We start from the raw sequence: 72,089 nt of genomic DNA, 5'->3' as shown, positions 1-72,089 counted from the left end.
TATCATTGTCACAAACTGGGACACATGGCAAAATTTTGTAGAACCAGGAAGAACAAACTGGATAACCACTCTAAAGATCAGAAAGGTAAGCATAAGGTCAATGTTGAGGAAACCAGAGAGGAGATGAGCAAAATCTGAAAAAAGAAGAGTGAGGACAAGATTGCAGAAGAATCTATCCCTTCACATAGTGTGGATAACTTTGCACTGGTGAGTTAATCCTTTCAAATAGGCCTTAGGGGAGCATAATGGTAAATCTACTTCCAAACCCCTTGAAGAATGTGTGGTAAGAGAGTTTTGCATTTTGAGTTGTTTTGTGAGAATTCTTGATATCATTGTCTATCATTTTTTCAAAAGATTATCAACCGGGTATATACCTGTCAGTATTGGGAACTTTTATTACGCGGTATATTAGGGTTTATTACCCTATCAGTGAACCAATTAATGTTGGCATATGGACACTCCAATGAGACATTGTGTGTGATTGAAGGTTTTGTCATTGATGGGAACCTTGCAATCCTATGGCACCGGCAAGACATTATACCGACAAAAGCATTACACAGGCAACCTTGCAATCCTATGGCACCGGCAAGACATTATACTGGCAAAAGCATTACACAGGAAACCTTGCAATCCTATGGCACCGGCAAGACATTATACCAACAAAGCATTATTCAAACAAGATAGTGCACCGGCTTCAGTAAGATCAATCTACACCGGCACCGGCATAGAAGGAAATATGTATACCGGCACAGAGGCTGACAGGATTTTTGATATGTAATATTTTGTTTATTATTGTAAGCTAACTTGGCAAATTGTAAAATGACTCTTGTATATAAAAGAGATCATTGTAGTCATATGTAGGATATGGATAGGAAGCATAAATAAATTATAAGGCAGACCTAATGTGCGAATTGTAGGTCAAGGGTATATGTAAAGAACAGAGCAAGAACCGGTACTGAATCTGGCATTGAAGATGCTATTGTAAAGTAGTATAGATCATTGGATTTGCATAATCCTCATTGTAAGTCAGTGTGACTTCTTATTGAGCAGTGTGCTCTAGGTAGTTGGCCTTCCTGCATGTGCAGGCCCCTATTGTAAGTAATATTCTCTTATTGGCCAGTAAGTGAATATTGTGGGTCACAAATCCCACCAAGGTTTTTCCCACACCGGGTTTCCTCATTAAACATCTTGTGTTATGGTGATCTTTTCATGTGGATGTTTTTTATTTTGTTATTTACATTAATTCTTGCATACCAGTATGCTGTTACTTTATGTTCTACATATTTAGTTTTAAGAAAATTACATTACCAGTTAGATACTGATTCACCCCCCCCTCTTAGTATCTATGGGAACCCTAACAATTGGTATTAGAGCCTGGTCCTCTAATTTCAAAAGCCTAACAGCTTGAGGAAGATCTTGACACCGGTAAAGATGGAAAATCTGATGAAGCAACTTAAAGGAGCTCTTACTGACTATGATGTAGAGAAGTTGAAAAATATCAAATTAGAAGATGATTTAAAAGCAACTCAGGACATTATTCAGGCACTTCAAGAAAATCTTACTGTTACAAGAAATAAGAGAAGAGAACTTTGTGAAAAATTGCAAAATGAGAATGATGAAAAGGAATCACTAAATGATATGATAAGAAAATTGAAACAAGAGATCATGACAACAAAAAATGAAATGCAGGATATGACTATGAGATTTTGCAAAGAGATTGAGGACATAAAGAAGAATGAAGAAGAATTGACCAGAAGACTAAGTGATGCAGCAAATGAGAACACAAGACTTAGCTATGAAAATGACATGTTGAAAACAGATCTGATGCATACTTAGAATGACTCAAATGAACTAATGAGACAAAAAGAAATCTTGGAAAGGGAATTGGAAACTACAAATCAACACAAAGAAAAATTCAAGAAAAGCTCAGAAGAACTTGGTACCTTATTTAAGAATCAAAAACCCAAAGGTGACTCTTTTGGAATTGGATTTGAAGTTGGAGAAAGCTCCGGTACTGCAGATACCCAAGATCACAGCAAACCGGTAAGACCTTCTAATACTTACAAATTCAATGGAAAATGCTTTAACTATAATAAATATGGTCATAGGGAAAATGAATGTAGATCTAGGAATTATCAAAACATCAATCCTCCCACCGGTCATAACTCTGAAAATTGCAGAATGAATGTAAGATGTTATGTTTGTGGAAGATTTGGTCATTTATCAAATAAATGTAGAACACAAACTGACATAGGTTATGGGAAAGCTATTCAGAAAAATAATGTAACTTGTTATGCATGTAACAAGATTGGTCATATTGCTAAATTTTGTAGAAGTAAAGGTACACCGGTAGACAACAAAAGTACTAGTTTGAAAGGTAAAGAAAAGGTTGAAGAGGTTAATAAAGAATTCTCAAAATAGTGGATTAGAAAAGGTGATCTAAATATTGGGGATACTCCTCCATCGGTAGAACCAACAAATGCTCCACCGGCAGGACAATATGATGCTCCACCGGTAGGACAGAGCAATGCTCCACCGGCAGGATGTTCTTCATCAAATTGAAGAAAATTATCTTGAGGGTTTGGCAATCTAATGACACATGTGCTATTATTCCCTCGGTTAGAGAAAAGAAGTTGAAAATCATTCATTACCGGCAAATAAAGTTGAGCTAATACATTACCGGCAAGCAATTAATGTGGTAGGTAGCAGAAAAGTCTTTATAAAATAAGGTTTTTGGCTCCATTTCATTTCACCGTGAATTCAAACTTTCAGAGAGCGCGAAGATTTCCGAGCTAAGGCATTTCGAGCAAAGAGGCTAAGCACTTCAGCAATCAATCCATCCAAAGGCAGAAAAAGGTATTTATCATCATGGCATCCTCCTTTGCACCTGAATTCATAGAAAACCCTACAGTAGTCAAGGTTATAAAATGACCTAGGCCCGTGTTTCAGCTAGCTCCCGAGGTAGCTAAGAAAGATGACAACACAGATTCTTTTTCAAAAATTCCAAAAGGTGTTGTTTATGCAGAAGACCCTAGAATGTATATTCATTGCAACATAGAGGAATTAGGTGATGAAGAAATCAAAAACATGTATAAGTCTATTATATGTGACAACTTCGGGAATGTGAAACCTGAACATAAAATTGTTGAAACCCTAGGATTCACTAAAATCCTCTGCATTCCTGAATTTCCCAAGGAAGTGGTTAGGATAGTTTTAAGCAGGGTACATGGTTCATTCTTTTGGCTTGACTCAGTGCATAAAATTACAAAGGAAGCTGTGAAAGCAGTAACAGGGTTACCCTCCACCAGTAGTAGACCCGACAAAACCAAGAAGGTTTCTAATGACTTAGTAACAAACTTAACTGGTGCAACATCCGACAAGAGATCTTTGAGGGTTAATGATGTGACGGATACAAATGTTAGATTTGTTAGCATGATTCTAGGTTACAAAGAAACTCATGCTAATAGGCTAAACTCAGTTTCCAGTTTATGCATAAATAGTGCTTATGACATGGTTAAGGACAATGTAAAAATTGATATCTATGAATGGTTAAAGGATGAGTTAATTGACAATTTAGCAAAAATCAAGAAGGATAAGAAAGGAACCTTTAGATTTGGAAATTTACATTTATGCTTAATGCTACACATAACCAAACAGGCTCCCGGTATAGGCAACCGGTAGGAAAACAATTGTCTGACTTATTCAACAACATGGGTGAAAACAGAGAAAAGAATATCAATGAGTATTTTCAAGCACTAAAGGTCAGGATGAATAAAAGAATCAGACTATCACAAGAAATTGTCAACAAATACAAGGATGATATATGTTTTGTAATAAAAAAGGATGAGATCTAGATGGAAGCAGTCATCCCAAGGACTGTCTAGGTTACAGAGATGGGGTATGAAACAGATGACCACATAGTGGAAACTTATGCCAAAGCACTTCTGGAAGCCCCCAATGAACTGAAGGAAGAAGTATTTGGTAGTGTTGAGACCATCGAAAGTCAAATTCAATCTAAAAAGAGAGTAAAGAAAGTTGAGGCATTTGTGAGGAAAGGAACCAGACAAGCAAAAGCCATAAAGAAAGATGTATTAAAGAAAACTGGCATAAAAGAAGAAGAGTTGGCAGCCCAACAACCTGAAACTCATATATCACCAATAGACACTTCCTCAGAAGGAGATATGCCAGCAACTTTCAAAAGAGTTGTTAGGAAAAGAGACCCCTCACCGGTATCCACTCCTTCACCTAGAAGGACAAGACAGAAGCAACAAGCCGTGAGATCTCTAGTCAAGAAAGACACACCTAAGAAGAAGCTGACCCCCAAAAAGAAGAAGAAGACAAACACTGACTTGGCCCCTCTTGACATATTATTGAATGAGATCACAGAGGAAGGAAAATTGAAAAACATAGGGAAAATCTATGACACCCTATCAGATGATGAGAAAGGACAAGTTGAAGAGAGTGTTATATTGCATATGGACATGTATAAAAAGTTTTTGTTGCAAGTCTTAAATGAAATTATTGATGAACTATACAAAAGACTTGAGGCCAGAAGGCAAGGAATAATTGAGTTGGATAAGAAAATAAAAATAGAAAAATTACTTGCAGTATACCCGATCAACTCACCTAAAGAAATTGATGATCTGATAGCTCAGGCCAACCAGTCAGTTTTCTCCACTACACACTGGCAAATTTCACTAATGGCAAGTAGAATTACAGAAGTTTCAGAGGAAACAGAAAATGGTTGGGATACATTCTTGGTTGAAAAAGAAAAACAAGAAGAATATAGGAATCCCAAGCCCATTCTAGTATATCAGAAGGACAAGGATAAAGGGAAAGGTAAAGTTGGTGGACCACCAAGTATCAAGATTAGAGACAACTTACCCCCACCTCCTTTAAATACTCCACCAGTAAAAACAACAACTACAGAAGATCAACCGACAACTGAGAACATGGACACAGAGGATAATAATCCTAATCCTGAAGTCCTATATATTGTGAATGTTGATACTCAAAAAATCAACTTAGTGGTAGATAAGGATACAACAGATAAATCAGGAAACAAAGAGCAATCGACAGCAGATTCAGAGAAAAAGATGGGATCTGGAACACAAACAGAGAAACCAATAAAGCTAAAGGCTCTAGAACAAATGCCACCGATAAGAATTGATGTAGGAAAACTAGTGCTCAAAGAGATGGAGACACAAACAGACCTACCAGAGGTCAATACTAGCATGGTCACTTCCACCAGCACTCAGTTTGTTGGATCACCATCAAATGTAACAGAGGTATTGCTTGAATCTATCAAAAAAATAACTAATTATAGCTCACAAGCTTATAAAGCAATAGATGATTCAATTCCAGTTTTGAAATCAATAGCTCCAAATTGTAATATAGCCAACAAAGATTCTTTAGGCCCGTTGGATACACTTTGTAAATATATTTCTGGAAATTTTGAGCAAACAAAGGTAGAATCTGTAAAGGAAAGTGTAGAAAAAGAGAAACAGAAATTCTTTGAGGAAGGAATAAAGAAGTGTAACAGGTAATTTGACACACTTCTACCGGAACTGTGCAATTTATTGAAAGAGCACAAAACTATGTACAAAGACACCTGTAAGATAAAATTTTTGACCATAGATATAGACAAAAAGATGAGCAAGGTATAGGAAGAGATAAATAAACTTGCAGATAATTTTTTTAACTCACCCAATGCATTATCATTTTTTCAGGAAAAGATAACAAATTTTGAGGAAGAATTGCTCAAATTAGAAAGAGAGAAAGAGAAAATAATAAACAAGGAAAAATTCTTAAGATCTAAACTAAGTCCAAGATTGGACTATTTAGCATCTTTGTGGAAGGAAATCTCAGAGGCACTAACATAGGGTAGCAAAACACCGGTAGGGCACTTGCAACATCTCACCAGTACAGTATACAGAACTAAGATAGCAATAAAGGAGAGCAAGAAGTTTATGGATGGCATAAACTTAATTTTGGGAGATATTCTTCAGATAATAACTACCCAACTACAAGGTTGAGGTTATGGATTAGTACAACTACAAAATCTACTAACCTTTGTCATTGATGCCAAAGGGGGAGTAGTAGATGAGAAAATTCAAAACATAGGGATCACATGCTCAGGGGGAGCTCTCACATTTTTGGTAACATTTTTGGTCTACACATTTTTGGATATCTTTTTGAAATTTCTCATGAGTGTTGCCATCAATGCCAAAGGGGGAGATTGTTGGCATATGGACACTCGAATGAGACATTGTGTGTGATTGAAGGTTTTGTCATTGATGGCAACCTTGCAATCCTATGGCATCGGCAAGACATTATACCGGCAAAAGCATTACATAGGTAACCTTGCAATCCTATGGCACCGACAAGACATTATACTGGCAAAAGCATTACACAAGCAACCTTGCAATCCTATGGCACCGACAAGACATTATACTGGCAAAAGCATTACACAAGCAACCTTGCAATCCTATGGCACCGACAAGACATTATACCGACAAAGCATTATTCAAACAAGACAGTGCACCGGCTTCAGCAAGATCAATCTACACCGGCACCGACACAGAAGGAAATATGTATATCGACATAGAGGCCAACAGGATTTTTGATATGTAATATTTTGTTTATTATTGTAAGTCGACTTGGAAAATTGTAAAATGACTCTTGTATATAAAAGAGATCATTGTAGTCATATGTAGGATATGGATAGGAAGCATAAATAAATTATAAGGCAGACCTAATGTGCGAATTGTAGGTCAAGGGTATATGTAAAGAACAGAGCAAGAACCGGTACTGAATCTGGCATTGAAGATGCTATTGTAAAGTAGTACAGATCATTGGATTTACATAATCCTCATTGTAAGTCAGTGTGACTTCTTATTGAGTAGTGTGCTTTAGGCAGTTGGCCTTCCTGCATGTGCAGGCCCCTATTGTAAGTAATATTCTCTTATTGGCCAGTAAGTGAATATTGTGGGTCACAAATCCCACCATGGTTTTTCCCACACCGGGTTTCCTCATTAAACATCTTGTGTTATGGTGTTATTTTCATGTGGATGTTTTTGATTCTGTTATTTACATTAATTCTTGCATACTGGTATACTGTTACTTTATGTTCTGCATATTCAGTTTTAAGAAAATTACATTATCGGTCAAATACTGATTCACCCCCCCGTCTCAGTATCTGTGGGAACCCTAACAATTAATGTAGTGGGTAATTTTATAAAAGTGAGTTTTACTATGTTATTTTTACCCTAATTACATTCGAAGAAGAGTTCTTGAGCACTTGTAGAGAGAAAAAGAGAATTGCTAGCTAATTGTAGATAGATTTGTGTTGTGGATCAAAAGATTGAATCGGATTCAAAGATTAGAGAAGGAAAAAAGGGTGTACATTTTAGAGATCAACTGGAAACCTTGCTAGCGTGGATGAATTAAGGTATTCTTTTGTGAATGTCTCTCAAATCAAAATTATCCAGAATGGCATCATCATCTAAGCAAGTAGAGAAACTTATGATTACTATTGAACCTATGGAGTCTATGGAATCAAACAAAATAGTATCTTACAATGCATTGTCTCAAGTTGTTGATGGTGTTATGATAAAAGTTGATTTATCTAGTTACATTGACTATAAAATTGCTAGCTATTTGAAGACGGATTTGTGTTGCGGATCAAAAGATTGAATTGGATACGAAGATTAGAAAAGCCAAAACGGGTGTACATTTTAGAGATCAACTGGAAACCTTGCTAGCATGAAGGAATTAAGGTACTCTTTTTTGAATCTCTCTCAAATTGAATTTATCCTTAATGGCCTCATCATCTAAGCAAGTAGAGTGACTTATGATTACTGGTGAACCCATGGAGTCTATGGAATTAGACAAAATAACTTATCATAAAATGTATTGTCTCACATGCTTGATGCAACCAAGGAATAGCTTGAAACTGTAAGGGTCAGATTTAAAGCTTCACAAGTAAAAAGGAGAGAGCTGACATAGCAAGTATTAGAGATATCTGATAATAGTTCTTCAGATGAAGCTAACATTGATGCATTGGCTGAAGAAGTTGAAAAACTGAATGGTGAAAAGATAAATATGAGAAGAGATTTAGAAGCCCTAACCTTCCACTTGAGGCAAGAGCTTGAAGCAAGAAGGGCAGCTGAAGACCTAATGAAAGAAAGAGATCATGATATTTCTAAGATCAAACAAGAGAATGCAACTTTGCATGAGCATTGGCATGAAGAGAAGGAGGAGAATGAGGTTTTGCAGTTAGATCTTGGAATGGAAACATTTCTAAGATTGAGTCTGACAAAACATAATGAAGATCTTAACAGAGAGCTCACTGAGGCTAATGGAAAGCTGGAAAAGTTCAATATGATTTCTTCTATGTTGGATGTGTTAGAATCAATGATAGTCCCAAAGACACTAAGAGGGGGGTGAATTAGTGTCTAATCGGTTAGCAAAATATTTAAACTTATTAAGAACTTTGTATCCAAAAACACTGTACCGGTAAATAAGAATTAATGCAACAAATAAGAATAATAGAGATAACCTAGAGAACACACAATAACAAAAGATATTAATGAGGAAACACGGTGTGGGAAAAACTTGGTGGCATCTGTGACCCACAATATTCACTCACTAGCCAATGAATAAATATTACTTATAATGAGGGACCTGCACATGCAGGAAGGCTAGCAACCTAGAGCTCACTCCTCAACTACAAAACAAAAGTCTCACTGACTTACAAAATGGATTATCAAAATCCAATACAATGTACTACTTTAGATTAGCATAAGCTATGCCAGGTTTTGTACTAGTTTAAGCTCAGTCTATAACCAAAACCATCGCTATCAATTGTATCACCTTATACAAAATTATCATCTGACCTCTCGCTCATCCATCATAACAAAATGACCTATAAGATCTCATACATATATATGAGTCTTTTACAATATGCCATGTCAGATTATACAAGAGATAATTACATTATAAAACAATAAACAAATGTTTATTCCATGTCAGCTTGAGTGTCGGTATGCATTATTGCCGCTATCGGTGAAGTGCCTGCCGGCGTATGTAGAAGTCTATTGCTGGTGCCGGTAACTGTCGGTGGGTTGACAGGTGATTTGCAGTTGGTTGCCATCAATGACAACATCAACTATTCTCATAAGAGTGTAGAATGCCAACAATCCCCCCCTTTGGCATTGATGGCAACACTCATGAGAAAAATCCAAAAACTGTTCCAAAAATTGAAGTCAAAAAAGTTTCCAAAAAGATGTGCTCCTCCTAAGCAAATGATCTCCTCTGAATAAGAAATTTTTCTCTCCACTACTCCCCCTTTGACATCAATGACAAAGGTTTTCAAAAATAGTCAAATGAGTTTAAAAATTTCTCCTGAAATTCTCTAACCGATTGGTTACAATCTGAAAGATATCTGCCAAAACTAGATTTAGACTCTGCAAAAACCTTTTACTATCATTCAAGGTTGCCTCAATCTGTTGGATAACGTCAGTGAGATAATGCATGTGATCTTCCGGTGATTTTTCTTCTTGAAGTAATGCCTTAGATATTTCTATTCTCTAAGAAATAAGTTTATCCAACTTGTGACCAAGTTTATTTTTAAGCTCTCGGGCATTAAACCTTATCCTTGCCTTTTCTTTCTCAAGTTTCTCTAATTTTTCTTCAAATCTTGCCATTTCCTACTCAAAAATTGTTATGTGTCTGGATGAGCCAATTATGTTATCAGCTATGTCATCAATTTCCTTTTGTGTTTTACTCATCTCCTTGTCTATGTCCACTGTCAGAAGATGAGGTTTGCATGTTTCCCTGTATAGCTCTTTGTACTCCAAAATTGTAGAGTTCAGTGCCAGTAATAATGTATTTAGGTGTTCTATACACTTCTTTATGGTGTCTTCAAATAATTTTTCCTTCTCATTTTCAACTCTCTCCTTTATTGTATCTTCATTCACTTTATCAATGGTTATTACATTATCAGCAATAAATTTGGACAATGTGTCCAATTTACCTAAAGAATCATTAATATGATCTATGTTACAATTTGGTGCAATCAATTTAAGAATAGGTACAATGTTATCGATTGCCTTGTAGGCCAATGCATTGCAATCCATTATCTTTTTGATTGAATTCAAAAGTACCTCTATAACATTGGTAGGTCTGAATTCACTAGCTGATGTGCTAGATGTCTAACCAATTACCTTTATTACCTCTATATTTCCATCAATTGTAACCATTTTACTTGCATTTTCCTCTAGTGGATCAATCTGGGCTTGCATCTCAACCTGCAAAGGTTTCTTAGGCTATTTTGATGTCTCAGTGATTCTCAATTTCTTTGTTTCAATGTGTACCTCTGCCTCAGATTGTTTTCCTAAAAGTTCAATTGTCGGTATCTCTATCTCTAGTGGCCCTGTGCCAGCATCTGTACCTTCAGTAGGTTTTTCAATTTTTGACAGTTGCTCTATTTGGGTTGGGATCTCAACCTCAATAGTTTCTACTAGATTCTTTGCCATGTTGCTACTATCAACATTGTCTTCCTTAGCCTCTAAATTATCCTTGTCCACAACAATATTTACTTCCTGAGTATCCACATTGATGGTAAAATGTATCTTAGATTCAAGATTTGTATCATCATGTGTAACACCTTCAGTGTCAATAACCGGTGGATCATCTGTGTGTACTGGTGCAGTATCCAAAGGTGGTGGCAGTAGATTGTTAGTAATCTTGATGTTCAGAATACCACCAATTTTTCCTTTGCTCTTGTCTTTGTCCTTCTGATACACTTTAAATGTCTTTTTCGATCGGTTCATTTCCTCTTGTTTTTCCTTCTCCACAAAAAATATATCCCAATTATCTACAGTCTCATCTGCAATCTCTTTTACTCTTCATGCCATTAAACTTACTTGCTAGTGTCCATTGGAAAAAATGGATCAGTTAGCCTAAAAAATTAGTTCATGAATTTCTTCTTTCAATAGTCTCAGCACTACCAAAGACCTTTTCTAATGGTTCTCTTGGTGCTTCCAGTAAAGCTTTAGCATATGTCTCCAAAATGGTAAGATCTACTTCATATCCCATTTCAGTCACCCAAATAGTCCTAGGGAGTACTGCTTCCATCCATGTCTCATCTCTTTTGATAACAAAACATATTTCTTTGTTATATTTGTCTACTACACTCTATGGTAGCCTTTCTCTAGTTCTCATTTTAGCTTGGAAAGTTTTGAAGTAGCCTATTATGTTTTTGTCTCTAGTAGTTCCCATGCTGGTAAAATCTTCCTGTAGTTTCTTTCCTACCAGTATATCATAACCAAAGTCTTTAGGTTCTATACCAGGGATCTCCTTAGTGAAATACAACATTAAACATACCAAAAGATTTCCAAAGTGGAATGTCCCTTTCTTATCTCCTTTAATCTTTTTCAAATTGTCAATGAGTTCATCTTTTAGCCATTCACACACATCTATCATTGCATTGTTGTTAACCATCTCATAGGCACTGTTTATACAAAGACTAGAAACTGAATTAAGCTTGTTAGCATGTGTGGCCTTGTATCCTAGCACCATACTTACAAATCTCACATTGATGTCTTTGATATCATTTACTCTCAGTGATCTATTGTCAGATGTTGCTTCGCTTAGGCTCATCACTTTGTTGTTAGGAATGTTCTTAGTCTTATCAGGTCTATTGCTGGTTGAGGGTAAACCAGTTACTACCCTAATTGCGGGTTATTTTGTAGACAAAATCCAACCATAAGAATTCTCCATGTGCTCTACTCAATACAATTCTTACTACTTCCTCTAGAAATTGAGATATTTCTAGTATGTTCACAAAACCTAGAGTTTATATAATTTTGTGTTCGGGTTTAACAACACCATTTTCATCACAAATTACCTTAGTAAACATTTTCATCAATTCCTTAGAACCTAGTTCTTCTATATTGCAATGTATATAAATCCTAGGGTCTTCTGCAAATGCCACACCTTTAGGAATTTTCAAAAATGCCCCTACAGAGTCATCTTGCTTAGCAATTTTGAGAATTATCTTAAATATGGGCCTAGGGAATTTCACATTTTCTACAATGGTAGGGTTCAGAATAAACTTGGGAGCAGAAGAAGAGGCCATTGAAAAATACCTTTTACTTGTTTGAAAATATTCTGAATGCCTAAAGAAATTGCTCCGCACCTTCGCCTTGAATGCCTTCGCTTTGTTTTCGCGCTCTCTACTAATTTGAATGCTTGGTAAGTAAAAAATGAGGGGAATTAACTAATTTATAATGAAATTTCTTCCACCAACCACATTAAATGCTCACCAGTTAAGTGAAAACTTAACACATCTGGCAGTAAGGAAGAAATCTATCTTCTCACCATCAACCGAGGGTAATCTGCATGATTTTCAACTTGCTGCAATACCCCCAAAGGGTTACTTTTCAGTTGGATGAAGAATCTCCTGCCGGTGGAGGATTACTCTATTCTACTGGTATAGAGACAGATTCATCAACTATCTAATCTCTCTTCCTAATCCATTGTTTTGAAAATTCTTGCTTTACCTCATCTACCTTTTCTTTGCCTTTCAAACTGGATCCTTTATTGTTTGTTGGTGAAGTCTTTCTTCTACAAAAGTTAGCAATATGTCCAATTTTGTTACAAGAATAACAAGTCACATTATTCCTTTGAATATCCTTTCCATATCCTATGCCACTTTGTGTTCTGAATTGATTAGATAAATGTCCATACCTTTCACAAACATAGCATTTCACATTCATTCTACAATTTTCTGAATTATGACCAACTTTGTTGCATTTAGAATATTGACTAGTGGGTGCATTAATATTCTGATTGTTTCTAAATCTACACTGATTTTATCTATGACCATATTTGTTGCAATTGAAACATTTGCCATTAAACTTGTAAGCTTTAGGTTGTCTTACTGGTTTGTTCTGATCTAGATTGTTTGCAGTACCAAAACTTTCTCCAACTTCAAATACAAGTCCATTAGTATCTCCATTAGGTTTCTGACTTTTTAGCATGTCCTCAAGCTCCTCATAACTTTTCTTGAATTTGTCTTTGTGTTTATTTGTACTATCCAACTCATTTTCCAGAACTTCCTTTTGTCTCATAAGCTCAGTTTTATCATGTTGCATGTGAATCAGATCTATCTTCAGCATATCATTTTCATGACTAAGTCTTAGATTTTCATTTCCAGCATCATTGAGTCTCCTAGTCAGGTCTTCTTCATTCTTTTTCCCATCTTCAATATCTTTACATAACCTCATAGTCATATATTGCATTTCATTCTTCATATTATTGTTTTCTTGTCTCAACTTGTTTGCAAATTCTCTAAGAGTTTCCTTTGCATCATCATCTTTCTCCATCTTCTCATGAAGTTCTTTCCTTTTATTTTGTGCTATAGCAAAGTTGTCTTGAATTCCTTTAATGAATTCATGTGCAGTCCTTAGATCATCTTCAAGTTTGATATTCTTCAATTTCTCTGCATCATAAACTACAAGATCTCCTTCCAATTGTTTTCTTAAGTTCTCCATCTGTACCAGTGTCAAAATATTCCTCAAGGTGTTAGGCTTTTGAAAATAGAGAACTAGGCTCTGATACCAATTGTTAGAATCAATGACAGTCCCAAAGACACTGAGCGGGGGGGGGGGGGGTGTGAATCAATGTCTAACTGGTCAGCAGAATATTTAAACTTATTAAGAACTTTGTATCCAAAAATAGTGTACCAGTAAATAAGAATTAATGCCGCAAATATGAATAACAAAGACAGCATAGAGAACACACCATAGCACAAGATATTAAAAAGGAAACCCCATGTGGGAAAATCCTTGGTGGGATTTGTGACCCACAATATTCACTCATTGGCCAATGAATAAATATTAATTACAATGAGGGGCCTGCACATGCAGGATGGCTAGTAGCCTAGAGCTCACTACTCAACTACAAAAAAAAAGTCTCACTGACTTACAAAATGGATTATCAAAATCCAATACAATGTACTGCTTCAGATCAGTATCAGCTATGCCAGGTTTAGTACCAGTTTAAGCTTAGTCTATAACCAAAACCTTCACTGTCAACTATATCACCTTATATAAAATTATCATCTAACCTCTCTCTCATCCATCATATCAAAATGACCTATAAGATCTCATACATATATATGAGTCTTTTGCAATATGCCATGTCAGCTTATACAAGAGATAATTACATTATAAAACAATAAACAAAAGTTTATTCCATGTCGGCTTGAGTGTCAATATGCATTATTGCCGCTGCCGGTGAAGTGCCTACTGGTGTATGTAGAAGTCTATTGCCGGTGCCGGTAACTGTCGGTGGGTTGATAGGTGATTGCCAGTTGGTTACCATCAATGACAACATCAACTATTCTCATAAGAGTGTAGAATGCCAACAGGATGAGTAGATTCAATCTCAAAGGATGAAAGGTGACACATCTGGACTAGGTTTCAATACATCTAAGAAAGGAGAATCTTTCGATACCAAGAGCAACATACACAAAGGTAAAACTGCTAACAAGCCTACCAGTAAGAAAGCTTTTAAACCTATTTTTTTATCTATCACAAACCTGGATAGTCTACCAATGTGTGTAGAAGCAGACCTAATGAGAATACATGCTATAATGCAAATGCTAATTATGTAAGATTTGAAGGTCATTGTTTTACATGCAACATGTATGGACATAGATTGGTTGAATGCAGATATGGAGCAAACAATCTGGCACCTCACATGAATCCAAGAACTAATGGCATCTGGAGAACCTATGACAATAGGGGAAACATGAACTGGCAGAAACCCTATGTCAATTGGTTTAGTCCATTTGAAGTGGAAAAGGTAAAAAATGTGAATTGGACCATTTGTAACAATTATGGACATGTGGCTATGAACTGCACAAGGAGAACTGGAAGAGGTAATGGAGGATCTTTGAGATCATTTGGGATGGCTTGCTATCATTGTCACAAACTAGGACACATGGTAAAATTATGTAGAACTAGGAAGAACAAACTGGTTAACCACTCTGAAGATCAGAAAGGTAAGTAGAAGGTCAATGTTAAGGAAACCAAAGAGGAGATGAATAGAATATGGAAAATGAAGAGTAAGAACAAGCTTGCAGAAGAATCTATCCCTTCAACTAGTATTGATAATTCTGCACTGGTGGATTAAGCCTTTCAAACAGGCCTCAGGGGATCATAATGGTAAACATACTTTCAAACCCCTTGAAGAATGCGTGGTAAGAGAGTTTTGCATTTTGAGTTGTTTTGTGAGAATTGTTGATATCATTGTCTATTGGTTTTTTAAAATATTGTCAAACGATTATATACCTGTTAGTATTGGGAAGTTTTGTTAAGCAGTATATTACAATTTATTACCCTATCGGTGAAGAAATTAATGCAGTGGGTAAGTTTATAAAAGCGAGTTTTACTATGTTATTTTTACCCTAATTATATTCGAAGAGTTCTTGAGCACCTGCAGAGCGAAAAAAGATAATTGCTAGCTAATTGTAGATGGATTTGTGTTGCGGATCAAAAAATTGAATTGGATTTGAAGATTAGAGAAGGCGAAATGGGTTTACAATTTAGAGATCAACCAGAAACCTTGCTAGCGTGGAGGAATTAAGGTATTCTTTTCTGAATCTCTCTCACATCAAAATTATCTAGAATGACATCATCATCTAAGAATATAGAGAGAATTATGATTGCTACTCAACCTATGGTGTCTATGGAATTAGAAAAAATAGTATCATACAATGCATTGTCTCAAGTTCTTGATGGTGCTATGATAAAATATGATTTATCCAATTACATTGACTGTAAAATTGCTAGCTAATTATAGACAGATTTGTGTTGCAAACCAAAAGATTGAATCGGATTCAAAGATTAGAGAAGGTGAAACAGGTGTACATTTTAGAGATCAGTCAGAAACCTTGCCAGCACAGAGGAATTAAGGTACTCTTTTTTGAATCTCTCTCAAATCGAATTTATCTAGAATGGCATCATCATCTAAGAAAGTAGAGAGACTTACGATTACTGGTGAACCTATGGAGTCTATGGAATCAGACAAAAATAGTATCATCCAATGTATTGTCTCAAGTGTTTTATGCAACCAAGGAAGAGCTTAAAACCCTAAGGGTTAGAATTAAAGATTCACAAGTGAAAAGGAGAGAGCTGACTGAGCAACTATTGGAGATTTTTGATAATAGTTCTTGAGATGAAGCTAACATTGATGCATTGGCTAAATAAGTTGAAAAAATAAATGGTAAGAAGATAAATATGAGAAGAGAGTTAGAAGCCCTAGCCATGCACATGAGCCAAGAGCTTGAAGCAAGAAGGGCAGCTGAAGACCTAATCAAAGAAAGAGATCATGAGATTGCTAAGATCAAACAAAATAATGCAATTTTGCATGAGCATTGGCATGAAGAGAAGGAAGAGAAGGAGGTTTTGCAGTTAGATCTTGAAATGGAAACATGTCTAAGAGAGACTCTGACAAAACACAATAAAGATCTTACCAAACAGCTCACTAAGGCTAATGGAAAGCTAGAAAAGTTCAATAAGAGTTCTTCTATGTTGGATGAGCAGATCCAATCTCATAGGATGAAAGGTGACACATTTGGACTAGGTTTCAATACATCTGAGAAAGGAGAATCTTTTGGTACCAAGAGAAACATACACAAAGGTAAAACTTCTCTCAAGCCTACTGGTAAAAAAGCTTTTAATCCTGTTTGCTTTATCTATCACAAACCTGGACATTCTACCAATGTGTGTAGAAGTAGACCTAATGAGAATACATGCTATAATGCAAATGCTAGGTATGTAAGATTTGAAGGTCATTATTTCACACGCAACATGTATGGACATAAATTAGTTGAATGCAAATATGGAGCAAACAATCTAGCACCTCACATGAATCCAATAACTAATGGTGTCTATAGAAGAACCTATGACAATCGGGGAAACATGAACTGGAAGAAACCCTATGTCAACCGGTTTATTCCATTTGAAATGGAAAAGGTAGCAAATGTGAATTGCACCATTTGTAACAATTATGAACATGTGGATATGAACTACAGAAGGAGAACTGGAAAAGGTAATGCAGGACCTTGGAGATCATCTACGATGGCTTTCTATCATTGTCACAAACCGGGAGACATGGCAAAATTCTATAGAACTGGGAAGAACAAACTGATTAACCACTCTAAAGATCAGAAAGGTAAGTAGAAGGTCAATGTTGAGGAAACCAGAAAGGAGATGAAGATAATCTAGAAAAATAAGAGTGAGGACAAGCTTGGAGAAGAATCTATCCCTTCACCTAGTGGCGATAATTCTACACCAGTGGATTAAGCCTTTCAAATAGGCCTAAGGGGAGCATAATGGTAAATCTACTTTTGAACGCCTTGAAGAATGCATGGTAAGAGAGTTTTGCATTTTGACTTGTTTTTTGAGAATTCTTGATATCATTATCTATCAGTTTTTCAAAATATTGTCAACCGATTATATACCTATCAGTATTGGGAAGTTTTGTTAAGCAGTATATTATGGTTTATTACCCTATTGGTGAAGCAATTAAAGCAGTGGGTAAGTTTATAAAAGCGAGTTTTACTATGTTATTTTTACCCTAATTACATTTGAAGAAGAGTTCTTGAGCACCTGTAGAGAAAAAAAAGAGAATTGCTAGCTAATTATAGACGGATCAGTGTGTAAAGGATATTCACTGAAGGAGGGAATTGATTATAATGAAACCTTTGCACCGGTAGCTAGAATTGAGGTAGTTAGATTATTTCTTGCATTTGTAGCTCATAAGAACTATAAATTATATCAGATGGATGTAAAATGTTCATTTTTTAATGGTGATCTTGAAGAGGAAGTTTACATTGAACAACCTGATGGATTTTCATTGACAAATGTTAAAGATATGGTTTCTAGATTAAGGAAAGCTTTGTATGGATTGAAGCAAGCTCCTAGAGCTTGCTATGCTAGATTGGACAAATATCTTTTGAAGCTTAGTTACACTAAAGGTAATGCTGATAGCAACTTATATTTAAAAGTGACTAATGATGACATCTTGGTTACTGAAATTTTTGTTGATGATCATTTTTGGAGGAGAAGATGGATTGTGTAAGGACTTTGCTAATAAGATGCAGGAAGAATTTGAAATGTCTATGATTGGGGAGCCAAAATTCTTTTTAGAATTGCAGATTTCACAAACTGATAAAGTTATATTCATATGTAAAACAAAATACTTGAAGGAACTATTGAATAAATTTGGTATGGAAAACTCTAAACAGGTAAGTACTCCTATGACTACAACTGATAAATTGACAATGAAGGATGATTCGGCTCCTGTTAGTCTGACAAGATACAAATCTATGATTGGAGGTTTATTGTATTTGACACAAACCAGACCTAATATAATGAATGCAATATGTATTGTTTCAAGATTTCAGAGTAATCCTAAAGAAAATCATGAATTAGTAGTATCTACAAGGCACAACAAATCTTAGTTTATGGTATCCTAAAGATGAAATTTTTTATTTATGTGCATACCTCGATGCAAATTGGGTAGGAGATGTAGATGACTGGAAGAGAACCACTGGCAGAGAATTCTTTCTTGGTAGAAGATTGATTTCATGGATAAGCAAGAAGTAGAGTTGTACATCATTATCAACAACAACAACTAATTGTACTTAGGTATTATGGATTAAGAAAATGTTGAAGGACATAAAGGTAAAATTAAAAGAACCTATAATCATTTATTGTGATATTTCAAAAGCAATTGATATATCAAATAATCTGGTATTTCACTCTAATACTAAGCATGTTTCTATCAAATATGATTTTCTGAAAGAGAATGTTGAAGCAAAAGAACTAAGATTGGTTTATGTAAATACTAAAGAGAAGATTGCAGATATCTTTACAAAGCCTTTGCCTAAGGAAACATTTGAATATCTCTAACAGCATCTTAGGGTAATACCCTCACAAGTAGAGACTTAGATAATTGAAGATTGGCATCAAACCGACAGAAACTAATAGAGAAATATTTTTTCTAGCTTTGATGGAGGAGAGCTACTTCTCAGGGGGAGTAGTTGGTTGTATGTTATGGCATTTTTTATTGCTTTGGCATTTGATGTCAAAGGGGGAGAGAGATCTATGGAAAAACATTCTTGGGAGAGAGATCTATGAGACATTATTCATTGGGGGAGAGATATATACTCTTTGTATTTTGATTTATGGTATTGATCTATTCTGGAGATTGTTGGTTTTTCGTTTTTGGCATTTTTGCTTTGGCACTTAGATGTTTTTTCCATCTAGTGTTGCCATCAATGCCAAAGGGGGAGATTGTTGGTATTATGGATGTGTTGAATTAGTTTTGTCATTGATGTCAACACTTATCCTTCTGGAGATCTACATTGTTGATTTAGCATTATGGTTATATTGGTTTACTGTTGAACCGACACATTGTGTTCACCGGCAAGGTCAATGACTTATGCACAATCATCGGTATATGCTCACCGATAGGTTATATGTTTCACCGACATAGTTGATGACTTGTTATCATTAGGAAATCACTTGATTATGTTGAAGACATTGTTTGGATACTTGGTCTTAGTGTTTTGGTTATTGGTCTAATCGGGTTGACATATTTGTTGTTATCGGCAGATTGGTCTAGGTTATGGATAGGTATGCGTTATCTATTCCAAATCGGTATGACACGTTATGGAGATGATTTATTGATTAGATATTGTTGTAATTGTATTGAGACGACATGATACATTGCATCAAGACTTAGTTGTAATTGATTTTATTGTAATATTCTTAGTAAGCCGACCTACACATTTGGTCTTAGGTTTTGTATATATGTAAGATCTCATTTGTGAGATGACAGGAAGGATATGGTTATGGTATGGTATGTGTGAATATTGAAGATCATATGAGCATACCATAGAGAAGGTTCAAGGAAGGTTTGAAGGTGTTTATCAGAGATTAACTGGTACTAAATCCAACATTGGAGATGCTATTTTGAGAAGTACATTATTCTAGGATTTAATCATCCTACTGTAGTCATTGTGGCTCCCATTTGAGTAGTGTGCTCTAGGTGGTTGGCCTTTCTACTTGTGCAGACCCCATTTGTATACACATACTATCTGCAGTAGTATCATCTGATTGTGGGTAAGGTTTCCCATCGTGGTTTTTCCCCTTATAGGGTTTCCACGTCAAAATCTCTGTGCTGTGTGTTGTGGATGTTGTTTCTCTTTCTGTTTCATGCATTAAGTCTCACCGGTATTGATATTAACTGCTAATCTGTTAACTGGAAATAAGTTTTGTTTACCGGTACTAAGTATCAAGTTTGATTAAGTTATAATTGGGTTGAAATTAATTGACAATTGATTCACCCCCCCTCTCAATTTCCTTTGGGTTCCTAACATCCAGGACCTCAGAGATCATCTGGGATGGCTTGCTATCATTGTCACAAACCAAGACACATGGCAAAATTATGTAGAACTAGGAAGAAAAAACTAGTTAACCACTCTGAAGATTAGAAAGGTAAGCAGAAGGTCAATGTTGAGGAAAACAAAGAAGAGATGAACAAAATGTAGAAAAAGAAGAGTGAGGACAAGCTTGCAGAAGAATCTATCCCTTCACCTAGTGTGGATAATTCTGCATCGGTCAATTAAGCCTTTCAAACAGGCCTAAGGGGAGCATAATGGTAAATCTACTTCCAAACTCCTTGAAGAATGCGTGGTAAGAGAGTTTTGCATTTTGAGTTATTTTCTAAGAATTCTTGATATCATTGTCTATCGGTTTTTCAAAAGATTGTCAATTGGTTATATACCTATCAATATTGGGAAGTTTTTTTAAGTGGTATATTAGGGCTTATTAATCAATGAAGCAATTAATGCAGTGGATAAGTTTATAAAAGTGATTTTTACTATGTTATTTTTACCCTAATTACATTCGAAGAAGAGTTCTTGAGCACCTACAGAGCAAAAAAAAGAATTGCTAGCTAACTGTAGACAAATTTATGTTGTGGATCAAAAGATTGAATCAAATTCAAAGATTAGAGAAGGTGAAATGGGTGTACATTTTAGAGATCAACCAGAAACCTTGCGAGCGTGGAGGAATTAAGGTATTCATTTGTGAATCTCTCTCAAATCAAAATTATCTAAAATGGAATCATCGTCTAAGCAAGTAGAGAGACTTATGATTACTGCTGAACCTATGGAGTCTATGAAATCAGAACAAAAAAGTATTATACAATACATTATCTCAAGTTCTTGATGGTGTTATCATAAAAGGTGATTTATCCAGTTACATTAACTATAAAATTGCTAGCTAACAGTAGGCGGGTTTATGTTGCGGATCAAAAGATTGAATTGGATTTGAAGATTAGAGAAGGTGAAATGGGTGTACATTTTAGAGATCAACCAAAAACCATGCCAGCATGGAGGAATTAAGGTATTATTTTGTAAATCTCTCTAAAATTGAATTTATCTAGAATGGCATCATTGTCTAATCAAGTAGAGAGACTTATGATTATTGTTGAACCTATGGAGTCGATGGAATCAGACAAAATAGTATCATACAATGCATTGTCTCAAGTTCTTGATGCAACCAAGGAAAAGCTTGAAACCCTAAGGATTAGATTTAAAGCTTCACAAGTCAAGAGGAGAGAGTTGACTAAGAAACTATTGGAGATATCTGATAATAGTTCTTCAGATGAAGCTAACATTGATGCATTGGCTGAAGAAGTTGAAAAACTGAAGGGTGAAAAACTAAATATGAGAAGAGAGTTAGAAGCCCTAACCATCCACATGATCCAAGAGATTGAAGCGAGAAGGGCAGCTGAAGACCTAATCAAAGAAAGAGATCATGAGATTGCTAAGACCAAACAAGAGAATGCATTTTTGCCTGAGCATTGGAATGAAGAGAAGGAAGAGAATTAGGTTTTGCAATTAGATCTTGAAATGGCAACATATCTAAGAGAGATATTGATAAATCACAATGAAGATCTTACTAGAGAGTTCACGAAGGCTAATGCAAAGATGGAAAAGTTCAATAAGAGTTTTTCTATGTTGGCTGAGCAGATCTAATCTCATAGGATGAAAGGTGACACATCAAGACTACGTTTCAATACATGTGAGAAAGGAGAATCTTCCTGTACCAAGAGAAACATACACAAAGGTAAAACTTCTCACAAGCCTATTGGTAAGAAAGCTTTTAAACCTGTTTGCTTTATCTATCACAAACCTGGACATTCTGCCAATGTGTGTAGAAGGCGACCTAATGAGAACACAAGCTATAATGCAGATGCTAGGTATGTAAGATTGGAAGGTCATTATCTCACATGCAACATGTATGGACATAGATCAGTTGAATGCAAATATGGTGCAAACAATCTGGCACCTCACATGAATCCAAGAACTAATGGTGTCTGGAGAAGAACCTATGAAAACTAGGGAAACATGAAGTGACAGAAACCCTATGTCAATTGGTTAAGTCCATTTGAAATGGAAAAGGTAACAAATGTGAATTATAACATTTGTAACAATTATGGACATGTGTCTATGAACTGCATAAGGAGAACTAGAAAAGGTAGTCCAGGACCTTGGAGATCATTTGGGATGGCTTGCTATCATTGTCAGAAATAGGGACACATGGCAGAATTTTGTAGAACCAGAAAGAACAAACCGGATAACCACTTTGAAGAACAAAAAGGTAAGCAGAAGGTCAATGTTGAGGAAACCAAAGAGGAGATGAACAAAATCTAGAAAAAGAAGAGCGAGGACAATCTTCCAGAAGAATCTATCCCTTCAGCTAGTGTGGATAATTCTGCATCGGTGAATTAAGCCTTTCAAACAGGCCTAAGGGTAGGATAATAGTAAATCTACTTCCAAACCCCTTGAAGAATGCGTGGTAAGAGAGTTTTTCATTTTGAGTTGTTTTGTGAGAATTCTTGATATCATTGTGTATCGGTTTTTCAATAGATTGTCAACCGGTTATATACCTATCAGTATTGGGAAGTTTTGTTAAGCAGTATTTTAGGGTTTAATACCCTATCAGTGAAGCAATTAATGCAGTGGGTAATTTTATAAAAGAAAGTTTTACTATGTTATTTTTACCCTAATTACATTCGAAGAAGATTTCTTGAGCACCTACAGAGTAAAAAAGAGAATTGCTAGCTAATTGTAGATAGATTTATGTTACGGATCAAAAGATTGAATCGGATTCAAAGATTAGAGAAGGTGAAATGGGTGTACATTTTAAAGATCAACTAGAAACCTTGCTAGCATGGAGGAATTAAGGTATTATTATATGAATCTCTCTAAAATTGAAATTATCTAGAATGGAGTCATCATCTAAGCAAGTAGAGATACTTATGATTACTATTGAACCTATGGAGTCTATGGAATCAAACAAAATAGTATCATACAAAGTATTGTCTCAAGTTCTTGATGGTGTTATGATAAAAGGTGAGTTATCCAGTTACATTGATTGTAAAATTGCTAGCTAATTGTAGTCGGATTTGTGTTGCAGATCAAAAGATTGAATCAGATTCGAAGATTAGAGAAGGCGAAACGGGTGTACATTTTATAGATCAACCGGAAACCTTGCCAGCGCAAAGGAATTAAGGTATTCTTTTGTTAATCTCTCTCAAATTGAATTTATCTAGAATGGCACCATCGTTTAAGCAAGTAGAGAGACTTATGATTACTACTAAACCCATGGAGTCTATGGAATTAGACAAAAACTATCATACAATAGATTGTCTCAAGTTCTTGATGCAACCAAGGAAGAGCTTGAAACCCTAAGGGTAAGATTTAAAGCTTCACAAGTCAAAAGGAGAGAGCTAACTGAGCAACTATTGTAGATATCTGATTATTGTTCTTTAGATGAAGCTAACATTGATGCATTGGCTTAAGAAGTTGTTAAAATTGAATGGTGAAAAGCTAAATATGAGAAGAGAGTTAGAAGCCCTAACCATCCACATGAGCCAAGATCTTGAAGCAAGAAGGGTGGCTGAAGACCTAATCAAAGAAAGAGATCATGAGATTGCTAAGATCAAATAGGAGAATGGAACTTTGCATGAGCATTGACATGAAGAGAAGGAAGAGAAGGAGGTTTTACAGTTAGATCTTGAAATGGAAATATCTCTAAGAGAGACTCTGACAAAACACAATGAAGATCTTACTAGAGATCTCATTGAGGCTAATGGAAAGCTAGAAAAGTTCAATAAGAGTTCTTCTATGTTGGATGAGCAGATCCAATCTTAGAGGATAAAAGGTGACACATCTGGACTAGGTTTCAATACATCTGAGAAAGGAGAATCTTCCTGTACCAAGAGCAACATACACAAAGGTAAAACTGCTCACAATCCTACTAGTAAGAAAGCTTTTAAACCTATTTTCTTTATCTGTCACAAACTTGGACATTCTGCCAATGTGTGTAGAAGCAGACATAATGAGAATACAGACTATAATGCAAATGCTAGCTATGTAAGATTTCAAGGTTATTTTTTCACATGAAACATGTATGAACATAGATCAATTGAATGCATATATGGAGCAAACAATCTGGCACCTCACATGAATCCTTGAACTAATCGTGTCTGGAGAAGAACCCATGACAACTGGGGAAACATGAACTGGCAGAAACCCTATATCAACAAGTTTAGTCCATTTGAAATGGAAAAGGTAAAAAATGAGAATTGCACCATTTGTAGCAATTATGGATATGTGGATATGAACTACAGAAGGAGAACTGGAAGAGGTAATGCAGAACCTTGGAGATCATCTAGGATGGTTTCCTATCATTGTCAAAAATCGGGACACATGGAAATTTTTTGTAGAACCAGAAAGAACAAACCAGTTAACCACTCTAAAGATCAGAAAGGTAACCAGAAGGTCAATGTTGAGGAAGCCAAAGAGGAGATGAATAGAATCTAGAAAAAGAGGATTGAGGACAAGCTTGCAGAAGAATCTATCCCTTCACCTAGTGTGGATAATTTTGCATGGGTGAATTAAGCCTTTCAAATATGCCTAAGGGGAGCATAACAATAGATCTACTTTCGAACCCCTTGAAGAAAGCATAGTTAGAGAGTTTTGCATTTTGAGTTGTTTTGTGAGAATTCTTGATATCATTGTCTATCGGTTTTTCAAAATATTGGCAACCGATTATATACCTGTCAGTATTGGGAAGTTTTGTTAAGCGATATATTAGGGTTTATTACCCTATTGGTGAAGCAATTAATGTAGTGGGTAAGTTTATAAAAGCAAGTTTTACTATGTTATTTTTACCCTAATTACATTCGTCGAGGAGTTCTTGAGCACCTGTAGAGCAAAAAAGAGAATTGCTAGCTGATTGTAGATGGATTTGTATTGTGGATCAAAAGATTGAATAGAATTCGAAGATTAGAGAAGGTGAAATGGGTGTACATTTTAGAGATCAACTGGAAACCTTAACAGCGTGGAGGAATTAAGGTATTTTTTTTTGAATCTCTCTCAAATTGAATTTATCCAGAATGTCATCGTTGTCTAAGAAAGTGTAGCATCGTAAATTGTACGCACTTGCTAGGGTGGTACAATTTCACACCTAGTTTAGCACCCGCCTTGGCGCATTTTGTATTTTGCATTGTATTTCCCCTTTAGCACTTAATTAATTAAATTAATTAGGTCTAAGGTTCTATTTCATCATCTTCCACATCATAAAGTTGGGCCCTTTCATTAAAGTGTGCCCCTTTCAATTTATTCCTCCAATACATCATTTAATCAAAAACCCTGATTAGGTCCTATTTTGAACTTGGGGGCTTGATTTCAGGGGTCAAAACATCTTGAAATCAGCTGTAACTTCGGGATTCTCTCTAAAATCATCATATCTGACAGTCTTGAAAATTTGGTGAAAAGTTGTCGGGACCATGGCGCTCGGAGTGCAACATGGTCCTGGACATTTTTCCCGAAATTTTAGGAGCGCGATCCAATCATTAAATAAAGCTTAACCCCAAGAAATTGGCAGGAGATTCAATCTCTAGGTCGGCCAAAAGATGAAATTACGACCTAGGGTTTCATACATAAGAGCTCTCTTTCTTCATTTGAAAGGATCCAAATTTTGGCTTTGAGGGACCTTCTAGGCAGCAAAAGAGCAGATCTTTGAAGACTTCAACAACATTCAACATCCTTCTATCAAGCATTTATCAATTTCATTCATCCATTTAGGGCTTGGAAGACATTGAAGAACAATAGGAGATTACCGACTGAAGATTGGCTTGTACTCCTCCCTTGAGGGTTGGGTATGATTTCATGTTGTTTTCATGCCTTTGCATAAGCTTCAACATATCCTTTATTCATGCTTTAGATCACTTTGCATCTTGATTTAGAGCATTTACATTATCATTTACAAGCAATTAGGGTTTACTTTCTAGGTTGCTCTAGTTTTCTTTCTTGCATTTAAGGACCTTGCACACACACTAGGTCTGCACACACAATACATTTTACAATACAACTTGGCTATTCGTGGAGGTGGAAATCACCGAAGTGGGGGTTTGACTAAGGCAAAACCCTATATATCCACCCAAACACCTTTTCAGATATAAGTGCAGGTTTCAGGACTAGGACGACGCCGCAAGTTGCAGATCCGAAAGAAGCAGACTGAGACAGAACAACACACCAAATTCCAGCCCAGAAAGCTAGGACAGGGGCGTGGGGTGCCCTGGTCCTACCAGGACAGGGGCGCTGGGTGCCCTGGTCCCTGGGACAGGGGCGCTGGGTGCCCTGGTCCTTCTGGCAGACAGCAAGTTTCAGCATTTTGACAGCTTTTCAGGTTGCAAAACAGCAGTTTTCGGAGCAGTTTCAGGGGCAGAATCAAGACAGTGGCGCCCGCGCCCCCGTCCAAAACATTTTCAGTCAGATTTTAACTCTGGGTACGCATTTGCATTCTTGTCTTGTCCTTGTGTTTACAGCTTTCCATCATTTAATTTCAATTCTGTAATCTTGTTATTAGTTCATACTTGCACTTTGGGGTTAGGGATTGAACTTGCATCATTTCATCTTTCAATTACAACAAAGGAATAGAAATCCTAATAGGTAGCCCGTGGCTCTCTCTTCCACAAGAAGAAGTAGCCAATTGTGTGATACCTCTAGGCTCTTTCGTATTCCACAAGTGTGTGGTTGAAAGTGAGATTAGGGCATGTTTGCTTAGTGTCACTTTTTCTCCCACACATTTTGGTGAACCCGATGTGAACTCCAATCTTCTCTAATTCTGATTTATGTTTTCAAATTTGAGTGTTTTCAAATTCAAATTTGTATTTACAAGTTTTAATTTCTTGCAAGATTTAAAAATTTAGAGGAAATTTTTGCTAAAACCCTAATTTTTCAATTCAAAGTTGAACTTGTGGATAGCTTAATTGGGATCAATAATTTTAAATCTGATTTAGGAACTCATTTGAATCATAAATTTTATCTACATTCTAAGTTCTTGCATTGAACATTTCCTTCTATTTTGCATGTGTTATCATTTGAAAGAGGAAAATTGTTGTCATGATGCATTCATTTCATAGATGTGATAATGGGTTAGCTTCCCTTGTTTCAATTTTTCCTTCTTCTAAAGAATCTCCCCCCATCTATAACAACGTTTTAGTGCCTAAAAGAGTTGCTACCAATCCCTTTGAGACTCTCCCATGCTCTAAGGATGAAGACTTTAAGAGTGATCTTAACAACTCTCCTAAAATGTGCCCTTCCTATTTAGCTATCCTAGAGGAAGAGAATGATATCATAAACACCTTTCTTAATGTTACTTCACCTTCCCTCCATGATGCCTCTCTAAGTGAAAAGGTATTTATGGACATTGAATTATTTTCTCCTAAAGTTGGTCCTTCCAATGGGGGCATGTTAGTGCAACAAGAGGTTATGAACACTTCTTTCAAAGATCTCCTTCCTAAGCATGAATCTTTGAAGAAATATGTTCATGTTCCTCCTAAAAAACACTCCCTTCATGAGGATCCTTTTGTGCAAGAAGATGACATTATCCCTACATTTCCTAGTGATGGCATTTCCTTTTCCAACAAAATTCCCAGTAGAGATGATGAATTAATGATAAATGCTTACCCTTCTCCTAAAGTTTGTCTTACCCATAAGCATCCCTTAGAGAAAGAAGATGAAATAATAAGCAATTTCCTTAATTCTCTCTCCCCTAAAGATCATATTGAACATATTTTGAGGAAAGAGGATGATTTTAACACATCTATTGATGCTCTCCCTCCTAAGGATGAGGAATTAATAAACAAAGTTATCTCCTCTCCCGAAATTGACAATACTTCAAACATTCCTTTGAACCACTTCACTATTTGGGATGAACCATTAGAAGAAGGTATAGATTATTCTCTACCCCTAGCCAAAGGGGATGAAATCAAGATTGAAAACTCCCTTGATAATTTCTCACCTTCCTTGAATCTCAATTATTCTCCCTCTAAAAATAAAGCATCTCCCTCTCCTCAACTTGGTTCTACTCATAAGGATACCCTAGTTCAAAGAAAGACGGTTAACATCTCTTTCAAAGATCTCCCTCTCAAAAGTGAGACTTTAGAGAGTAATGTCGATTCTTCTCCTAGAGAGTTTATTCCCCATGTAGATCCTTTGATGATAGAGGATGATATGACCTTTCCTAGTATTACTCTCCCTACTAGAACATCAATGCCTATTCCTTGTCTCTCTCCTAAAATTGATTTGATCCGTGATAAGATTTTAGTGCAAGAGAAGACCATCAACAATTCTTCCAACACTTTTTTTCATTTCTCTAAACCATCCTCAATCAATTCGATACATGTGAATGAAACACCTAACAAACCTCTCTTCACTGTCCAAGGTGCTTGTCCTTCTCAAAATTCTCAACCTTTAAATAAGCCTATCTTAGTGGTTCAAGGTGGTTATGCTAATGATTCTTTTTGCACTCCTAAGAAACCTATTATTACTATGCAGGGAGGTTATTCTTCTAAGAGCCCTTACGAGTATGCTAAGCAATTGACTAGAGAGAGTTATCATGTGGTTGCCCATACTTATAATACTAGAAACAATAGGCAACCTAATCCTCCTCCAGTTATTCCAACTTCACTTCCTCCTTCCCAACCTATTCTTCCTCAAGCTCCTCGTATTTCACAAGTTCTTGGTAAGGAATATGATCTCATAGAACAACTTAAAGCTACCCCTGCTAAGATATCCCTTTGGGATTTGATCCAAACTTCTTCCGCTCATCATGGAATGTTACAAGATGCCTTGAAAGATTTGAATGTTCCTCCACCTAATACATCTAGTAATATAGTATCTTTGGTTAACTCTGTGATGAATCCTAAAGCTCAAATTGTGTTTACTCAAGATGAGTTGCCTACTAGTGAAATTCAACATCAATATGATCCCTTGATGATTGTGGTTATCATAAATGACACTTCTATAAGACGAACATTAGTAGATAATGGCTCTGGCCTTAATGTGTGTAGCATTAATCTATTGCATAAGATGAATGTGGATACATCCCTTATTGAGCCTGACTCTCGTCCCATTCGAGGCTTTGATAATGTGGCTAAGTCTTCATTAGGTATCATCACCTTACCCATCACAGTGGGACCTGTTACTTTGCCTACTCCTATCCATGTTATGTCGGGAAATCTAACATACAACTTGTTATTAGGGAGACCTTGGATTCACAGTATGCAAGTTGTCCCCTCTACATTGCATAAACAAGTTAAATTTATTTATAACAATAAGAAATATACCTTGATAGGTGATACTAATCTTCAGGCTTGTTTGCAAACATCTACTTCCAAAGGGAGTTCTTCTAAATCTTCCTCTTCTAATGATGACTCTTTAAACAAGATACCTATGGATGAAACATCACCCTCTAATAATCAAAATTCTTTGGATGAGTTTAAAGCTCCTGAAGAAGATCCTTCTTGACTTGAGTTTACACATGAAAAGGCTTTTGATCCTAAGAAGGTTCTCACAAAAGACGATTGGGGATCTCTTGACTTTAATCCCACCTTTGTAGGTGAGTATAGGGTTCCTCCTAGAGATCTTAAAGGTAAAAAGAAGGAAGAAACTAGAGATCAATCAGTCTTACTTGAACCTATGAGCAATAATTTTGTGGCCGCCTCTCAAACTTCTTCTCCTCACACCTCTAATTCTGAAGAATTTGATTCTTTGTCTTATGAAAAACCACCTTCTCTTCCTGAAATGGCTGATCGTTATGGTCGTGGTTTTCGCATTTTTGCTAAGCATGGGTATCATGGAAATGGTTGTGGTGCTCATGAACAAGGGATAAAAGTTCCTCTAGAGACTAATTTTCACAATTATGCCTTTGGACTCGGCTATAATCCCTGCAAACATACCAAAGGATCTAAAAGACCATCTCTCAATGTGAATGCTATATTTAGTAGTGATGATGATCTCAATTCAATTAAATCATCTTCTACTTCTATCAACTCTCATTCCCCTCATAAGGAAATCTTGGTGATGAATAAATCTCTTTATGACTCCCCTCAAATTTCTAAATCCACTTATGAATCTTTATTTCCTATTCATCATAAAGTCCTTTCCTCCAAGGATAAGGCTCTAATAAATTACACTCATCCCTCTCCTAATATTTCTTGTGACTTTTCTTGTTCAATTTTTATCATTTTACAAATGTTTTTGATCTCACTTATAGTTGAGCATTTAGCATGTCATATTCAAATACCTCATTCAATCCATCATGTCTTTAAATAACATTAATGGCTATTATGTTGCTCATCATTATGTGACATTGGTAGCTCATTTACTGGGGGCTCATTGTCATTCATGATGGTACAATTTCAAGTGCAATCATATTTTTGAAGCAACATAATAGCCTAATTTTCTATGTTATCTCTTGTTTCTATGGGGACAAGAGTGATTTCATACATCTCTTCTTTTGCTTATGTCCAAATCTCTCCCTAGAAGATTGTGTAAGTCCTTCTCATTTAGGCAATGATCTTTCCTTATTTTTATCTAAGGATCCACTTTTTCCTATTCCATGGATGGTGTGAACTTTATTATTTGATGTTATTCCTTGTATGCATTTGTTGTTGTTGGTTCAAGGATTCTCTCTTACAAGAGGTGTAAGTCCTTGACTACAACCTCTTTTGCACTTGGTAAAATACATCCATAATGAATTCACTCTCCCGATTGGGTTAAAAAGAGCATCATCCTTCATTAAGAATCACTTTCACCTCGCAAAAGAAGGAAGTATTGCATTCTTATTCTCTTCTTTGTCTTATTCTAGAAGATGTTATATTTGTCTAAGGCAATTCCTCTCGGGGATAGGTGTCTTTTGTACAAAGATCTCTTCTCCTCTAAGGATCTCCTTTACACATACTACAAGATATCCCTTTTTCAACTATCTTATCCTTGCTTAAAGAGTGCAAAACTCTCTTGCTTGGATCTATGACATTGTTGCATTTTTGGGGTATCTTCTTTTGTGATGAAGGTAGGTATCCTTGACATAAACATTACACTTTTTGAGCAATGGGTCATTCTCGAAACCAGAGCATAGACTCTTAGAGCGAGATGTCACGCTTTTGTACTATACATATACAGGTTGTAGCATACATGGGCATAGACTCCTATGAGGTGCTTCTAACCTCCCTTACACACACATGCACGAGGTTGAGTGGAACTAGCGGCATAAGGCTAGACTTTCTCACTCTCCTCCCTTACATGGATCACCTAGACAGACTCTGGGGGCTAGTTTTCCATGTCCTTTTTCCCATGGATCACCTAGACAAGATCTAGGGGCGAGAAGTCCATGTTTACATCCTTCATCTTGTGTTAGAGAACTCTCAAATCCTCATACTCTTTGTTGTGTTGGAATTGAGATGTAGTCCTCTTTCTTACCAAATGATTCTCCATTAGTTTTTGATCTCATATCAAATCTTCTTGTGAGCATTTGTCATCAATTTTCTTTAACAATTTGAAGTGGTAAACATGATACCCTGTTTCAACTCACTAAAATTAGCAAGCTGAAACAGGGGGGGGCATATAGCTACCCTCGAATTTTCATCACCTTCCTTAGTAAGCATTAGGTGATTTTGTGATCTAACGTGTGTTTTGTAGGGTACGGTTCCTAACTGTGTACTGCAGATACCGCTGGGGGCTTCGTTCGACAGACTTATGGATATATCCTTTTTCAAATAATGTTTACTTTTCTATACTTTAGCTTGCATATGCACGTAGTGTTCATATGACCACTAAAGTGGGGGCTAAATGTAGCGTCGAAAATTGTACGCACTTGCTAGGGTGGTACAATTTCACACCTAGTTTAGCACCCGCCTTGGCGCATTTTGTATTTTGCATTGTATTTCCCCTTTAGCACTTAATTAATTAAATTAATTAGGTCTAAGGTTCTATTTCATCATCTTCCACATCATAAAGTTGGGCCCTTTCATTAAAGTGTGCCCCTTTCAATTTATTCCTCCAATACATCATTTAATCAAAAACCCTAATTAGGTCCTATTTTGAACTTCGGGGCTTGATTTCAGGGGTCAAAACATCTCGAAATCAGCTGTAACTTCGGGATTCTCTCTAAAATCATCATATCTGACAGTCCTGAAAATTTGGTGAAAAGTTGTTGGGACCATGGCGCCCGGAGTGCAACATGGTCCCGGACATTTTTCCCGAAATTTTAGGAGCGCGATCCAATCATAAAATAAAGCTTCACCCCAAGAAATTGGTGGGAGATTCAATCTCTAGGTCGGCCAAAAGACGAAATTATGACCTAGGGTTTCATACATAAGAGCTCTCTTTCTTCATTTGAAAGGATCCAGATTTTGGCTTTGAGGGACCTTCTAGGCAGAAAAAGAGCAGATCTTTGAAGACTTCAACAACATTCAACATCCTTCTATCAAGCATTTATCAATTTCATTCATCCATTTAGGGCTTGGAAGACATTGAAGAACAATAGGAGATTACTGACTGAAGATTGGCTTGTACTCCTCCCTTGAGGGTTGGGTATGATTTCATGTTGTTTTCATGCCTTTGCATAAGCTTCAACATATCCTTTATTCATGCTTTAGATCACTTTGCATCTTGATTTAGAGCATTTACATTATCATTTACAAGCAATTAGGGTTTACTTTCTAGGTTGCTCTAGTTTGCTTTCTTGCATTTAAGGACCTTGCACACACACTAGGTCTGCACACACAATACATTTTACAATACAACTTGGCTATTCGTGGAGGTGGAAATCACCGAAGTGGGGGTTTGACTAAGGCAAAACCCTATATATCCGCCCAAACACCTTTTCAGATATAAGTGCAGGTTTTAGGACTCGGACGACGCCGCAAGTTGCAGATCCGAAAGAAGCAGACTGAGACAGAACAACACACCAAATTCCAGCCCAGAAAGCTAGGATAGGGGCATGGGGTGCCCTGGTCCTGCCAGGACAGGGGCTCTGGGCGCCCTGGTCCTTCTGGCAGACAGCAAGTTTCAGCATTTTGACAGCTTTTCAGGTTGCAAAACAGCAGTTTTCGGAGCAGTTTCAGGGGTAGAATCAGGACAGTGGTGCCCGCACCCCCGTCCAGAACATTTTCAGTCAGATTTTAACTCCGGGTACGCATTTGCATTCTTGTCTTGTCCTTGTGTTTACAACTTTCCATCATTTAAGTTCAATTCTGTAATCTTGTTATTAGTTCATACTTGCACTTTGGGGTTAGGGATTGAACTTGCATCATTTCATCTTTCAATTACAACAAAGGAATAGAAATCCTAATAGGTAGCCCGTGGCTCTCTCTTCCACAAGAAGAAGTAGCCAATTGTGTGATACCTCTAGGCTCTTTCGTATTCCACAAGTGTGTGGTTGAAAGTGAGATTAGGGCATGTTTGCTTAGTGTCACTTTTTCTCCCACACAGAAAGTAGAGAGACTTATGATTCCTACAAAACCTATTGAGTCTATGGAATCAAACAAAATGGTATCATATAATGCATTGTCTCAAGTTATTGATGGTGTTATGATAAAAGGTGATTTATCCAATTAGATTGATTGTAAAATTGAGGATTTAGGATCACTATCAATTTATTCTCAATTGAAATATTTATATGATAAAAGCCAAAAAATCAAACCCGAGTTCATTAGGGTTTTCACAATGTGGCATATTTTCTTGAATATTTTGAATAATAACATCTTAGGATAATTCTTAGTCATGTGCATGGAGAAAATATGTATCTTGACAGGTCGCACACAATCACGAAGGAAGCAATTCATGTAGGGACTGGTTTTTGGCAAACCGGTGAAGTTCCAAAGCCGAGGAAAATTTTAAAAGAGATTGTGATTTCACTAACTCAGACCATCTTTGATGGTCGTGCATTTTCAGTCAACAATATTAAAGACCTAGAAGTTAGACTTGCAACTATGGTCATTGGTTATAGGATATTTTATTCCAACAGGATGAACAATGTGCCATTTGTTGTTGTGCATGCAGCTTACAATATGATTGCTGAGAATGCAGATAATGACCTATGCAAGGCTATAAGGAGCCAATTGATATTGAACTTGTAATCAATTAAGAAAGACAACAGTCAAAAGTTCAAATATGGTCAACTATTGATTGGTCTATTATTTTATTTTCAGAATTTCCTCTCGATAATTGGGGACATTCAATGGTAAAAGGACATACCGGTAACATCTCAGATCAAGAACAACATTAAGCTTGTAAAGAACACATTTTCTGTTATTGTAAAAATATATTTTAATGAGTTCCAAAAGAAGATGAGCATGAGGTTGAGGATACCTGAAGATGTGGTGAAACACTTTGCAAAAGACATCTATTTCATAGTTACCACATACTTTTGTCTTATAGAGGTCGTAGAACCTAGGGACGATGAGATGGAAGAAATGAGTTATGAAGTCAACTATGACTTATTAATCAGATATGCCAACAACCTTTTGGCATCTCCCAAGGATAAGAAGAAGAAAAGACTAGGAACATATGAGGAAATAAATGCACCTATTGAACGTAGTATTGTCAAAGAGAAGAAGAAGAAGAAGAAGAAGAAGAAGAAAGTTGAGCAAGTACCTTCAGTGACCACCGCTACAAGGGTGACAAGAAGTGTTCAAGTTAAAAAGGAATAGGCACCCAAAGTGTATGTTATGAAGCAAACTGCAACAAAGAAGAGAGGTAGGCAACTTATTCTTCAAGCAGAATCTGAGGATACTGACACTGAAGAAGAACCCAAGAAAATGAAAGCAACTGGTAAGAAAGCCAAACCAGTAGAATAAGGTTTAAAGCCAAGTATTCCTATTAATGTTTTATCTCACAAGCCTATGAATGGTTTTGAGAAGACATTGAAAACATTAGGGAGGAATAGGTTTGATAATGTGAAAAGATGTTTCGATTCATTTGATGATGATTAGAAGCGACAAATTGTTCAAGAGATAATCAACCACTTGTGTCAATACAATCGGTTGCCTCGGGATATTGAAAAATATTTTTATGATTCTTTGTATTCTATTCTTGAAAATAAGTGGAAAATGGTTGTTGACCAAGATCAAGAAATTATTGATAGTGTTTGCATTCAATATTTTCTTGAATTTTTTAGAGATGAATTATTAGCATTGCCTGATAATTTCAAAGGACAATTTCATTATAAGGCAAGAAGATTGAAGCTATTGAATGGGAAGGCTCAATCTATTGAAGTTGAAACTCATCAGATAGCTTGAAATATTCAAAGGATGCATGAGAAAATGAAGTCTCATAATGATGACCAAAGAGAGACTAGAGATCGACCAGAGCTAGATGAAGAAGATATTATTCCACCAGATATTGTCTATCCTATTAAGCATAAGGATGATACTACTTCTCTACCAGTTATATTTGTAGATGATATTGATGAAATCCAGGACACTATTGATACAACTGGTAATATCATTGCACTAGTTATGGAACCTTTATAGCAACCAATCATTACTATTACACAGGAAGCAGTTGATGCATCGATCATTGAACCTAGTGTGGATATTCAACCGCCACTAGAAAAAGAACACCAAGTGGAAAATCAATTGCCACTAGTTACAACAGATATACACAAGAAATAAACAAAGGCATAAATAGAGAAAGAGGAACCTAAGAAAGAGGTTGAAGTGAAGGAAAATGAACGGAAAAATGAGGAAGTGAAAGAGAAAATAGAGGAGAAGATAATAGAGAAAATAAATGAAAAGGAAAAAGCAAAGGTAAAGCAGCAAATTGATGATGAAGATGACTCAATAGGCATTCAAGGGCCTATAGATGTAGATAATATGAGTGCATCTAAACTCATGGACATTGCAATAGTGATACAATCTAGAGCTCATAAGAAAATATTAAAAGAGCAGAGGAATTAAGCAGAAACAATTCAAACTGCCGTTGAGATTCTGTCAAGTCTTCTACTGAAAACTAACATTGGAAATTTGTCAACTCTCATCTACAAGCTTGGCTAGTTGGTTGTTGATGCTTCTAACCAACTGAATTCCCTTGAAGACACTTCTCAGACTTTAGCTAAGAAGAATTACATAAAGAAGAGAGGATAGAAAATAATGGAAGATATTGATACAAGGAAGATTGCCTTATCGTTGAATAAAGATCTTTTGAAGACTGCTATTGAAACTAGAGGAAGGATACTAGCCTATACATCTAACATTTCATTTTTCTATATGGATTTGATTAAGAGGCATGAAGAGATAGAATTGGAACTGGATAGGATATGTACTACCTACATACCTTTATAGGATTCAACCTTAGCATTTGGCAAATCAGTTGATGATTTGCAAAACTAGTTAGATGTCTATGATTACAAATAGGCTAAGAGACTCCAATCCTTGAAAGAGATAAAGAACTAGTTAAGACCTAAAGTGGACATCTTACAATGGGCATACAAGGATGCAAAAGCAGTTTTGGCAACTCCAGAGATGAGCATAGTGGATGCAATGGAAGAATTCACTGCACAGGTTATGACAACCATTGAAATCACTCAAACATTATTGGAAACATGGGAAAATGGTTTTACTCAGATGGATATTACTTTCAATGACATTTTCTAAAAAATTGTAGTGAACACTCCTTGAAAAGACTTATAATTTTGTATATGTAGTTTTTGATGCAAATTTTGATATGATATATATGTATTTTACTTTTCAATTTGGCATTGTTGTCAAAGGAGGAGTACAAATATGTATGTGTTGTAAAAATTTTGTATGTATTGTTAAGGGGGATTAGAAATATGTTTGTACAATTTTTGTAAGCACACTTAGTTGTAAAGTTGTAAAATTTTCTAAGTGTTGCCATCAATGCCAAAGGGGGAGATTGCTGGCTTGATGATGATTTTTGTAATGGATGACTTCATGTGTTGTCATCGATGGCACATGTATACACACACATATGTTCACATTGTCTTAGTCATCTTAGTTAAGACAAACTGATATATGTAGAGAACCGGTATACGCAGGAATGGCATGATACCAGCTACGAGATTCAATGAAGATCTACAAAGAAGAAAATGGAGGAAAAATGATCTATAAGTTGGAAGAGGTTAACTCTTAACTGGCATCAGTGTTCCAACTAGTTTCACTGATTGTGTGATGAGTTATCTCTAACCAATAGATTTGGTGGCAATCTATGATGTGTTATGTTAGATTTTCTAGATACACAACACCTAGGAAATTGTGATATGATTCTTGAGCCAACATGAAATCTAATGTCTATATAATGACATTATGATGAATTATTTTTATGATGCAAGATAGAAGTGTTAAGTTGTTGTGATTTACTGAAGGTGTAGCAGAGTATGTCGGTGATGCAGTTTTGAGTGAATAGAAGAGGATATATTCAAGCAAGTTGTGCTACTTCTAGATCACACCACCCGTTGTTCTCTAATCACTACAATAGTCAAATCCCCTAACCAGGTAAGCTCTAACAAGATTCATTGTACAAATCCTCCAACTAGGTGATCCATTAGTTTGTGTTTAAAATCCTCTACCGAGGTTACTTCTAACAGGGTACTACCTTTAATGGGGTATAGCTCCTAAAAGGGTTTTCAGATCTTTAACAAGATTTGCTCCTAGTAGAGCACTTTATAGACCTTAACCGATCAGTTACCTATTATTGCAGATAGTTAACTTGTGAGTCCCATCTCACTGTGGTTTTTCCCAGTTGGTTTTTCCATGTATAAACACTTGAGTTATGGTGGATGTTTTACTTGTTGTGGATGCTTAATATCATTTTGGATTGCATGCATAGTATTAAGTACACTGGTTAACTATCTTTATTGGTCTGTGTTTCAAGTGGTATTGTTTTTGTTGTCACTGATTCAGCCCCCCCTCTCAGTGCTTTATAATTCTATCAGGAGCCTACAAATTTAGGAAGGCCAACAACCTAGAGCCCACTACTCATCACAAAAGGATCCTCACTGACTACTGAAAACATCAGACTACAATCTGGAATGAAGACTAAACTACTAGAATAGCATCTCCTATGCCTGAGTATAGTTTTGGTTAAGCTCAATATCTAAAGTCTTAAACCTCTTACACAAACCAAACTCTATCACCAATGATTGACCAAAACATCTGTATATGATCACAACCTTATTTGCACACAGATAATTACATATCCATTCATCCATGCTCTACAAAGAGATCTTACATCATATTTATACAAACCTGGGACCTAAACAATTAGGTCGGCCACCTAAAAGCTAATACAATAAATTCATCACATAAACCTGCAAACCAATGATAATCCAAGTCAGCCTAAGACCATAACAACATTAACCAAACATTAAATCCAATCAGTAACGCATCAGGAGCATCCACCAACACATTACATAAATCGGTCCATAACCTAACAAAATAGCATTAAGAACGGACCTAAAATAGATCGCCATAAACCAAATGCAACATAGCCGATCAACTGGAACACAAACATGATAACCATCAGCATCCTAAAAAACCTTCTAGAAGCTGCACCAACACCACTTATTGGATTCATCAAAAGATCTTCAACAAAGATCTAGCAGTAGAACCCTTATTGGTAACCAAAAGGCTTACTAGAACATATGATAGCTTTTGGATCACAAAATGCCAAACCAACTGAATGTGAGACACATCTGAATGACATGAATGAGAAAACCAAACCAATTCCACCAATCAGAACATACCAGAGACAAATCTCCTGATCATCGTCAAAATCCAACCACTCTACTGGAACCCAGTAGACAACTAAACAAGCTAGTGTTGACATCAATGCAACACATAATCAATTCCTCTAAATTTCTAACAATCTCCCCCTTTGGCATTGATGGAAACACTATATGTGGAAAACATCCAAATGCCAAGAAGTACCAAACAAGTCTCCCTCAATGGAAGACATCCAACAATCTCCCACAAATGATATATCAATGAAGTTCTGAAATAATTATCTTTGTACCAATTAACCATCCATAGTCCTTAATCAAACTCCCCTAGTGGGATACAACCAATTTGAAATTTTGTTCATCCCCCTTTGACTGATATCCCTATTAAGCTCTGTTTATCATATGTATACCTCTCCCGCTTTGACATCAATGCCATAAATCTGACATAAAAATAAAAATAAAATCATAAAACCTCTGAACCACATAGCTGACTACTCCCCCTAAGTAGTAGCACCAACTCGTCAATCCATAATTAATGATAATTCTAATAATGCATACCGGACTGATGCCAATTAGCATCACTTAAGTCTCAACTGGAGGGGCAGAGATCCTCGATCTGTTTCTAAAGTACTCAAATGATTCCTTATACCAATCTGACTTCATTTGCTTCCACCTTTTCCTTCAAAAAGTTATACTTAATTGACATATGCTTTGTCTTAGATTGAAATACTGGATTCTTTGATATGTCAATAGCAGAAGAGTTATCATAGTGAATAACTACCGGTTCATTACAATCTACCCATATATCCTTCAACATTTGCTTCATCCACATAACTTGTGTATAGCTAATAGCAGCAGTAACATACTCAACTTCAACAATAGATAAGGAAGTACATGACTTTTATTGCTGATCCATGAAACAAGTTTCTTTCCAAGAAAGAAAACTTCACCGAATGTGCTTTTATGGTCATCTATATCTCCAACACAATCCACATTTGTATATGCACATAGTGTAAAGTCATCATAAACCATAAATCATGCCTGAAAATCCTAGAAAAGATTTGAAAATCCTTGCTACCAGAGCAAGGATTTAACATAATCAATTCCTTCCTTTTGAAAATATCCTTTGCAAACCATTCTAGCCTTGATCTTCACAACTTGACCATCTCCATTCAATTTAATTCCTAAGAACCCATGTGGTTCCAATAACATTCTATCTGATCCAATTCCTCTTCCATAGCTTTCATCCAACATTTATCCTTACATGCCTCAACTACTGATGTCAGTTCAATTAAAGAAATTAAGCATACCTCATTAGCTAGCAACCTTCTCCTTGTCTAATTATCTAATCTTCAGTTACTATTGAATTTTGTGATACTTCCAGGGTAACTGGTCTAATATTCTATTTTGGTACAAGTGCTATCGGTTCAACTATGACCATTTCCACCTCCGGTTCTCTCTCATTAGGTCTTATTTGACCTCTATACTACTCATCCACCTTGACATTAACACTCTCCACAATTTTCTACAATTTTTATGACATCTATATTCTTTGCTTTCATTTGAATAACCAAGAAATATTCCTTCATCATATCTAGGATCAAAATTTCCAATTCACTACCAAAGATTCTGAAGTACTTAACTGTAGATGTATAACCAAACCATAAAGCGTAATGTGACTTACCAGTAAACCAAACCAGATCCAAGATCTAACAAATCTTCACCGATTAACCTTCAAATTGACTTCTCCAAAATCTTAAGTAGATCTTGCATTTCCCCTGGTACTGGTCTGAAACAGGCTTTCAGACCACTACTAGGGGCAATGCAAGATCTCTCATCAATTTTCCTCCCCCAAGGTGAATGCCTTAGTTACCGGATGAGTTTCCTATAGGTGCAGGAATATTTTTCTCTACTGATTGACTAACTGGGGTATATGCTTCAGCCAAATGAACATCTAGGGTATTTGATTCTATCAGTTGATCCTCAGACTTCATAACCCACTTCTTCTCATGCTCCTTTTGAATATCATCAACCTTCTACTTTTCCTTCTGATTAGATTTATCACTTCCTGCCAGTAGGTTCTTGCTTCTGCAAAATTTAGCAACATGTCCTAGTTTGTTGCATGCATAACAAGTGACATTAATCTTTTGAATTGTCTTACTGTAACCTTAATCATTATTCAACCTACATTGATTATCCATATGTCCAAACTTTCCACATGCATGACATTTACATTCATTCTACAATTTGTTGTCCTATGACCAAAATTCTTGCAATTGAAACATTGACCAGTACCTGAATTATTATTTTGATTGACTCTATTTCTGCATTGACTTTCCATATGATCAAACTTATTGCAAACAAATAATCTACCATTAAATTTATGTGCATTGGGTTTCCTTATCAATGACCTCTGATTCCAGTTGTCTAGTGGATTCACTTGAATGTTCTTCTGACCAGATGTGTCATCTTGATTTGTAGTACTAGAGCATTCTCCATGCTCAAATCGAAGACCTATAGTGTCTTCACTGTCCCTCTGATTCTTCAATAACTCATCAAGCTTAGAAAAAATAACCTTGAACTTATATTTGTATTCATTTGCAGCATCCAGATCAACTATTGGGATTGTTACCATTCTTTCCAACTCTTTCTCATTGTTCTGTGATTGTACCAATTCAATTCTCAACACATCATTCTCATGCACTCATCAGATCTATCTTTCAAAGATATAGCAAGATTTTCTTCATTATTCTTCTGATCTTCAATCTCCTTGGACATCCTCATAGTTAGGGCTTGCATTTCATTCTTCATGACATTACTCTCCTGACATAGTTCCTTAAGGGTATTCTTTTCTCCATCATCCATATTTTGTAATTGATTACAAAGTTCCTTCTTTTTAGTTTGTGCATATGACAACCTCTCTTGCAGAGTAAAGATGAATTCCTTCACAGATCTTAGCCCATCTTGCAATTTCATGTTCCTCAACCTTTCAGCTTCATAGTCTTCAATTGCTACTTGAAGTTTCTTCCTCAAACTTATCTCCATAGATTCCATATACAGGATCTTCCTCAAGCTGTTAGACTTACTTCAAGGCACCAAGCTCTGATACCAATTGTTGGGATCCAAGAACACTAAGAGGGGGCGGGGGTGAATCAATGTTCTACCAAAATGATGAATTTTAACCTTATTAACAAAACAACTCAGCAACTGATAAACACAAAAGAAGATAACAAGAAGTAACAATGCAACCACAAAGATTAACACCATAACACCACATATTTATACGTGGAAAACCTCATTGACGAAAAATTATGCTAAGATTGGAGACCCCCAATATCCAATCTTGTCCAAAACTATGATGAATATGCTAAAAACATAGGCATGAATATCCACATCCTTCAATTCAGTCAGAATAGATTGTTCCATAGCCTTCAGGCAATCTACTTTATCATTCAACATGATGTCCATCTGGGGGGGAATTAGATTCCATAGTTCACCAACTCTTCTCAAAATTCTATCCTTCTCTATATTTAGGCTCAAGATTTGATTGTTGAGAGCCATTACCTACCCTTCAATACTTTTGGTTAGGGCTACATTAGAGTCAAAAGACTGTGAAATACCAGCTAGCTTACTCTGGAAAATACTTATTTGTTTGTCTATGTCAGCTATGAACTTTGGTAAAATTAGACAAGACATATATATTACCACCTTCTGCTAGTGCAATAGAGATTGTCTACAAACCTTTATTCAATCTTGCTCTATCATCCTCTGTCATTTTTTAGAATGTTTGCATACAAAACTTTTTATATCTATCTAGTACCCGCTTGGTGGTGGTCTTCTCCAAGGATTCAAAATTGGTGTTTATATAACTTATCAACTAAAATAATTTTCCAGAGGGGTTAGAGTTAGGATCAAGTGTTGTATCCGACACTATTTTTCTACAAAACATCAACAAAAATCTGAATAAGCTTTTTCTCTTCATTTTATGATTTGACCAGATCTTGAGTGGCCTTATCTTGTACTGCTGCTGCAAGCATCAACTTCTTAGCTTATGACATGTGTCCAATATCAAGGGGGCAATCAAGACTCATTGAGATTTGAGGTAGGTTTCTTGTTTATTTGACTGGAGGAGTGTCAATTGTCAGAGCATCAATAAATCTCTTCCCTTTATCTACCTCATAACCCTGCACCTTTGACTTCTCTGGTTCCTTTTCCTCAGCATCATTCCCTTTATCCTATGCACCAGTATTACCACTTGGTGTAGTCTCATCCTTTGAGATCTTAGGGACTTCTTCAATATTTTCTACCACTAGAGGATTCACACTGATCTCAGCATCAAGGGTTACATGGCCTTTCTCTCTTTGAAACCTCAACCACTAAAGACATATTAATAGAAGGTGATGCCATTCTAAGAAATTTAAGGTTCAAAATAAGCCTTTGAAAATAACTTTTGTTCCTAACAGATGCACAATAGCTTCTATTAGATCACCTCAAATGTTTTGATCTCCTTGGAAACTGGTTTGCCTAGATCTTTTTTCTTCTTCTCTTTGCTCGCAATGTGAGAAATGATTCACATTAGCCCTTTTTGACCTTGCAAACCCTAATTTCAAGTTAACATAAATGCACTAATAAGGTTCAACTAGATGCATTATGTAGCATCAATCAGCTCATTAGATGATCTAAAGATCTAGTTAATCATCTTCAAGCATCTGCAATCTGCCATGATCGATCACAGATCTCTCAAGGGGGTTCTACAATATTTTTCATGAAGATGCCACCCCCTAAGGTCAAATGCCTTAGTTACTAGATGAAGCTCCTGCACCGAATTAAGGTGCAGATCCATTGTCTACCTTGGATTCATCTTTTCTGACCCACATCTTCTCATGCTTGTCTCTAATCTCCTCTACCTTTGCCTTTCCTTTATCATCAGTTTTTTTCTTTTTGTTGCACACAAGATGCCACTAAGAGGGGAGGGTGAATCAATGGTTTCCAAAACTCTTAACCATTTATTCCAAAGAGTGAGTACCGGTTAGCAATGAAAACACTAAGTAAACCTATCAATGAGATAAAGAAAGACATCATAATGCAACCACACAAAAGGCACATCACATGATATCGTTATATACAAGAAAACCCCAAGAAGGGAAAAACCTCGGTGAGAAAAGTTGTTGGAGTCTACTACTCCAATTCAGCCTCACAATGAAACATTAGTTACAACATTTAGGGTACCAACCCAAGGAGCACCACCCCTACTTTAGGGCACCAACCCAAGGAGCACTAAACCCTACTTTATGGAACCAACCCAAGGAGCACCAACCTCTACTGATTTATGGGCACCAACCCGAAGGAGCACCAACCCCTGCATTGAGCTCCAACTCAGTGACAACAATACATTATATCAAAATAATACAATAGTTGTACCCTAATTACAAATGGGTTTTGTAACCTCTGCAAGTAGTCTCTCTCTACCACTTTCTCTCCTACTCATCTATACTGGTAGTATTCTATGTCTTCCACTCTACCTCGTCTCTACTAATTCACACTCCCCTACCTCCCTGGTTCACTCCTATCACCTATCACACTACCTCCTCCCTTTTTAATCTCTTCTTACTCTCTTCCTCTCTCTTCTTAGCTTGTTGATACTACCTTATTGGTTCAGGCTCTACCAATTGTCTACCTTTTCACCTAGTTATTGGTTACTTCCACAGTACCGGTTAAACCCTACTCAATCCTTGCCTGCTGCTACTTCTTTCTTGTTGGTTCTAACTTTAATGTTTGTCTTGACTAATGCACTTCTTGTAGCTTACCAGAATCTTAGACCTTTATTGATTAGTTCCCTGCTAAGCCTTCTTACCGGTTGTACTTCCAAATTCTCAGTTAGATCGACTCTTTTCTTTCAACTGACATCACACCTTCTAGTAGGACCAATCTATTCGGTCTTCTACCTGCATACTTATAGCTAAGCTTTCTTGCCAAAATGTAACTTCAAACTATTAGCATGCTAGGGTTTCGTACACTGATCATGAGGAGTATCAAATTAAATCAGATCTCATTCTACACGAATATTGACAACCTGCAAGAAATTGGGCATTTTCACCATATTTCCTTTCTTCCAAAGCACATTTTCTATACTTAGCAAACATAGACAGTTCGTCGGCTTGGCACTTGGTCAATCACCATAAATGGTTTGGTGGTTTGCATCACCAACTATGCTCTATATACCTAGACACTCTATATCAATCGATGCATCCCATTGATCACCTTTTTTCAACCTTCCTCGAGCCACACACCTCTACAACACATCCTTTGATTTATGGGGTCTACATTTAATATCAACCAACTCAATAATAACCTCGTTGGTGCACACTCCATCTACTACTTCATGCATGTTCACCACCTAGAGTCCATGTGTCCACACTGTTGTATTCAAAATCTGATTCACTTCAACATCCTTATAATAAAATGATTAAACTCTATGCAGGAGAGATGTTAGGGGGAAGGAAACTCTTAGGACAACATATGACAAGGTTTGATTTAACCTTCTACACTTCAGACATACTCAGAGTCTAGGCGGGTATACCTTTGTGAACTAAATTCACACTTTCAAAAGATAAATCCACAGCAAACCAGTCCAGAAAACCAGTGGATCTAATCACCTTGAAACTGACTGAAACAAAGGAATGAAAATTATACTAATATTCAGTATTTTGATCTACAAAACATGCAATATACAACCTTGATCTATACCAGTGCCTTATCCAAGGTCATAGAGTCATCAAAATTCAAACAATACTCCCCAAATAGAAGATCTCTACACATCCCATTGGCTTGGCTTCTGTTAATCCCTATATATGCCTGACATACATGAGAATTTATGCACACCAAATCAAACTATTTTCATCAAGATTCAAGATGTTTCATAAGTAATTTACCGGTTAGAAGTGATCCCCGCATATTTAATTTCCCTCCTAAAGAGAAAAGATAGCAAACACATCTACTGAAAGTTGCCTTACAACACCTATTCAAACAAAATAATCCCTACATTATTTAGTATGAAACAGTAAATAATTGCAAACAGATTTGAAGATGACACAAAAGCTTTACTCAAAACCGATGGTCTGTATATTGATATTATCTTCAAGAAAGTATTACAAAAACTTTTGAATATTCTCCATTAAACTTAGAAAAGCTCAGATAAATTTTTGCAACGTTTTCTTACAATTCTTTTGTGATCTCTTTTTTACTAGTCCTGGTATCCATTTATAACAATATGGATGCACAAAGCTTCGGACTTTCCTAGCAGAATTTGTTACAATCATTGCTTCTTAAGAAGAAGTTACAAAACCTTTTGCAAAAATGGTTACAAGTCCTTTTCGACCTTTTCAGCTTCTTCAACTTGCTGTCTAGTTGCAACCTCTTCTAACTATTCAGGAGCACCCTTTAACTTCTCTACATCCTGGATGGCATATTTCATTGTCCATTCATTGTACACATCATCAGTTGGCCACGTGAAATCAATCACTTTTGTCTTAGCCTTGGTCAACCTTTTCCAGGAATTTCTCATTTTGTTGACCTCTGAATTGAGAAAACCATAATGAGACTTGATTTTCTCTATCTCCTGAATCGTCACAACAAAGAAGGAAGCATCATCTAGACCAATAATGCCTTTAATCTTGGCTAACAATTTGCCCTCTAAATCCTTAAGCCACACTTGTTTGTCCATCAGTTGATCTGGGCTAGCAAAAACTCCTGGGAGCAACTCAAAAACCTAATCAGTATATTCCTTTTTGTACAAGTTAATTTTCCTATCAGCATTATCCACCCCTTCTGCTCATTTCACTAGATCCTTGGTGGTATCACAAGTGGATTTGATGATAGGATTGGCCCCTGTCTCATCATAAGAGGCACAAATAGACTCCAAATCCTACTCTCTAGGCCTCCATTTGTCAAAAATAGGTGTCAAAATGGCTTTATCTCCATTGAGCTCATTCCTCATTTCCAAAATCTTGCTTATATTACTATATAGCAATGAGACACTCATTGTATCTGCAAAACTTTAAATAGTATCCCTTACTCTCTCCTCATATTTCTTTGCATACAAGGCCTGAGCCTGTTTTAAATTCTCTAGCTCTTCTACAGTAATCTCAACCATTTGAGAGCTGGAAGGTGCTAGAGATGTTCGGAACTCAATGATGGGGCTAGTACGTGGAGGTGTTGCAGAGGAAGAGGAGAACATCAGTGTTGAAGACTCACCTTGATGGTACTATCCTGTCAACTAGCTTTGCAACTTAGCAATGATGCTATCTCTACCTCTTACCTCTTCCTTAAAACTGTTATAGGCCTTCAGAATTGTCTCCAACATGACTTGGAGGTCTGCTTTTTCCTTGGCCTCCTTTTCTACTACTGCAACACAAAATTTTGTAGTTTCTAGCACAGTACTAGTAGCTTCTACCACCCCTGTGTTCTGCACTCTCTTCGCTATCATTCCACCAAGGTAGCTTGACCCTGGGGTATCTTCCCTTCTCTTACTCTAATCTCTCTTGAGAAACCACATGACTAGTGCAGCATTATCCTTGCTGAAAGTGATTCCCTCCATGGGCTTGGTTTCTTTCCTTACTGCCTCCAGAACCAGGGCATCTGCTATGTCCCACTCAGGGAGAATGAGCACTCCAGCTTGTGCCACCATATCTCTTCCTTGCTCAGGAGTGATGGTCTTAAATTCTTCCATCATTTCTTGTTTTATTTCCTCCTCCACTAGGGCTGGATCTTTGTTAGCCTCCTCACCTTTTTTCTTCTTACATCTTGCATTGTACTTATCTATATTTTGTTTCCATACAAACTGCATAAATGCTCCTGATGAGACAAAATTGTTGTCAGCAAGGAAGTATCACTAGCCTGCTTTATGTCAGGATCCCACTTCTGGCCTTTAAGTTTAGTGGTAGTAATATTCATTTCAGCAACAAGGGGTTCTTTTGGCATACCCTCCTCTACTTCATCATATGTATAGGCAATTTCTTCTAGACTGCCTAATTGTAAAAGTTGCTCAGCTGCTGCTTGCTCATCTCCTATGTGGATAGGGGATTGGGATGGAGAGTACAAAGGTGTATCAGATGGTATTTATTTTTCTACTCTCTTCTTCTTAGGGCTCTCTTAGATTTTGATGACATCTTGTATCTTCCTCTTTCCTTTGGTGGTAGAGGGCTCCCCTGTTGTAGGCATCAGCACACTATAACTAGATTTCTTGTGCAGGGTGTAGTCACTAGGGGGGATTGCTTTGGTGGAGTCAGACCTACTTAGAATCATTCTTGCCTTTTCAGGGTTGCTTTTAATCACAACTTCCCTCTTCTCCTTCAGGGTCTGCATCACATCCTCAAAGCAAACAATTAAGAACTTTATTTTCTCCTCTAGAGGGAAAAAGCTAGACAATGGGTCATAGCTAGCATCGAACTGATGCACAAAGTCTAAGGCTTTCTTATAAGCCACCTGTTTCTCCTTCCTCATTTCTAATGAGGTCTTCAGGAAACAAAAATTGATGGGGTCTACCTCTGCACGCTGCTCTCTTTCTAAACATGGCATTAAAGAAGTCTTCTGGATTTGCACACCTAGATATTGCAGTTGACAAATGATAAGGTTTGAGAAAATCCTCAAAACAATTCCAACCTCCTTTAGTTATTACAAATTTGGTGGGCTATGGTAACCGTAGGGAAAATAGTCCCTTTACCCCTACCTGTCAGTTCTGCCTCTTGTACATTACCAATTTGTCTAAGGACTTCTGCAATTCCCACTTTGAGAGGGACCTGATAGGGCAACAAGAATGGAGTACCTCTGAAATGAAAAACTCTAAACACTATTGAGACTAGGTACAAATAAATGTCACCCCAATTGTGAACAATCTTTATGCTCTCTAAAAATTCTTTTGGTCTAATGAATTCTAAAAGAACCTTGGGGATTCTTGGGTTCTTTGAGCAGAGGAGAGTCTTGATCTTACATGTAAAATATTTATCAAACTTCAAGAAACTGGCATCCTCTCTATCCCGTGACAAGACAGTCTTTCATAGTTGTACTGGCATCTTTTCTCCTTCCTTCTCTTTGATAAGGTCTAGTCCACTAGCAAAGTAATCACCTCCTTTGAATAGAAATAAATGCATCAGGAGTGAGTGCCATCCGAAAGGCCTATCCACCTTTCCATTCTTTATTCCTACTAACCCTCCATGGCTAGCATCAGTAGTGAAAGAAGTATAATCAAATGTTACTACAAGGGAAGGATTTAAAATCTGAGCAATCATTAACAAGTAGTGATTGGGCATATTCTCTTCAGCATCTTCTCCCAAAACTTGGCAAAGTGACCAATACATTCCTTTAGCTCTAAGGGTAAACAAATTTAATGAGAAGGGCTCTTCTGTGTTGGGTCCTACAACAATCAACCCACCTATCTTCACAAAAAATTCCTTAAGAGGCCCACTCCTAAGATGACTCCTCTGTTTAGTATATACTTGAGCTAATGATTTGAAATTTATGGGTTCAAGAAAATTTGTAAACTCATTGAGCCCAAAAGCACTTCTGAACTCTTCAGTATTAATCTCAATAGAAGATTTTCCATTTATATCTCGAATGCTTCTTGTGATTGGATCATAATTAAGTGCAATTTGGGTCAATAGATCCATGTCCATAAATACCTCTGGGACTACCAACTTCCCTACATCTAATTCCTAGATACTATTTTGTGGGGCAAGAGAATTCCTCATTCCAAATATAAACCTTGAATAACCCCAACCCAGACAATCCAACCTGTGGATGTCTCAACCAGTTACCCTTATCATATAGCCCTTCTCCTATTTTCAAATGAGGAGCTCTAGGCACTAATTCTTTTGCTTTCGATGCCTGATTAGTTGACAACATCAACTGCTCAAGAAAATCATCACAAATGGCTCTCTCTAGATAATTAACTTTCTGAGAAAATTCTATCTTAGGTGCCATTTTGAAAATGTAAGAAATCAAAATACTACCCACAAATGGTTCTATGACAAATCAATATCTTATTTAAAGCACTCCACAAAGAAATTACTACATGATAGTACAAGAAAACCTATTTTTAGCTCGAGTGAATCTGCTCTGCAACTGAATTGACTTGCTCTATATCTGCTCCTCTGCAATAATTCTTTAGAAAGATACCTTCATCCGATTGATAGGAACTCATATATGGTACCCAAGCTCTTAACTGCAACATTGATTCCGCATGCTTCGGTCGTCCCTTCAGAATTGAATTCATGAGAGAATTTGTATTTTCACTCCAACAGACCATTTGATTCCTGCAATTCTTTCCTTTTCCTCTTTCGCAACTTTGCCAAGCATAACCTTTAGCCAATTTCATCTTGTGAAATAGCGCCAACCGTCTGATCAAAAGAAACCTAATCGGCCATTATACTGACTTAACAGTCTTGCCTCCACACTAGGTCCCACCTTCTTTTCACCATTTCGCAAACTTTATCTTTCGAGCACTTCTCCTTTGCTAAATAGTACCAGGTGTTAGATGGAACTCTAACTGCTTGGTGTTTAACTTTGACCGAAATCGTCAACATCTTTACTAATCGGGCCTTTACTTTGATTGCTAGTGGTTTTTCGCTATTTCGCAAAGCTTAAACATCTATCAACTTCAGGTTGCGAAATAGCTCAAAGTGTTGGATCAATTTAGAGATGACCATCCTTTAAGGGAAACCTTTATGCTTGCTTTACTTACATCACCTTTTCATTGGCTACTGGCTACCACGTGGCACTCAACCATTGGCTTTGGAAAACCCTTTGCATTTAATTCAATGTTAGCCACGTGTCTCTCCTTTATACCGCCGGTTTCACCTTGGCGGGCCCATAGCTTCTTCTAAAACCATGTGTCCATGGACACGTCATCATCTATCTGGATGAACCCTTTTTACTTTCGCTATTTCATGAAGCATATCTTTCAAGCATCTCACAACCGAGAAATAGCACCAGTCGTTGGATCAAAACAAGGTTGACCCTCTTTTAACCTTATGTTTTATTTGCCTTTGGGGATGAAAAACCTTTTTGCCATTTCGTAGGGTATAAAGCATGAGCATCTTATCCTTGTAAAATCATGTGGGCCGTCAGATCATTTTCTACTTGTTCGGTGCTTAACCATCTGAACAGACTCCGACAGACATGGGCCCTCTGACTCAACCTCGAACACCTGGCATCTATTCACTTTCAAAGTTGACATGTCAGTCTTTCATTTGCCAAGAGAAAACACTGGATTCCAATTAATTCTTACCACTTGCATCTGCCAGGTCACCTCTTATCCCACGGCATGACTCACCTCTTGGACTCACCTTTTAACTCTTAGACCCAGCTTGCTGACTATTGTAGCCTCTGCCACATGCCACCATCTTACTCACCCTCTCGACCAGCTGGACCATCTACTTGGAATGCCATGTCATTTCACAACTTCATGAAAGATAACTGTCGAGCATTTTCATCCTGCGAGATAGCGTGAACCATCAGATCGCATGGGACTTGATCACCTTTTAGTCACTTAGAAAATCCTCGCATGCAGGGTCCCACCAAACGCTTTCACCATTTCATGAAATGTATTTCACTTGCATTCAGGCTGCGAAATAATGCTAGCTATTGGATCTTGGACAAGATGAGACGTCTTTAGACCAGACCAAAATTGCCATTTAGAATGCAAAGCCTTTTCACAACTTCATGGGTTTTAAACCACGTGCAACTTCGCCTAGCAAAATAGCGAAAACCATAGATCCACTTGAGAGATGCACACCACTTATTGGGCCCGACAACATTAGGAGGAAAATACATAAGGCGTAAATTTTACGATTAATTCACACAACTGCCTAGGCAAATGACAAGGGGGGACACTTCCTACGACCCCAAGACCCATTACTTAAGTGGATAAAGTAACAAAGGAATAGAAATTAGAGGGTTTTTTATCAAACATTAAGTGATTTAAAATCAAAACCCTAAACCCTTAAGACCCAACACAAACCTAAAGCAATTGATAATGTGTCTTATTCAAAATTTCAAAATCATAGCCAATTATGGGAAAGGATAACCCATTTTTTAAATAGTGATAACAATAGCTTTTACTGGGGATGGTTGATCGCAAGATCGACACAAGAAAACTCAAAAACTCTGGAGAAATAGACCAAAACACAGACCCAAACAGAAAAATAGGAAGGAAACAAAATATGTACAAACAAAGGACCTATTGTGCATGGACATCAAGAGAAATAATGTCTCAGGAATTATCCATGCACTGGAAATTGTTGTACTTCATCATTCATATTCTTCACAAAATATGAATCCTTACCATTTATGTCATAGACCAGAAAAGGGCCAATCCATAATGGTTCAAATTTTTTATGTTTTCCCTTGTCTTGTCCTTTTGCATTCCATTGAAGAACCATGTCATCAATTTGAAACTTCCTTAATGATGTTCTTTTATCAAAAAGGTATTTGGATTGCAATTGGATCTTCTGATTTCTTTTGTGAGCTAAAGTTTTGAGCTCTTCCACCTCCACAATTTGGATCATTCGGTCTTTGATAGTTTCAAAGAACTCCATATCCTCATCTTGCAAGAACTTGTAAACTAGAAGAAGATTATTCACTAGCAATCTGACCTGAGCTCCATAGACTAGTTCAAAAGGGGACATTCGAATAGCCTTTTTAACTATTATTCTATCCGCCCACAGAGCTAACTTCAATTTATGATCCCAAGATCTTTTATTTTCTTCCAAGATTTTTTTGATGATGTTCAAAAGACTTTTATTGCTGGATTTTACTTGTCCATTCCCCTGAGGGTGATAAGGTGAAGAGTAAGACATGAGTATTCCATGACTGGTACAAAAGCCTACGAACTCTTCTAATCTGAAACACATGGCATTATCCATCACCAATTTTACAGGTACTCCAAATCTAGTTACAACATTATCCATCAAGAAATCAATGACAACCTTACTTGTAGCCCTTCTTGTAGGAATAACTTCTATTCATTTTGGGAAATAATCAGTGGCTACTATGATCCATCTATGACCTCTCCCTGACCTCTCAACAATCTCTCCAATAAAATCAATGCCCCACTGGACAAAAGGAGCTTCTACAGAGACTAGATTTAGGGGTAAGGCTCCTTCATACTTCAGCTTGGATGAGAATTTCTGACATGGGTCACATTTTTGAACATATGCATGAGTATCTTTAAATAAAGTGGGCCAATAGTATCCAGCCTGGATTATCTTACCAACAGTGGTCTTAGCAGTGTAGTGGCCTCCACATACTCCATCATGCATTTCAGTCAATACTTGTTTAGCTTGGAATTCATCCAAACACATTAGTAATTCTCCATCTCTTTTCCTCTAGAATAGATCACCCTGAATGAGCACATATTTTTTGTGACTTGAGCTTCAGAGTTCTTTTCTGATTATGTGTCATTCCTTCTGAGAATGCAGCATCTCTTAGGAATTTGACTATCTCTGAGTACCAAGGTTACCTTTCAATGCTAGTGACTAGAGTATCTCTGACTTCAACATTATGTATTTCAACATTCATAAGATTAGACTCAGTCATGAGTTTAGCCAAAACTAAACCTCTTACCAATTTGGTAATCTTTATCTCCAAGTCAAATTCTTGGATTCTATTAATCCATCTACATCTTTTTCCTATAACCTCCGACTAGGACAAAATTCACCAGATATGGCCTAAAAGCCTTGACAGATTTGACCAAAGCATAAGCTTGTTTCTCCATGGTCTCATATTTCAATTCTGCCGCTTGCAAAGACTTACTGTAGAAGGCCATGGGATGTTCATATCCCTCATTGTCCTTTTGTAACAATACTGCAGCTACTGTATGATATGAAGCAAAGGAAAATAGAGAAAAAGGCTTACTGTAATCAGGAGATTTTAGAACTGGTGCTTCCTGAATGGCCTTCTTAATTTCAGCAAAAGCCTTTGAGGCTTCTTGATCCCAATAAAATTTGGTATCCTTCTTAAGCAACTTGACAATAGGCTTCACTATCTCTGCAAAGTTTGCAATGAATCTCCTAACAAAATTAACTTTGCCTAGAAAAGATTGAATACCTTTTACATTCTTAGGTTCAGACACCTTATTTATTGCTTCAATTCTTTCAAGGTCTATCCTTACTCCTTCCTTGGAAACAATGTGTCCCAATAGTTTTCCTTTTGTGACTCCAAAATGGCATTTCTTGGGATTTAGTGACACACCAAATTCCAAAGCTTTATTGAACACCTTTTCCAAATGTCCACAATGATCATCAGCCCTTTTGGAGAAATAGGTTAAATCATCCTGATAAAGCACCATGATGATATTAATGAATTCTTTGAAGGCTCATGGCTCTCTAAAATGTAGCTCCAGCATTTTTCAATCTGAATGCCATTCTCATGTAGACATATGTTCCCCATGGAGTAGTGAAGGCAGTTTTAAACTATTCAGATTCCTTCACTAAAACTTGATTGTATCCTGAAAAACCATCCATCATGGATAAAAGGTCACATCCTGTCAGTCTCTGTAGCATGGCTTCCATATTTGGGGAAGAGTAGTTATCTTTCAAAGAGGCAACATTTAAATTTCTGAAATCTACACACAATCTAATGTCCCCATTTTTCTTTCTTACTGGGACTAGATTAGAGACCCATGAAGAATGCCTTATTGGTTTGATAATCCCCCCTTCTCTCAATTTAGTCAACTCTTGCTGCATTTTAGTTTCTACCAGGGGATTGATGGGCCTCTGTTTCTGTCTGAAAGGCTTAGCATCTGGAAGCAGAGGAACTTCATGCTGAAAAAGATCTTGTCTATATGCCTTTAGGTACTCATAAGACCAAGCAAAAACATGCTTATACTTCTTCAATAAATTAATAAGGTTATTCCTAACACGAGGGGGTAATTTCTTTCCAATGTATACTAGCTTAGGGGATGATTCAGTCCCCAGGTTTACCTCCTCTAGCTCTTCCAACTTGGTGGTAGACTGCTGATGTAGGTGACTATCATTATAACTAAACATGCTTTCTAGCTCTACCAACCCTTTAGGTATTTCATTAGTTTCCAACTGGACCAACTCATTTCTAAACACTATTTCTCTATTATCAATCACCTCCACCAATGCATTACAATCAATCTTATGTCCATCATAATCATCAATAGATTGGATGAACCTAAGAATGTCTTCATCATCAGCAAAAACTTGCCAATTGTACACATTGTCAGGAATATCAGGCCTAGATTTTATTTCCACAGTGGAAATACCGGTTAGTGTTGCATCATCATTCTTCAAGGCAACATTAGCTAAGAAATCTGCCATAATATTCTTTGACCGCTCTATCCAATTAATAGAAAATGCACTGAAATGCTTAATAACATCCCAAACTGCATGCTTATATCTCTTTAATCTATCATTCTTGGATGCATATTTGGCTCTCACCTGAGATACAACCAATTTTGAATCCCCTAACACTATTAACAGTTGGATTCCATGCCTCTTTGCACCTTCAAGCCCCAACAATAGAGCTTCACACTCTGTAGTGTTATTTGTGCGTTGGAAGGCCAATAAAAATGAATACTTGAAAGCTATACCTGATGGGGATACAAAAAGAACCCCTACTCCAGATCCTTCTTTAGAGCAAGCTCCATCAAAATACATCTGCCATAAACCACACTGTTGTTCTTCTAATTCGACCACAATGGGGTTAGTATTCTTCAATTGGGGTAAAATTGGCTGAAGTCTAAAGTTGTCAAGATCTACATCAACCATACAATTGAGCATATTAGGGTCTATATTTTCAATTACCCTAGGAGCTCGTGGCTCTCTATACAATTTGACCTGATTTCCATTGATTGGAATGGTGGCATAGGATAAGTCTAGTTGAACATTTCCTCCTACTGCTGCTGCCCATTTCCTAGAAAGTAACATACCATAATGGGGTTTGGTATCAGTAACAATAACATCCATTTTATAGGTTGCCTTAGGGAATGCTGCTATTTTTACCTCAACATATTTCATTGTACCTATCACAGGTACTTCCCTATTATCCATGGCATAGCATTTCCCATGCACAGTGGTTACCGACAATCCGAATTCTTTCATAACACCATAGGGCATTACATTAGCAGCAACTCCTAAATCTATCATGTAGTTTTTAATCAACTGGTTGTTTACTAACAAAGTAACATAGAAAGGGTCTACCTATGAAGGCTCTTGAGTGATAGTGGTTCCAACATAAACCTCTAGGGTTTGGAACTCTTGATCCTTTCCAATTCTAGATGAACTGGTGGGTAAGACTGTGTCACTATCAGATATATTAGAAAATAAAGACAAGGCCGCATCCCTATGTTCTTTAATCTTTAGTAATTCTATTAATGGGATAGTAACCTTCATCTGAGTAAGAGCTTGAGCCATGTCAAATGTAGAACTATTTCTTGTTTCAATACTAGCTCTAACTCTTTCTGTCTTGAGCTGACTTGCCTTTTTCACTATGGCAGCTCCTTGTATGTCACTAGTATCTGTACTCTTCCGTACATCTTTGACCTGTTCCTTCTTTTCTTGACCAATCTTAGGAACAATAGTAGTACTACTTGCTGCCCCCTTTTTAGTGACCTCTTTATGAACATAGAACCAGGTTCACCCTGATCAGTGTCCTTCTTGGTGCTCCTCAAGTTATAGTTGTGTTTTGCTTTGGCAATGGTGGCTTTAGTGAGATTTTTGACTTCTTCCTCACTAGGCCTTCTAAGGTGAACCTCTTCATCCTCAATTGTTACCACATTCAATGTAGGATGCCAATCTAAGGTTAGTTGTCCTTGAACAAACCTTTCATTATCTAATACATCACTGTATTCACTTTGTATAGACTCCTCATCACTTTCTATGATGATTTCAAACATATTGATGTCAAGCTCAGCTTCTTGTCTCATATATTCTTCAAGAGCTTGAGCCACTGCACATTGATGAGGAGAATGTGGTCCATCACAAGCAATACACTAGGGAGTGTTTTCTATATTATGGATAGTTTTCCCTTTCAAGGGATCTGGAGTGTCTTAATTTTGGGCAATTTTGGGCTTCTCATTTTGGGGTTTGCCATCTTTCCAGTTGGTATTATATGGCATGTCATGCAATCTAGGGGGTCTATCTTGCTAGTTATAATGAGGTTCATCATTTTTGTTTACCTTGGCAGTCAGATCCTTCATTGCAATAACCAATTTCTCTATCTTATCATCCTCCTTAGCAACTTTATTAGGTTGTTGTTTTGTTTCCTGCCATAATCTACCATCTGCTCTTCTTCCTAACTTCTCAGATGCTTTTCTATTACTTTCTACATTTATGGAAATTCTAAAAGCATCTCTCAAGTTATGTGGATTCTTATCTCTCAAGATATAGGCTATCTTAGAGTCAAATGCATTGTAATAAGTATTTAAACACATGTTATCATCTAATCTCACCACTTGATACAATCTATGCATGGCCTTTTGGAATCTAGCATTGAAATCAGTGACCATTTCATTATCAGACTTTCTGATGTTATTGAAATCATTGAGCATAAAGCTCACATTAGTCTTATCACCATACTGTTCTTGAAAACAATTTTTAAAATCCTCCCATGACCCTATGCTATTAACTGGAAGACCTCTATACCAATCTCTTGCATCATCAACTAGGGACTGAACAAAAAGTTTCATGATGAAATCTTCATCCACTATCTCATAATCATTTATTAGATCTCCAAAGATTTTAGATGTTCCTCAGCACTAATTGCATTGTTTCCAACAAATTTATGGAGTCTGTCTCTTAACTCAGTAGGAACATGATTGGGATATCCTGGGATCCCATCAAAGAACAATTGTCTATATTGTTCCAAATTGATTGGTCTCCTTTGAAAAGGGGTAATAACATTATTATTTCCCATGTTCATTCTAATCTTCTAAATTGGAGTCTGAGATATTTGGGTGTGATGACTATTCACAGGGATTTGACTCACTGATGCTACATTAGCGTGCACTGTAGGTTGAATCTTAATAGGGGGAAGAGAAATTTATTGAGGATCAAGCTTATTAAGATCTTTTGATGGAAACATGATAGGGGGAGCCTTTAAGTAAGTAATTTTTCTTTTTACTTCCTGATTTGCTGCTTCCAATTCAGCTTTCTCTAGCTCCATTTGGAGATCCTCCTTTTCTTTCCTCATTCTTTCCATTTCTCTCTCATGTGCTGACAACCTATGAGAAATCTCCTCTACAATTTTAGATTCAATTCCATCATCTACCCATTTCTATTTTCCTTTATCCACATTTGTCCTAAGAAATTGTGAATCACCGAGTATTTCCTTACTTGGCTAAACTACTGACCTATATGTTGGCTTAGCCTTGGGGATCAGGATTTCTCTAATCACAAGGCCTTCCTCATCACTCTTTTCTTTTTCTTTTGCTAGTACCTCAAGATCAGCTATCTGTCTAAGAAGCCTATCTCTCTCCATCAATTTAGCTTTAACCTCTTTCTCCCTATTTGCTTCCTTTTGGGCTCTTAGGGAGATTAAATGGTGAACTCTTCTATTCAAGCCTTCAATCTCTTGGGACACTTTATCTTCATTAGGGAAATTTTCTTTAGAGTCTGATACATTGACTTTGTCTATGTCAATCAAATTAATGTTTCCATCTATTGTTCTAGGCATAGAGTGTCTAATTACATTTGAACTGGTCCTATCTCTTGCAGAAACACTAACATGGGACAAATCTTGATTTAAAACAAGAGCATTATCAACATTTCCAAACAATCTTGAATGGAAACCTAATATATCATGTTCTAAATCTCTAGAAGATGAATTAGACTTTGCATAAATAGGTCGATCAGGCATCTTACCAGTATTATTGTTCTTTTGTACCCAAGTAGCATTTGATGGCTCATGTAACACTGATCTCTTTTGACCTCTCCATGACTGCTCTGGCAAACCTTCTTGCAAAGTTTCACGAGGATGCTTCTTCATGAATGACCTAGTGTTTTTTCCTCCTTGCATTACACTTGTCTTCTTTTGAAATGATTTATAATTCACAAGGACTGGTTCCAATAAAATAGAGTCACCACCCACAAGAACATGGGAATTATGAGAACAAGCTTTTAGAATAATACGAAGGAGTTCCACAAACACAATGGTTTTCTTTACAAATTTAAGCACAAATCTACATCTGGATCCTTAATGTGACTCTCCCTAGCAGAGTCGCCACTTTTATTGTCTTCAAAATCTGATTCACTTCAACATCCTTATGTGTAGGAGAAAAAGTGACACTAAGCAAACATGCCCTAATCTCACTTTCAATCACACATTTGTGGAATACGAAAAAGCCTAGAGGTATCACACAATTGGCTACTTCTTTTTGTGGAAGAGAGAGCCATGGGCTACCTATTAGGATTTCTATTCCTTTGTTGTAAATGATAGATAGAATGATGCAAGTTCAATCCCTAACCCCAAAATGCAAGTATGAACTAATAACAAGATTGCAGAATTGAACTTAAATAATGGAAAGCTGTAAACACAAGGACAAGACAAGAATGCAAATGCGTACCTAGAGTTAAAATATGAGTGAAAATGTTTGGGACGGGGGCGTGGGCGCCACTGTCCTGATTCTGCCCCTGAAACTGCTCCGAAAACTACTGTTTTTGCACTCTGGAAAAGCTGTCAAAAATGCTGAAAATGCTGTCTGTCAGGAGGACTAGGGCGCCCAGCACCCCTGTCCCAGGGACCAGGGCGCCCAACGCCCCTGTCCTGGCAGGACCAGGGTGCCCCACGCCCCTGTCCTGGTCTTTTGCTCTGAAATTTGGTGGGAAGGTCGGTCTCAGTCTGCTTCTCCCAGATCTGCAACCTGCGACGTTGTCCGAGTCCCGAAACCTACACTTATATCTGAAAAGGTGTTGTGGGTGGCTATATAGGGTTTTGCCTTAGTCAAACCCCCGCTTCCATGATTTCCACCTCCACGAATAGCCAAGTTGTATTGTAAAATGTGTTGTGTGTGCAAACCTAGTGTGTGTGCAAGGTCCTTAAATGCAAGAAAGAAAACTAGAGCAACCTAGAAAGTAAACCCTTAATTGCTTGTAAATGATAATGTAAATGCTCTAAATCAAGATGCAAAGTGATCTAAAGCATGAATAAAGGATATATTGAAGCTTATGCAAAGACATGAAAACAACATGAAATCATACCCAACCCTCAAGGGAGGAGTACAAGCCAATCTTCAGTCGGTAATCTCCTATTGTTCTTCAATGTCTCCCAAGCCCTAAATGAATGAAATTGATGAATGCTTGATGGAAGGATGTTGAATGTTATTGAAGTCTTCAAAGATCTACTCTTTCACTGCATAGAAGGTCCTCGAAAGCCAAAATTCGGATCCTTTCAAATGAAGAAAGAGAGCTCTTATGTATGAAACCCTAGGTCTTAATTTCAACTTTAGGCCAACTTAGAGATTGAATCTCCTGCCAATTTCTTGGGGTTAAGCTTTATTTTATGATTGGATCGTGCTCCTAAAATTTCAGGAAAAATGTCTAGGACCATGTTGCACTTCGGGCACCATGGTCCTGACAACTTTTCACCAAATTTTTAGGGCCATCAGATATGATGATTTTAGAGAGAATCCTGAAGTTACAGGTGATTTCGAGATGTTTTGACCCCCGAAACCAAGCCCCCAAATTCGAAATAGGGCCTAATTAGGGTTTTTGATTAAATGATGTATAGGAGGAATAAAATGAAAAGGGCACACTTTAATGAAAGGGGCCAACTTTATGATGTGGGAGATGATAAAATAGAACCTTAGACCTAATTAATTTGATTAATTAAGTGCTAAAGGGGAAATGCAATGCAAAATGCAAAATGCGCCAAGGCGGGTGCTAAACTAGGTGTGAAATTGTACCACCCTAGCAAGTGCGTACAATTTACGACGCTACATTTTGCCCCCACTTTAGCGGTCATATGAACACTACGTGCATATGCAAGCTAAAGTACAGAAAAGTAAACATTATTTGAAAAAGGATATATCCATAAGTCTGTCGAACGAAGCCCCCAGCGGCATCTGCTAAACTAGGTGTGAAATTGTACCACCCTAGCAAGTGCGTACAATTTACGACGCTACATTTAGCCCCCACTTTAGCGGTCATATGAACACTACGTGCATATGCAAGCTAAAGTACAGAAAAGTAAACATTATTTGAAAAAGGATATATCCATAAGTCTATCGAACGAAGCCCCCAGCGGCATCTGCAGTACACAGTTAGGAACCGCACCCTACAAAACCACATGTTAGATCACCAAATCACCTAATGCTTACTAAGGAAGGTGATGAAAATTCGAGGGTAGCTATATGCCCCCCCCTGTTTCGGCTTGCTAATTTTAGTGAGTTGAAACAGGGTATCATGTTTACCACTTCGAATTGTTAAAGAAAATTGATGACAAATGCTCACAAGAAGATTTGATATGAGATCAAAAACTAATGGAGAATCATTTGGTAAGAAAGAGGACTAAATCTCAATTCCAACACAACAAAGAGTGTGAGGATTTGAGAGTTCTCTAACACAAGATGAAGGATGTAAATGGAAACAAAATGCAAAGAGAAGAAAAGAAAGGAAAAAAGCATGAATACACACATTGGTGATCCATGAGAAGAATAGTGAGAGAGAAAACATGGACTTCTCGCCCCTAGATCTTGTCTAGCTGATCCATGGGAAAAAGGACATGGAAAACTAGCCCCTAGAGTCTGTCTAGGTGATCCATGTAAGGGAGGAGAGTGAGAAAGTCTAGCCTTATGCCGCTAGTTCCACTCAACCTCATGCATGTGTGTGTAAGTGAGGTTAGAAGCATCTCATAGGAGTCTATGCCCGAGCATGCTACAACCTGTATATGTATAGTACAAAAGCGTGACATCTCGCTCTAAGAGTCTGTGCTCTGGTTCTGAGAATAATTAGCTTGCATAAAAGAAAAATGGAGACATCTCGCTCTAAGAGTCTGTGCTCTGGTTTCGAGAATGAGCCATTGCTCAAAAAGTGTAATGTTTATGTCATAAGCAAAGTAGAACAAGGATACCTACCTTCATCACAAAAGAAGATACCCCAAAAAATGCAACAATGTCATAGATCCAAGCAAGAGAGTTTTACACTCTTTAAGCAAGGATAAGATAGTTGAAAAGGGATATCTTGTAGTATGTGTAAAGGAGATCCTTAGAGGAGAAGAGATTTTTGTACAAAAGACACCTATCCCCAAGAGGAATTGTCTTAGACAAATATAACATCTTCTAGAATAAGACAAAGAAGAGAATAAGAATGCAATACTTCCTTCTTTTGCGAGGTGAAAGTGATTCTTAATGAAGGATGACACTCTTTTTAACCCAATTGGGAGAGTGAATTCATTATGGATGTAGTTTACCAAGTGCAAAAGAGGTTGTAGTCAAGGACTTACACCTCTTGTAAGAGAGAATCCTTGAACAAACAACAACAAATGCATACAAGGAATAACATCAAGTAATAAATTTCACACCATCCACGAAATAGGAAAAAGTGGATCCTTAGATAAAAATAAGGAAAGATCATTGCCTCAATGAGGACTTACACAATCTTCTAGGAAGAGATTTGGACATAAGAAAAAGAAGAGATGTATGAAATCACTCTTGTCCCCATAGGAACAAGAGATAACATAGAAAATTAGGCTATTATGTTGCTTCAAAAATATGATTGCACTTGAAATTGTACCATCATGAATGACAATGAGCCCCCAGTAAATGAGCTACCAATGTCACATAATGATGAGCAACATAATAGCCATTAATGTTATTTAAAAACATGATGGATTGAATGAGGTATTTGAATATGACATGCTAAATGCTCAACTATAAGTGAGATCAAAAACATGTGTAAAATGATAAAAATTGAACAAGAAAAGTCACAAGAAATATTAGGAGAGGGATGAGTGTAATTTATTAGAGCCTTATCCTTGGAGGAAAGGACTTTATGATGAATAGGAAATAAAGATTCATAAGTGGATTTAGAAATTTGAGGGGAGTCATAAAGAGATTTGTTCATCGCCAAGATTTCCTTATGAGGGGAATGAGAGTTGATAGAAGTAGAAGATGATTTAGTTGAAGTGAGATCATCATCACTACTAAATATAGCATTCACATTAAGAGATGGTCTTTTAGATGCTTTAGGGTGTTTGCAGGGATTATAGCCAAGTCCAAAGGCATAATTGTGAAAATTAGTCTCTAGAGGAACTTTTATCCCTTGTTCATGAGCACCACAACCATTTCCATGATACCCATGCTTAGCAAAAATGCGAAAACCACGACCATAACGATCAGCCATTTCAGGAAGAGAGGGTGGTTTTTCATAAGACAAAGAATCAAACTCTTCATAATTAGAGGTGTGAGGAGAAGAAGTTTGAGAGGTGGCCACAAAATTATTGCTCATAGGTTCAAGTAAGACTGATTGATCTCTAGTTTCTTCCTTCTCTTTAACTTTAAGCACTCTAGGAGGAACCCTATACTCACCTACAAAGGTGGGATTAAAGTCAAGAGATCCCCAATCATCTTCTACGAGAACCTTCTCAAGATCAAAAGCCTTTTCATGTGTAGATTCAAGTCGAGAAGAATCTTCTTCAGGAGCTCCAGACTCATCCAAGAATTTTGATTATCATAGGGTAATGATTTGTTCATAGGTATCTTGTTTAAAGAGTCATCATTAGAAGAGGAAGATTTAGAAGAACTCCCTTTGGAAGTAGATGTTTGCAAACAAGCCTGAAGATTAGTATCACCTATCAAGGTAAATGTCTTATTGTTATAAATAAATTTAACTTGTCTATGCAATGTAGAGGGGACAGCTTGCATACTGTGAATCCAAGGTCTCCCTAATAACAAGTTGTATGTTAGATTCCCTGACATAACATGGATAGGAGTAGGCAAAGTAACAGGTCCCACTATGATGGGTAAGGTGATAATACCTAATGAAGACTTAGCCACATTATCAAAGCCTCGAATGGGACGAGAGTCAGGCTCAATAAGGGATGTATCCACATTCATCTTATGCAATAGATTAATGCTACACACATTAAGGCCAGAACCATTATCTACCAGTGTTCGTCTTATAGCAGTGTCGTTTATGATAACCACAATCATCAAGGGATCATATTGATGTTGAATTTCGCTAGTAGGCAACTCATCTTGTCTAAACACAATTTGAGCTTTAGGATTCATCATAGAGTTAACCAAAGACACTATATTACTAGATGTATTAGGTGGAGGAACATTCAAATCTTTCAAGGCATCTTGTAACATTCCATGATGAGTGGAAGAAGTTTGGATCAAATCCCAAAGGGATATCTTAGCAGGGGTAGCTTTAAGTTGTTCTATGAGATCATAGTCCTTACTAAGCATTTGTGAAATACGAGGAGCTTGCGGAAGAATAGGTTGGGAAGGAGGAAGTGAAGTTGAGATAACTGGAGGAGGATTAGGTTGCCTATTGTTTCTTGTGTTATAGGTATGGGCAACCGCATGATAACTCTCTCTAGTTAATTGCTTAGCATACTCATAAGGGCTCTTAGTAGAATAACCTCCTTGCATAGTAATAATAGGTTTCTTAGGAGTGCAAAAAGAATCATTAGCATAACCACCTTGAACCACTGAGATAGGCTTATTTAAAGGTTGAGAATTTTGAGAAGGACAAGCACCTTGGACAGTGAAGAGAGGTTTGTTAGGTGTTTCATTCACATGTATCAAATTGATTGAGGATGGTTTAGAGGAATGAACAAAAGTGTTGGAAGAATTATTGATAGTCTTCTCTTGCACTAAAATCTTATCATGGATTAAATCAATTTTAGGAGAGATACAAGGGGTAGGCATTGATGTTCTAGTAGGCAGAGTAATACTAGGAAAGGTCATATCATCCTCTATCATCAAAGGATCTACATGGGGAATAAACTCTCTAGGAGAAGGATCAACACTACTCTCTAAAGTCTCACTTTTGAGAGGGAGGTCTTTCAAAGAGATGTTAACCATCTTTCTTTGAACTAGGGTTTCCTTATGAGTAGAACCAAGTTGAGGAGAGGGAGATGCTTTATTTTTAGAGGGAGAATGATTGAGATTCAAGGAAGGTGAGAAACTATCAAGGGATTTTTCAATCTTGATTTCATCCCCTTTGGCTAGGGGTAGAGAATAATCTACACCTTCTTCTAATGGTTCATCCCAAATAGTGAGGTTGTTGAAAGGAATGTTTGAAGTATTGTCAATTTCGAGAGAGGAGATAACATTGTTTATTAATTCCTCATCCTTAGGAGGGAGAGAACCAATAGATGTGTTAAACTCATCCTCTTTCCTCAAAATATGTTCAATATGATCTTTAGGGGAGAGAGAATTAAGGAAATTGCTTATTATTTCATCTTCTTTCTCTAAGGGATGCTTATGGGTAAGACAAACTTTAGGAGAAGGGTAAGCATTTATCATTAATTCATCATCTCTAGTGGGAATTTTGTTGGAAAAGGAAATGCCATCACTAGGAAATGTAGGGATAATGTCATCTTCTTGCACAAAAGGATCCTCATGAAGGGAGTGTTTTTTAGGAGGAACATGAACATATTTCTCCAAAGATTCATGCTTAGGAAGGAGATCTTTGAAAGAAGTGTTCATAACCTCTTGTTGCACTAACATGCCCCCATTGGAAGGACCAACTTTAGGAGAAAATAATTCAATGTCCATCAATACCTTTTCACTTAGAGAGGCATCATGGATGGAAGGTGAAGTAACATTAAGAAAGGTGTTTATGATATCATTCTCTTCCTCTAGGATAGCTAAATAGGAAGGGCACATTTTAGGAGAATTATCAAGATCACTCTTAAAGACTTCATCCTTAGAGCATGGGAGAGTCTGAAAGGGATTGGTAGAAACTCTTTTAGGCACTAAAATTTTGTTATAGATGGGGGGAGGTTCTTTAGAAGAAGGAAAAATTGAAACAAGGGAAGCTAACCCATTATCACATCTATGGAATGAATGCATCATGACAACAATTTTCCTCTTTCAAATGATAACACATGCAAAATAGAAGAAAATGTTCAATTTTAACCAATGCAAGCACTTAGAATGTAGATTTAGAAAATGAAATTTATGATTCAAATGAGTTCCTAAATCAGATTTAAAATTATTGATCCAAATTAAGCTATCCACAAGTTCAACTTTGAATTGAAAAATTAGGGTTTTAGCAAAAATTTCCTCTAAATTTTTGAATCTTGCAAGAAATAAAAACTTTTAAATACAAATTTGAATTTGAAAACACTCAAATTTGAAAACATAAATCAGAATTAGAGAAGATTGGAGTTCACGTCGGGTTCACCAAAATGTGTAGGAGAAAAAGTGACACTAAGCAAACATGCCCTAATCTCACTTTCAATCACACATTTGTGGAATACCAAAGAGCCTAGAGGTATCACACAATTGGCTACTTATTTTTGTGGAAGAGAGAGCCATGGGCTACCTATTAGGATTTCTATTCCTTTGTTGTAAATGATAGATAGAATGATGCAAGTTCAATCCCTAACCCCAAAATGCAAGTATGAACTAATAACAAGATTGCAGAATTGAACTTAAATAATGGAAAGCTATAAACACAAGGACAAGACAAGAATGAAAATGCATACCTGGAGTTAAAATATGAGTGAAAATGTTTGGGACGGGGGTGCGGGCGCCACTGTCCTGATTCTGCCCCTGAAACTGCTCCGAAAACTACTATTTTTGCACTCTGGAAAAGCTGTCAAAAATACTGAAAATGCTGTCTGTTAGGAGGACCAGGGTGCCCAGCGCCCCTATCCCAGGGACCAGGGTGCCTAGTGCCCCTGTCTTGGCAGGACCAGGGCCCCCCACACCCCTGTCCTGGTCTTTTGCTCTGAAATTTGGTGGGAAGGTCGGTCTCAGTCTGCTTCTCCCAGATCTGCAACCTGCGGCGTTGTCCAAGTCCCGAAACCTGCACTTATATCTGAAAAGGTGTTGTGGGTGGCTATATAAGGTTTTGCCTTAGTCAAACCCCCACTTCGGTGATTTCCACCTCCACGAATAGCCAAGTTGTATTGTAAAATGTATTGTGTGTGCAGACCTAGTGTGTGTGCAAGGTCCTTAAATGCAAGAAAGCAAACTAGAGCAACCTAGAAAGTAAACCCTTAATTGCTTGTAAATGATAATGTAAATGCTCTAAATCAAGATGCAAAGTGATCTAAAGCATGAATAAAGGATATATTGAAGCTTATGCAAAGACATGAAAACAACATGAAATCATACCCAACCCTCAAGGGAGGAGTACAAGCCAATCTTCAGTCGGTAATCTCCTATTGTTCTTCAATGTCTCCCAAGCCCTAAATGAATGAAATTGATGAATTCTTGATGGAAGGATGTTGAATGTTATTGAAGTCTTCAAAGATCTACTCTTTCACTGCATAGAAGGTCCTCGAAAGCCAAAATTCGGATCCTTTCAAATGAAGAAAGAGAGCTCTTATGTATGAAACCCTAGGTCTTAATTTCAACTTTAGGCTGACTTAGAGATTGAATCTCCTGCTAATTTCTTGGGGTTAAGCTTTATTTTATGATTGGATCATGCTCCTAAAATTTCGGGAAAAATGTCCGGGACCATGTTGCACTCCGGGCGCCATGGTCCCGACAACTTTTCACCAAATTTTCAGGGCCGTCAGATATGATGATTTTAGAGAGAATCCCGAAGTTACAGGTGATTTTGAGATGTTTTGACCCCCAAAACCAAGCCCCCAAGTTCAAAATAGGGCCTAATTAGGGTTTTTGATTAAATGATGTATAGGAGGAATAAAATGAAAAGGGCACACTTTAATGAAAGGGGCCAATTTTATGATGTGGGAGATGATAAAATAGAACCTTAGACCTAATTAATTTGATTAATTAAGTGCTAAAGGGGAAATGCAATGCAAAATGCAAAATGCGCCAAGGCGGGTGCTAAACTAGGTGTGAAATTGTACCACCCTAGCAAGTGCGTATAATTTACGACGCTACACCTTATAATAAAATGATTAAACTCTGTGCAGGAGAGATGTTAAGGGGAAGGAAACTCTTAGGACAACATATGACAAGGTTTGATTTAACCTTCTACACTTCAAACTTACTCAGAGTCCAAGCGGGTATACCTTTATGAACTAAATTCACACTTTGAAAACATAAATCCATAGCAAACCAGTCTAGAAAACTAGTGGATCTAATCACCTTGAAACTGACTGAACAAAGGAATGAAAATTTTACTCATATTCAGTATTTTGATCTCCAAAACATGCAATAGACAACCTTGATCTATACCAGTGCCTTATACAAGGTCACAGAGTCATCAAAATTCAAACAATACTCCCAAAATAGAAGGTCTCTACACAACTCATTGGCTCAGCTTCTGTTAATCCCTATATATGCCTGACATACATGCAAATTTATGCACACCAAATCAAACTATGCTCATCAAGATTCAAGATGTTTCACAAGTAATTTACTAGTTATAAGTGATCCTTGCATATTTAATTTCCCTCCTAAAGAGAAAAGCTAGCAAACACATCTACTGAAAGTTGCCTTACAACCCCTATTCAAACAAAATAACCCTGGATTATTCAATATGAAATGGTAAATAATTGCAAACACATTTGAAGATGACACAAAATCTTTACTCAAAATTGATGGTCTATATATTGATATTATCTTCAAGAAAGTATTACAAAAACTTTTGAATATACTCCATTAAACTTAGAAAAGCTCAGATAAATTTCTGCAGCATTTTTGTACAATTCTTTTGCGATCTCTTTTTTACTAGTCCTGGTATCCATTTATAACAATATGGATGCACAAAGCTTCGGACTTTCCTAGGAGAATTTGTTACAATCATTTCTTCTCAAGAAGAAGTTACAAAACCTTTTGCAAAAACGGTTAGAAGTCCTTTTCGACCTCTTCAGCTTCTTCAACTTGTTGTTCGGTTGCAACCTCTTCTAACTATTCAGGAGTGCCCTCTAATTGGTTTGCATCCTGGATGGCATATTTTGTTGTCCATTCATTGTACACATCATCAGTTGGCCATGTGAAATCAATCACTTTTGTCTTAGCCCTAGTCAACCTTTTCCAGGAATTTCTCATTTTGTTGACCTCTGAATTGAGAAAACCATAATGAGACTGGATTTTCTCTATCTCCTGAATTATCACAACAAAGAAGGAAGCATCATCTAGATCAACAATGCCTTTAATCCTGGCTGACAATTTGGCCTCTAAATCCTTGAGCCACACTTGTTTGTCCTTCAGTTGATCTGGGCTGGCAAAAACTCCAGGGTGCAACTCAAAAACCTGATCAGTATATTCCTTTTTGTACAAGTTAATTTTCCTATCAGCATTATCCACCCCTTCTACTAGTGTCACTAGATCCTTGGTGGTATCACAACTAGATTTGATGATAGGATTGGCCCTTGCCTCAGCATAAGAGGCACAAATAGACTCCAAGTCCTGCTCTCTAGGCCTCCATTTGTCAAAAATAGGTGTTAGAATGGCTTTATCTCCATTGAGCTCATTCCTCATTTCCAAAATCTTTCTTATATTACTATATAGCAATGAGACACTCATTGTATCTACAAAACTTGAAATAGTAGCCCTTACTCTCTCCTCAAATTTCTTTACATATAAGGCCTGAGCCTGTTTTAAATTCTCTAGCTCTTGAGGAGTAATCTCAACTATTTGAGAGCTAGAAGGTGCTGGAGATGGTGGGAACTCAATGATGGGGCTAGTAGGTGGAGGTCTTGCAGAGGAAGAGGAGATCATTAGTGTTGAAGACTCACCTTGATGGTACTATCCTGTCAACTAGCTTTGCAGCTTAGCAATGATGCTATCTCTACCTCTTACCTCTTCCTTAAGACTTTTATAGGCCTTCAGAATTGTCTCCAACTTGACTTGGAGGTTTGCTTTCTCCTTGGCCTCCTTTTCTGCCACTGTAACACTAAATTTTGTAGTTTCTAGCATAGTACTAGCAGCTTCTACCACCCCTATGTTCTGCACTCTCTTCACTATCATTCCACCAAGGTAGCTTGACCCAAGGGTATCTTTGCTTCTCTTACTCTCATCTCTCTTGAGAGACCACATGACGAGTGCAACATTATCCTTGCTAAAAGTGATTCCCTCCATGGGCTTGGTTTCTTTCCTTACTGCCTCTAGAACTAGGGCATCTGCTATGTCCCACTCAGGGAGAATGAGCACTCCAACTTGTGCCACCATATCTCTTCCTTGCTCAGGAGTGATGGTCTTAAATTCTTCCATCATCTCTTGTTTTATTTCCTCCTTCACCAAGGTTGGATCTTTGTTTGGCTGCTCACCTTTTCTCTTCTCACATCTTGTATTGTACTTATCTATATTTTGTTTCCATACAAATTGCATAAATGCTCCTGATGAGACAAAATTGTTGTCAGCCAAGAAGTCATCACTGGCCTGCTTTATGTCAGGATCCCACTCCTGGCCTTTAAGTTCAGTGGTATTAATATTCATTTCAGCAGCAAGGGGTTCTTCTGGCATACCCTCCTCTACTTCATCATATGTATAGGCAATTTCTCCTAGACTGCCTAATTGTAAAAGTTGCTCAACTGCTACTTGCTCATCTCTTATGTGGATAGGGGATTGGGATGGAGAGTACAAAGGTGTATCAAATGGTATTTCTTTTCCTACTCTCTACTTCTTAGGGCTCTCTTGGATGTCGATGACATCTTGTATCTTCCTCTTTCCTTTGGAGGTAGAGGGCTCCCCTATTGTAGGCATCAACACACTATAACTGATTTCTTGTGTAGGGTGTAGTCACCAGGATGGATTGCTTTGGTGGAGGTAGACCTAATTAGAATCATTCATGCCTTTTTAGGGTTGCCCTTAATCACAACTTCCCTCTTCTCCTTGAGGGTCTACATCACATCCTCAAAGCAAACAATTAAAAACTTTATTTTCTCCTTCAGAGGGAAAAAGCTAGACAATGGGTCATAGCTGGCATCAAACTGATGCACAAAGTCTAAGGCTTTCTTATAAACCACCCATTTCTCCTTCCTCAGTTCCTGCTCATCCAAATCAAATTCATTTCTAATGAGGTCTTCAGGAAATTGAAATTGATGGGGTCTACCTCTACACGTTGCTCTCTTTCTAAACATGCCATTAAAGAAGTCTTCTGGATCTGCACACCTGGATATTTCAGTTGACAATTGATAAGGTTTGAGAAAATCCTCAAAACAATTCCAACCTCCTTTAGTTATTACAAATTGGTGGGCTATGGTAACCGTAGGGAAAATAGTCCCTTTACCCCTACTTGTCAGTTCTGCCTCTTGTACATTACCAATTTGTCTAAGGACTTCTGCAATTCCCACTTTGAGAGGGACCTGATAGGGCAACAAGAATGGAGTACCTCTGAAACCAAAATCTTTGAAAACTGTTGAGACTGGGTACAGAAAAATGTCACCCCAATTGTGAACAATCTTTATGCTCTCTGCAAATTCTTTTGGTCTAATGAATTCTAAAAGAACCTTGGGGATTCTTGGGTTCTCCAAGCAGAGGAGAGTCCTGATCTTGGATGCAAAATATTTATAAAACTTCAAGAAACTGGCATCCTCTCTATCCCATGACAAGATAGTACTCCATAGTTGTACTAGCATCTTTTCTCCTTCCTACTCTTTGATAAGGTCCAGTCCACTGGCAAAGTAATCACCTCCTTTGAATAGAAATAGATGCATCAGGAGTGAGTACCATCTGAAAGGCCTATCCACCTTTCCATTCTTTATTCCTACTAACCCTCCATGGATAGCATCAGTAATGAAAGAAGCATAATCAAATGTTACTACAAGGGAAGGATTTAAAAT

Source organism: Cryptomeria japonica, chromosome 6 (assembly GCF_030272615.1).
Source record: "Cryptomeria japonica chromosome 6, Sugi_1.0, whole genome shotgun sequence".
Taxonomy (NCBI): domain Eukaryota; kingdom Viridiplantae; phylum Streptophyta; class Pinopsida; order Cupressales; family Cupressaceae; genus Cryptomeria; species Cryptomeria japonica.
The sequence above is the reverse complement of the archived record's forward strand: the minus strand, read 5'-3'. Positions refer to the sequence as shown.